We start from the raw sequence: 71,309 nt of genomic DNA, 5'->3' as shown, positions 1-71,309 counted from the left end.
GCCATAGGCCCTTAGACACAAACCTCGGCCCGTTTCCCTGGCAAACAAAAGTTAACTGCCCCGCTTCTGGATGGCAGATTGCAGGACGCACTTGGTACTATCAAACCAGCCCGACTTGGCACTGGTGCCACGACAAGTCTGGGAACCATCCTGCGTATCGTGGATTCTAAGGAGCCAGCCGGCCACTCCCTGCCACAGGCACCCAAACACAAACAACGGCGCTTTCCCCTGGAAAACAAAACTCGCCTGCCAACTTTTTGATGGCGGATTGCAGGAGCCACTTGGTACTATCAAACCAGCCCAACTTGGCACTGGTGCCACCATGGATGTGGTCACCATCCTGCCTATCGTAGCTTTTCAGTACCTAGCAGGTCACTCCCAGCCATAGGCGCCCAGACACAAAGCTCGGCCCGTTTCCCTGGCAAACAAAATTAAGCTGCCCCGCTTCTGGATGGCAGATTGCATGAACCACTTGGTACTATCAAACCAGCCCAACTTGGCACTGGTGCCACCATGGGTCTGGTCACCATCCTGCCTATCGTAGCTTTTCAGGACCTAGACGGTCACTCCCAGCCATAGGCCCCGTGACACAAAGCTCAGCCCGTTTCCCTGACAAAAAAAAGTAAGCTGTCCCGCTTCTGGATGGCAGATTGCAGGACGCACTTGGTAGTATCAAACCAGCCCGACTTGGCACTGGCGCCACCTCACGTCTGGGAACCATCCTGCGTATCGTGGATTCTAAGCAGCCAGCCGGCCACTCCCAGCCACAGGCCCCCAAACACAAACAACGGCGCTTTTCCCTGGAAAACAAAACTCGCCTGCCAACTTTTTGATGGCAGATTGCAGGAGCCACTTGGTACTATCAAACCAGCCCAACTTGGCACTGGTGCCACCATGGGTCTGGTCACCATCCTGCCTATCATAGCTTTTCAGGAGCCAGCCGGTCACTCCCAGCCATAGGCCCCCAGACACAAACCTCGGCCCGTTTCCCTGGCAAACAAAAGCAAGCTGCCCCGCTTCTGGATGGCAGATTGCAGGAGCCACTTCGCACCATCAAACTAGCCCGACTTGGCACTGGTGCCACCTCAGGTCTGGGAACCATGCTGCGTATCGTGGATTCTAATTAGCCATCCGGCCACTCCCACCCACAGGCCCCCAAACACAAACAACGGCGCTTTTCCCTGGATAACAAAATTCGCCTGCCAATTTTTTGATGGCAGATTGCAGGAGCCACTTGGTACTATCAAATCAGCCCAACTTGGCACTGGTGCCACCATGGGTCTGGTCACCATACTGCCTATCGTAGCTTTTCAGGAGCCAGCCGGTCACTCCCAGCCATAGGCCCCCAGACACAAACCTCGGCCCGTTTCCCTGGCAAACAAAAGTAAGCTGCCCCGCTTCTGGATGGCAGATTGCAGGAGCCACTTGGTACTATCAAACCAGCCCAACTTGGCACTGGTGCCACCTCTGGTCTGGGAACCATGCTGAGTATCGTGGATTCTAAGGAGCCATCCGGCCACTCCCAGCCACAGGCCCCCAAACACAAACAACGGCGCTTTTCCCTGGAAAACAAAACTCGCCTGCCAAGTTTTTGATGGCAGATTGCAGGAGCCACTTGGTACTATCAAACCAGCCCAACTTGGCACTGGTGCCACCTTGGGTCTGGTCAACATCCTGCCTATCGTAGCTTTTCAGGAGCCAGCCGGCCACTCCCACCCACAGGCCCCCAAACACAAACAACGGCGCTTTTCCCTGGAAAACAAAAGTAAGCTGCCCCGCTTCTGGATGGCAGATTGCAGGAGCCACTTTGCACCATCCAACTAGCCCGACTTGGCACTGGTGCCACCTCAGGTCTGGGAACCATGCTGCGTATCGTGGATTCTAATTAGCCATCCGGCCACTCCCAGCCACAGGCCCCCAAACACAAACAACGGCGCTTTTCCCTGGAAAACAAAACTCGCCTGCCAAATTTTGATGGCAGATTGCCGGAGCCACTTGGTACTATCAAACCAGCCCACCTTGACACTGGTGCCGCCATGGGTCTGGTCACCATCCTGCCTATCGTAGCTTTTCAGGAGCCAGCCGGTCACTCCCAGCCATAGGCCCCCAGACACAAAGCTCGGCCCGTTTCCCTGGCAAACAAAAGTAAGCTGCCCCGCTTCTGGATGGCAGATTGCAGGAGCCACTTTTCACCATCAAACCAGCCCAACTTGGCACTGGTGCCACCTCTGGTCTGGGAACCATCCTGCGTATCATGGATTCTAAGGAGCCAGCCGGCCACTCCCAGCCACAGGCCCCCAAACACAAACAACGGCGCTTTTCCCTGGATAACAAACTCGCCTGCCAAGTTTTTGATGGCAGATTGCAGGAGCCACTTGGTACTATCAAACCAGCCCAACTTGGCACTGGTGCCACCATGGGTCTGGTCACCATCCTGCCTATCGTAGCTTTTCAGGAGCCAGCCGGTCACTCCCAGCCATAGGCCCCGAGACACAAACCTCGGCCCGTTTCCCTGGCAAACAAAAGTAAGCTACCCCGCTTCTGGATGGCAGATTGCAGGACGCACTTGGTACTATCAAACCAGCCCAACTTGGCACTGGTGCCACCTCAGGTCTGGGAACCATCCTGCGTATCGTGGATTCTAAGGAGCCAGCCGGCCACTCCCAGCCATAGGCCCCCAAAAAAAAACAACGGCACTTTTCCCTGGAAAACAAAACTTGCCTGCCAAATTTTTGATGGCAGATTGCAGGAGCCACTTGGTACTATCAAACCAGCCCAACTTGGCACTGGTGCCACCATGGGTCTGGTCACCATCCTGCCTATCGTAGCTTTTCAGGAGCCAGCCGGTCACTCCCAGCCGTAGGCCCACAGACACAAAGCTCGGCCCGTTTCCCTGACAAACAAAAGTAAGCTGTCCCGCTTCTGGATGGCAGATTGCAGGACGCACTTGGTACTATCAAACCAGCCCGACTTGGCACTGGTGCCACCTCTGGTCTGGGAACCATCCTGCGTATGGTAGATTCTAAGCAGCCAGCCGGCCACTCCCAGCCACAGGCCCCCAAACACAAACAACGGCGCTTTTCCCTTGAAAACAAAACTCGTCTGCCAACTTTTTGATGGCAGATTGCCGGAGCCACTTGGTACTATCAAACCAGCCCAACTTGGCACTGGTGCCACCATGGGTCTCGTCACCATCCTGCCTATCGTAGCTTTTCAGGAGCCAGCCGGCCACTCCCTGCCACAGGCCCCCAAACACAAACAACGGCGCTTTTCCCTGGAAAACAAAATTCGCCTGCCAACTTTTTGATGGCAGATTGCAGGAGCCACTTGGTACAATCAAATCAGCCCAACTTGGCACTGGTGCCACCATGGGTCTGGTCACCATCCTGCCTATCGTAGCTTTTCAGGAGCCAGCCGGTCACTCCCAGCCATAGGCCCCCAGACACAAACCTCGGCCCGTTTCCCTGGCCAACAAATGTAAGCTGCCCCGCTTCTGGATGGCAGATTGCAGGAACCACTTGGTACTATCAAACCAGCCCAACTTGGCACTGGTGCCACCTTTGGTCTGGGAACCATGCTGAGTATCGTGGATTCTAAGGAGCCAGCCGGCCACTCCCAGCCACAGGCCCCCAAACACAAACAACGGCGCTTTTCCCTGGAAAACAAAACTCGCCTGCCAAGTTTTTGATGGCAGATTGCAGGAGCCACTTGGTACTATCAAACCAGCCCAACTTGGCACTGGTGCCGTCATGGGTCTGGTCACCATCCTGCCTATCGTAGCTTTTCACGAGCCAGCCGGTCACTTCCAGGCTTAGGACCCCAGACACAAACCTCGGACCGTTTCCCTGGCAAACAAAAGTAAGCTGCCCCGCTTCTGGATGGCAGATTGCAGGAACCACTTGGTACTATCAAACCAGCCCAACTTGGCACTGGTGCCACCATGGGTCTGGGAACCATCCTGTGTATCGTGGATTCTAATTAGCCATCCGTCCACTCCAGGCGATAGGGCCCCAGGCACAAACAACGGCGCTTTTCCCTGGATAACAAACTCGCCTGCCAACTTTTTGATGGCAGATTGCAGGAGCCACTTGGTACTATCAAACCAGCCCAACTTGGCACTGGTGCCACCATGGGTCTGGTCGCCATCCTGCCTATCGTAGCTTTTCAGGAGCCAGCCGATCACTCCCAGCCATATGCCCCGAGACACAAACCTCGGCCCGTTTCCCTGGCAAACAAAAGTAAGCTACCCCACTTCTGGATGGCAGATTGCAGGACGCACTTGGTACTATCAAACCAGCCCAACTTGGCACTGGTGCCACGTCAAGTCTAGGAACCATCCTGCGTATCGTGGATTCTAAGGAGCCAGCCGGCCACTCCCAGCCATAGGCCCCCAAACAAAAATAACGGCGCTTTTCCCTGGTAAAGAAAACTTGCCTGCCAACTTTTTGATGGCAGATTGCAGGAGCCACTTGGTACTATCAAACCAGCCCAACTTGGCACTGGTGCCACCATGGGTCTGGTCACCATCCTGCCTATCGTAGCTTTTCAGGAGCCAGCCGGTCACTCCCAGCCATAGGCCCCCAGACACAAAGCTCGGCCCGTTTCCCTGGCAAACAAAAGTAAGCTGCCCCGATTCTGGATGGCAGATTGCAGGAGCCACTTGGTACTATCAAACCAGCCCGACTTGGCACTGGTGCCACCTCTGGTCTGGGAACCATCCTGCGTATCGTGGATTCTAAGGAGCCAGCCAACCACTCCCAGCCACAGGCCGCCAAACACAAACAACGGCGCTTTTCCCTGGAAAACAAAACTCGCCTGCCAACTTTTTGATGGCAGATTGCAGGAGCCACTTGCTACTATCAAACCAGCCCAACTTGGCACTGGTGCCGCCATGGGTCTGGTCACCATCCTGCCTATCGTAGCTTTTCACGAGCCAGCCGGTCACTCCCAGCCATAGGCCCCCAGACAAAAACCTCGGCCCGTTTCCCTGGCAAACAAAAGTAAGCTGCCCCGCTTCTGGATGGCAGATTGTAGGACGCACTTGTTACTATCTAACCCGCCCGACTTGGCACTGGTGCCACCACTGGTCTGGGAACCATCCTGCGTATCGTGGATTCTAAAGAGCCAGCCGGCCACTCCCAGCCACAGGCACCCAAACACAAACAACGGCGCTTTTCCCTGGAAAACAAAACTCGCCTGCCAACTTTTTGATGGCAGATTGCAGGAGCCACTTGGTACTATCAAACCAGCCCAACTTGGCACTGGTGCCACCATGGGTCTGGTCACCATCCTGCCTATCGTAGCTTTTCAGGAGCCAGCCGGTCACTCCCAGCCACAGGCCCCCAGACACAAAGCTCGGCCCGTTTCCCTGGCAAACAAAAGTAAGCTGCCCCGCTTCTGGATGGCAGATTGCAGGAGCCACTTTTCACCATCAAACCAGCCCAACTTGGCACTGGTGCCACCTCTGGTCTGGGAACCATCCTGCGTATCATGGATTCTAAGGAGCCAGCCGGCCACTCCCAGCCACAGGCCCCCAAACACAAACAACGGCGCTTTTCCCTGGATAACAAACTCGCCTGCCAAGTTTTTGATGGCAGATTGCAGGAGCCACTTGGTACTATCAAACCAGCCCAACTTGGCACTGGTGCCACCATGGGTCTGGTCACCATCCTGCCTATCGTAGCTTTTCAGGAGCCAGCCGGTCACTCCCAGCCATAGGCCCCGAGACACAAACCTCGGCCCGTTTCCCTGGCAAACAAAAGTAAGCTACCCCGCTTCTGGATGGCAGATTGCAGGACGCACTTGGTACTATCAAACCAGCCCAACTTGGCACTGGTGCCACCTCAGGTCTGGGAACCATCCTGCGTATCGTGGATTCTAAGGAGCCAGCCGGCCACTCCCAGCCATAGGCCCCCAAAAAAAAACAACGGCACTTTTCCCTGGAAAACAAAACTTGCCTGCCAAATTTTTGATGGCAGATTGCAGGAGCCACTTGGTACTATCAAACCAGCCCAACTTGGCACTGGTGCCACCATGGGTCTGGTCACCATCCTGCCTATCGTAGCTTTTCAGGAGCCAGCCGGTCACTCCCAGCCGTAGGCCCACAGACACAAAGCTCGGCCCGTTTCCCTGACAAACAAAAGTAAGCTGTCCCGCTTCTGGATGGCAGATTGCAGGACGCACTTGGTACTATCAAACCAGCCCGACTTGGCACTGGTGCCACCTCTGGTCTGGGAACCATCCTGCGTATGGTAGATTCTAAGCAGCCAGCCGGCCACTCCCAGCCACAGGCCCCCAAACACAAACAACGGCGCTTTTCCCTTGAAAACAAAACTCGTCTGCCAACTTTTTGATGGCAGATTGCCGGAGCCACTTGGTACTATCAAACCAGCCCAACTTGGCACTGGTGCCACCATGGGTCTCGTCACCATCCTGCCTATCGTAGCTTTTCAGGAGCCAGCCGGCCACTCCCTGCCACAGGCCCCCAAACACAAACAACGGCGCTTTTCCCTGGAAAACAAAATTCGCCTGCCAACTTTTTGATGGCAGATTGCAGGAGCCACTTGGTACAATCAAATCAGCCCAACTTGGCACTGGTGCCACCATGGGTCTGGTCACCATCCTGCCTATCGTAGCTTTTCAGGAGCCAGCCGGTCACTCCCAGCCATAGGCCCCCAGACACAAACCTCGGCCCGTTTCCCTGGCCAACAAATGTAAGCTGCCCCGCTTCTGGATGGCAGATTGCAGGAACCACTTGGTACTATCAAACCAGCCCAACTTGGCACTGGTGCCACCTTTGGTCTGGGAACCATGCTGAGTATCGTGGATTCTAAGGAGCCAGCCGGCCACTCCCAGCCACAGGCCCCCAAACACAAACAACGGCGCTTTTCCCTGGAAAACAAAACTCGCCTGCCAAGTTTTTGATGGCAGATTGCAGGAGCCACTTGGTACTATCAAACCAGCCCAACTTGGCACTGGTGCCGTCATGGGTCTGGTCACCATCCTGCCTATCGTAGCTTTTCACGAGCCAGCCGGTCACTTCCAGGCTTAGGACCCCAGACACAAACCTCGGACCGTTTCCCTGGCAAACAAAAGTAAGCTGCCCCGCTTCTGGATGGCAGATTGCAGGAACCACTTGGTACTATCAAACCAGCCCAACTTGGCACTGGTGCCACCATGGGTCTGGGAACCATCCTGTGTATCGTGGATTCTAATTAGCCATCCGTCCACTCCAGGCGATAGGGCCCCAGGCACAAACAACGGCGCTTTTCCCTGGATAACAAACTCGCCTGCCAACTTTTTGATGGCAGATTGCAGGAGCCACTTGGTACTATCAAACCAGCCCAACTTGGCACTGGTGCCACCATGGGTCTGGTCGCCATCCTGCCTATCGTAGCTTTTCAGGAGCCAGCCGATCACTCCCAGCCATATGCCCCGAGACACAAACCTCGGCCCGTTTCCCTGGCAAACAAAAGTAAGCTACCCCACTTCTGGATGGCAGATTGCAGGACGCACTTGGTACTATCAAACCAGCCCAACTTGGCACTGGTGCCACGTCAAGTCTAGGAACCATCCTGCGTATCGTGGATTCTAAGGAGCCAGCCGGCCACTCCCAGCCATAGGCCCCCAAACAAAAATAACGGCGCTTTTCCCTGGTAAAGAAAACTTGCCTGCCAACTTTTTGATGGCAGATTGCAGGAGCCACTTGGTACTATCAAACCAGCCCAACTTGGCACTGGTGCCACCATGGGTCTGGTCACCATCCTGCCTATCGTAGCTTTTCAGGAGCCAGCCGGTCACTCCCAGCCATAGGCCCCCAGACACAAAGCTCGGCCCGTTTCCCTGGCAAACAAAAGTAAGCTGCCCCGATTCTGGATGGCAGATTGCAGGAGCCACTTGGTACTATCAAACCAGCCCGACTTGGCACTGGTGCCACCTCTGGTCTGGGAACCATCCTGCGTATCGTGGATTCTAAGGAGCCAGCCAACCACTCCCAGCCACAGGCCGCCAAACACAAACAACGGCGCTTTTCCCTGGAAAACAAAACTCGCCTGCCAACTTTTTGATGGCAGATTGCAGGAGCCACTTGCTACTATCAAACCAGCCCAACTTGGCACTGGTGCCGCCATGGGTCTGGTCACCATCCTGCCTATCGTAGCTTTTCACGAGCCAGCCGGTCACTCCCAGCCATAGGCCCCCAGACAAAAACCTCGGCCCGTTTCCCTGGCAAACAAAAGTAAGCTGCCCCGCTTCTGGATGGCAGATTGTAGGACGCACTTGTTACTATCTAACCCGCCCGACTTGGCACTGGTGCCACCACTGGTCTGGGAACCATCCTGCGTATCGTGGATTCTAAAGAGCCAGCCGGCCACTCCCAGCCACAGGCACCCAAACACAAACAACGGCGCTTTTCCCTGGAAAACAAAACTCGCCTGCCAACTTTTTGATGGCAGATTGCAGGAGCCACTTGGTACTATCAAACCAGCCCAACTTGGCACTGGTGCCACCATGGGTCTGGTCACCATCCTGCCTATCGTAGCTTTTCAGGAGCCAGCCGGTCACTCCCAGCCACAGGCCCCCAGACAAAAACCTCGGCCCGTTTCCCTGGCAAACAAAAGTAAGCTGCCCCGCTTCTGGATGGCAGATTGCAGGATCCACTTGGTACTATCAAACCAGCCCGACTTGGCACTGGTGCCACCTCTGGTCTGGGAACCATCCTGCGTATCGTGGATTTTATGGAGCCAGCCGGTCAGTCCCAGCCATAGGCCCCCAAACACAAACAACGATCCGTTTCCCTGGCAAACAAAAGTAAGCTGCCCCGCTTCTGGATGGCAGATTGCAGGAACCACTTGGTAGTATCAAACCAGCCCAACTTGGCACTGGTGGCACCTCTTGTCTGGGAACCATGCTGCGTATCGTGGTTTCTAAGGAGCCAGCCGGCCACTCCCAACCATAGACCCCCAGACACAAACCTCGGCCCGTTTCCCTGGAAAACAAAAGTAAGCTACCCCGATTCTGGATGGCAGATTGCAGGAGCCACTTGGTACTATCAAATCAGCCCAACTTGGCACTGGTGCCACCATGGGTCTGGTAAATATCCTGCCTATCGTAGCTTTTCAGGAGCCAGCCGGCCACTCTCAGCCATATGCCCCCAAAAACAAACCACGGCCCTTTTCTCTGGCAAACAAAACTCAACTGCCCCTCTTCTGGATGGCAAATTTTAGGACGCACTTTGTACTACGAAAACCGCCCGACGTGGCACTGGTGCCACCTTGTGTCAGGGAACCATCCTGCATATCGAGCTTTTTAAGGAGCCAGCCGGCCACACCCAGCCATAAACCCCCAAAAACAAACCACGGACCATTTCTCTTGGAAACAAAAATCCGCTGCCCCGCGTCTGTATGGCAGATTGCAGGAGCCACTTTGCACCATCAAACCAGCCCGACTTGGCACTGGTGCCACCTTGGGTCTGGGAACAATCCTGCATATCGTGGATTCTAAGGAGCCAGCCGGCCACTCCCAGCCACAGGCCCCCAAACACAAACAACGGCGCTTTTCCCTGGAAAACAAAATTCGCCTGCCAAATTTTGATGGCAGATTGCAGGAGCCACTTGGTACTATCAAATCATCCCAACTTGGCACTGGTGCCACTCTGGGTCTGGGAACCATCCTGCCTATTGTAGCATTTCAGGAGCCAGCCGGTCACTCCCAGCCATAGGCCCCCAGACACAAACCTCGGACCGTTTCCCTGGCAAACAAAATTAAGCTGCCCTGATTCTGGATGGCAGATTGCAGGAGCCACTTGGTTGTGTCAAACCAGCCCGACTTGGCACTGGTGCCACCTTGGGTCTGGGAACCATCCTGCGTATCGTGGATTCTAAGCAGCCACCCGGCCACTCTGAGCCACAGGCCCCCAAACAAAAACTACGGCGCTTTTCCCTGGAAAACAAAACTCGCCTGCCAACTTTTTGATGGCAGATTGCAGGAGCCACTTGGTACTATCAAACCAGCCCAACATTGGCACTGGTGCCACCACTGGTCTGGGAACCATCCTGCCTATCGTAGCTTTTCACGAGCCAGCCGGTCACTCCCAGCCATAGACCCCCAGACACAAACCTCGGCCCGTTTCCCTGGCAAACAAAAGTAAGCTGCCCCGCTTTTGGATGGCAGATTGCAGGAGCCACGTTGCACCATCAAACCAGCCCCACTTGGCACTGGTGCCACCTTGGGTCTGGGAACAAGTTGGGCTGGTTTGATAGTACCAAGTGGCTCCTGCAATCTGCCATCCAGAAGCGGGACAGCTTACTTTTGTTTCCCAGGGAAACGGGCCGAGGTATTTGTCTGGGGGCCTATGGCTGGGAGTGACCGGCTGACTACTGAAAAGCTACGATAGGCAGGATGGTTACCAGACTCATGGTGCCACCAGTGCCAAGTCGGGCTGGTTTGATAATACTAAATAGCTCCTGCAATCTGCCATCCAGACGCGGGGCAGCGGATTTTTGTTTGCTGGAGGAAAGTTCCGTGGTTTTTTTTTTGGGGGTATATGACTGGACGTGGCCGGCTGGCTCCATAAAAAGCTCTATACACAGGATTGTTCCCTGACCCAAGGTGGCATCAGTGCCAAGTCGGGCTGTTTTCGTAGTACCAAGTGCGTCCTGCAATTTGCCATCCAGAAGCGGGGCAGCCTACTTTTGTTTGCCAGGGAAACGTGCCGAGGTATTTGTCTGGGGGCCTATGGCTGGGAGTGAGCGGCTGGCTCCTGAAAAGCTACGATAGGCAGGATGGTGACCAGACCCATGGTGGCACCAGTGCGAAGTTGGGCTGGTTTGATAGTACCAAGTGGCTCCTGCAATCTGCCATCAAGAAGTTGGCAGGCGAGTTTTGTTTTCCAGGGAAAAGCGCCGTTGTTTTTGTTTAGAGGCCTGTGGCTGGGAGTGGCCGCCTGTCCTCGTAGAATCTACGTTACGCAGCATGGTTCCCAGACCAGAGGTGGCACCAGGGCCAAGTCGGGCTGGTTTGTAAGTACCAACTGCATCCTGCAATCTGCCATCCAAAAGCGGGGCAGCTTACTTTTGTTTGCCAGGGAAACGGGCCGAGGTTTGTGTCCGGGGGCCTATGGCAGGGAGTGACCGGCTGGCTCCTGAAAAGCTACGATAGGCAGGATGTTTACCAGACCCATGGTGGCACCAGTGCCAAGTTGGGCTGATTTGATAGTACCAAGTGGCTCCTGCAATCTGCCATCCAGAATCGGGGTAACTTACTTTTGTTTTCCAGGGAAACGGGCCGAGGTTTGTGTCTGGGGGTCTATGGCTGGGAGTGACCGGCTGGCTCCTGAAAAGCTACGATAGGCAGGATGGTTCCCAGACCAGAGGTGGCACCAGTGCCAAGTTGGGCTGGTTTGATAGTACCAAGTGGCTCCTGCAATCTGCCATCAAAAAGTTGGCAGGCGAGTTTTGTTTTCCAGGGAAAAGCGCCGTTGTTTGTGTTTGGGGGCCTGTGGCTCAGAGTGGCCGGGTGGCTGCTTAGAATCCACGTTACGCAGGATGGTTCCCAGACCCAAGGTGGCACCAGTTCCAAGTCGGGCTGGTTTGACACAACCAAGTGGCTCCTGCAATCTGCCATCCAGAATCGGGGCAGCTTAATTTTGTTTGCCAGGGAAACGGTCCGAGGTTTGTGTCTGGGGGCCTATGGCTGGGAGTGACCGGCTGGCTCCTGAAATGCTACAATAGGCAGGATGGTTCCCAGACCCATAGTGGCACCAGTGCCAAGTTGGGATGATTTGATAGTACCAAGTGGCTCCTGCAATCTGCCATCAAAATGCTGGCAGGCGAATTTTGTTTTCCAGGGAAAAGCGCCGTTGTTTTTGTTTGGGGGCCTATGGCAGGGAGTGGCCGGCTGGCTCCTTAGAATCCACGATATGCAGGATTGTTCCCAGACCCAAGGTGGCACCAGTGCCAAGTCGGGCTGGTTTGATGGTGCAAAGTGGCTCCTGCAATCTGCCATCCAGACGCGGGGCAGCGGATTTTTGTTTCCAAGAGAAATGGTCCGTGGTTTGTTTTTGGGGGTATATGGCTGGGCGTGGCCGGCTGGCTCCTTAAAAAGCTCGATATGCAGGATGGTTCCCTGACACAAGGTGGCACCAGTGCCACGTCGGGCGGTTTTCGTAGTACAAAGTGCGTCCTAAAATTTGCCATCCAGAAGAGGGGCAGTTGAGTTTTGTTTGCCAGAGAAAAGGGCCGTGGTTTGTTTTTGGGGCATATGGCTGAGAGTGGCCGGCTGGCCCCTGAAAATCCACGATAGGCAGGATGGTTCCCAGACCAGAGGTGTCACCAGTGCCAAGTCGGGCTGGTTTGATAGTACTAAGTAGCTCCTGCAATCTGCCATCCAGAAGCGGGGCAGCTTACTTTTGTTTGCCAGGGAAACGGGCCGAGGTTTGTGTCTGGGGGCCTATGGCTGGGAGTGACCGGCTGGCTCCTGAAAAGCTACGATAGGCAGGATGGTGACCAGACCCATGGTGGCACCAGTGCCAAGTTGGGCTGGTTTGATAGTACCAAGTGGCTCCTGCAATCTGCCATCAAATAGTTGGCAGGCGAGTTTTGTTTTCCAGGGAAAAGCGCCGTTGTTTGTGTTTGGGGGCCTGTGGCTGGGAGTGGCCAGCTGGCTCCTTAGAACCCACGATAGGCAGGATGGTTCCCAGACCTGAGTTGGCACCAGTGCCAAGTTGGGCTGGTTTGATGGTACCAAGTGGCTCCTGCAATCTGCCATCCAGAAGCGGGGCAGCTTACTTTTGTTTGCCAGGGAAACGGGCCGAAATATTTGTCTGGGGGCCTCTGGCTGGGGGTGGCTGGCTGGCTCCTGAAAAGCTATGATAGGCAGGATGGTGACCAGACCCATGGTGGCACCAGTGCCAAGTTGGGCTGGTTTGATAATACCAAGTGGCTCCTGCAATCTGCCATCAAAAGTTTGGCAGGCGAGTTTTGTTTTCCAGGGAAAAGCACCGTTGTGTGTGTTTTGGGGCCTGTGGCTGGGAGTGGCCAGCTGGCTCCTTAGAATCCACGATACGCAGGATGGTTCCCAGACCCAAGGTGGCATCAGTGCCAAGTCGGGCTGGTTTGTTAGTACCAAGTGGTTCCTGCAATCTGCCATCCAGAAGCGGGTCAGCTGAATTTTGTTTGCCAGACAAAAAGGCTGTTGTTTGTGTTTCGGGGCCTGTGGCTGGCAGTGGCCGGCTGGCTCCTGAAAATCCATGATACGCAGCATGGTTCCCAGATGCAATGTGGCACCAGTGCCAAGTAGGGCTGGTTTCATAGTACACAGTGGCTCCTGCAATCTCCCATCCAGAAGCGGGGCAGCTGAGTTTTGTTTGCCTGTGAAACGGGCCGTTGTTTTTAATTGGGGTCTGTGGCCGAGAGTGTTCGGCTGGCTCCTGACAACCCACAATACGCAGGATGGTTCCCAGACCCAAGGTGGCACCAGTGCCAAGTCGGGCTGGTTTGATAGTACCAAGTGGCTCCTGCAATCTGCCATCCAGAAGCGGTGCAGTTGAGTTTTGTTTGCCAGAGAAAAGGGCCGTGGGTTGTGTTTGGGGGCATATGGCTGGGAGTGGCCGGCTGTCTCATTAAAAAGATCGATACGCAGGATGGTTCCCAGACCCAAGGGGGCACCAGTGCCAAGTCGGGCTGTTTTTATAGTACCAAGTGCGTCCTGCAATTTGCCATCCAGAAGAGGGGCAGTTGAGTTTTGTTTGCCAGAGAATAGCGCCGTTGTTTGTGTTTGGGGGCTTGTGGCTCGTAGTGGCCGACTGGCGCCTTAGAATCTGTGTTACGCAGCATGGTTCCCAGACCCAAGGTGGCACCAGTGCCAAGTTGGGCTGGTTTGATAGTACCAAGTGGCTCCTGCAATCTGCCATCCAGAAGCGGGGTAGCTTACTTTTGTTTGCCAGGGAAACGGGCCGAGGTTTGTGACTGGGGACCTATGGCTGGGAGTGAGCGGCTGGCTCCTGGAAAGCTACGATAGGCAGGATGGTTACCAGACCCATGGTGGCACCAGTGCCAAGTTGGGCTGGTTTGATAGTACCAAGTGGCTCCTGCAATCTGCCATCAAAAAGTTGGCAGGCGAGTTTTGTTTTCCAGGGAAAAGCGACATTGTTTGTATTTGGGGGCCTGTGGCTGGGAGTGACCGGCTGGCTCCTTTGAACCCACGATACGCAGGATGGTGCCCAGACCCAAGGTGGCACCAGTGCCAAGTTTTGCTGGTTTGATACTACCAAGTGCGTCCTGCAATCTGCCATCCAGAAGCGGGGCAGCTTAATTTTGTTTGCCAGGGAAACGGGCCGTGGGTTTTGTTTGGGGGCATATAGCTGGGAGTGGCCAGCTGGCTCCTGAAAATCCACGCTAGGCAGCATGGTTCCCAGATGCAATGTGGCACCAGTGCCAAGTCGGGCTGGTTTGATGGTGCAAAGTGGCTCCTGCAATCTGCCATCCAGAAGCGAGGCAGCTGATTTTTGTTTGCCAGAGGAAAATTCCGTGGATTGTTTTTGGGGGCATATTGCTGGGAGTGGCCGGCTGGCTCCTTAAAATGCTCGATACGCATGATGGTTCCCAGGCCCAAGGTGTCACCACTACCAAGTCGGCCTGCGGTTTTAGTATCAAGTTCATCCTGCAATTTGCCATCCAGAAGAGGGGCAGTTGAGTTTTGTTTGCCAGAGAAACGGGCCGAGGTTTCTGTTTGGGGACATATGGCTGAGAGCGGCCGGCTGGCCCCTGAATATCCACGATACAGAGCATGGTTCCCAGATCCAAGGTGGCACCAGTGCCAAGTTGGGCTGGTTTGATAGTACCAAGTGTCTCCTGCAATCTGCCATCCAGAAGCAGGGCAGCTTACTTTTGTTTGCCAGAGAAATAGGCCTAGGTTTTTGTTTGGGGGCCTGTGGCTAGGAGTGGCCGGCTGGCTCCTTAGAATCCACGATACGCAGGATGGTTCCCAGACCCAAGGTGGCACCAGTGCCAAGTCGGGCTGGTTTGATAGTACCAAGTGGCTCCTGCAAACTCCATCAAAAAGTTGGCAGGCGTGTTTTGTTTTCCAGGGAACAGCGCCGTTGATTTTGTTTGGGGGCCTGTGGCTAGGAGTGGCCGGCTGGCTCCTTAGAATCCACGATACGCAGGATGGTTCCCAGACCCAAGGTGGCACCAGTGCCAAGTCGGGCTGGTTTGATTACACCAAGTGGCTCCTGCAATCTGCCATCCAGAAGTGAGGCAGCTAAGTTTTGTTTGCGAGAAAAAAGGGCCGTGGTTTTTGTTGGGGGCCTGTGGCTGGGAGTAGCCGGCTGGCTCCTTAAAATCCACGATAGGCAGGATGGTTCCCAGACCCAAGTTGGCACCAGTGCCAAGTCGGGCTGGTTTGATAGTACCAAGTGGCTCCTGCAATCTGCCATCCAGAAGCGGGGCAGCTGAGTTTTGTTTGCCAGAGAAAAAGGCTGTGGTTTGTGTTTGGGGGCCTATGGCTGGCAGTGGCCGGCTGGCTCCTGAAAATCCACGATACGCAGCATGGTTCCCAGACCCAAGGTGGCACCAGTGCCAAGTGGGGCTCGTTTGACAGTGTCAAGTGCCTCCTGCAATCTCCCATCCAGAAGCGGGGCAGCTGAGTTTTTTTTGCCAGGGAAACGGACCTTTGTTTTTGATTGGGCTCTGTGGCCGAGAGTGGTTGGCTGTCTCCTGACAATCCACAATACGCAGGATGGTTCCCAGACCCAAGGTGGCACCAGTGCCAAGTCGGGCTGGTTTGATAGTACCAAGTGTCTCCTGCAATCTGCCATCCAGAAGCGGGGCAGCTGAGTTTTGTTTGCCAGAGAAAAGGGCCGTGGGTTGTGTTTGGGGGCATATGGCTGGGAGTGGCCACCTGGCTCCTTAAAATGCACGATACGCCGCATGGTAACCAGACGCAAGGTGGCACCAGTGCCAAGTCAGGCTGTTTTTGTAGTACCCAGTGGCTCCTGCAATTTGCCATCCAGAAGCGGGGCAGTTGAATTTTGTTTGCTAGAGAAAAGGGCTGTGGTTTGTGTTTGGGGGCCTATGGCTGAGAGTGGCCGGCTGGCCCCTGAAAATCAACGATAGGCAGGATGGTTCCCAGATCCAAGGTGGCACCAGTGCCAAGTAAGGCTGGTTGTATGGTTCAAAGTAACTCCTGCAATCTGCCATCCAGAAGCGGGACAGCTGAGTTTTTTTTGCCAGAGAAAAGGTCCATGGTTTCTTTTTGGGGCATACGGCTGGGAATTGCCGGCTGGCTCCTTAAAATGCTCGATACGCAGGATGGTTCCCAGAGCCAAGGTGGCACCACTGCCAAGTCGGGCTCTTTTTGTAGTACCAAGTGCGTCCTGCAATTTGCCATCCAGAAGAGGGGCAGTTGAGTTTTGTTTGCCAGAGAAAAGGGCCGTTGTTTGTGTTTGGGGGCCTGTGGCTGGGAGTGTTCGGCTGGTTCCTGAATATGTACGATACGCAGGATTGTTCCCAGATCCAAGGTGGCAGCAGTGCCATGTTGTGCTGGTGTGATAGTCCCAAGTGGCTCCTGCAATCTGCCATCCAGAAGTGGGGCAGCTGATTTTTGTTTGCCAGAGAAAAGGTCCGTGGTTTGTTTTTGGGGGCATATGGCTGAGAGTGGCCGGCTGGCCCCTGAAAATCCACGATACACAGGATGGTTCCCAGATCCAAGGTGGCACCTGTGCCAAGTCGGGCTGATTTGATAGTACTAAGTAGCTCCTGCAATCTGCCATGCAGAAGCGGGGCAGCTTACTTTTGTTTGCCAGGGAAACGGGCCGAGGTTTGTGTTTGGGGGCCTATGGCTGAGAGTGACCGGCTGGCTCCTGAAAAGCTACAATAGGCAGGATGGTGACCAGACCCATGGTGGCACCAGTGCCAAGTTGGGCTGGTTTGATAGTACCAAGTGGTTCTTGCAATCTGCCATCCAGAAGCAGGGCAGCTGAGTTTTGTTTGCCAGAGAAAAGGGCCTTGGTTTGTGTTTGGGGGCATATGGCTGGGTGTGGCCAGCTGGCTCCTTAAAATGCACGATATGCAACATGGCTCCCAGACCCAAGGTGGCACAAGTGCCAAGTTGGGCTGGTTTGATAGTACCAAGTGGCTCCTGCAATCTTCCATGATCACGTGGAGAAATACTTTCTGGTTTCAGCCTCATGCTCTTTCTTCTCTCCCTCAACTTCTCTATCACCTCTCATCTGGTTCACATGCGCTGTCTTCAAGGTCCACAGGCTACTTTTCACAGAATCTTCTGGCCTGATGAAGTAAGGATGATGAATAGAACAGAGCTGGGATCTATTTTCCAGTTTGGATAAAATGCATTCTGCACACAAATCCAAGGAGAACGGGCTGCCCCGATGCCCAGAAAATCTTTCACTCCTGCTAGTGTTCTACGTCAACCGCAACTTAGTCTGAAAGAAAAGCTTTTTCTCTGAGAGCATCTGAGAGGTTTGCATGAAGCACTGATATCTGACATATGCAATTTTGAATAGGAGAGGAAAAAGAAAATGGCAAGGAGTTTTTAATTTTAGTGGTTTCAATTTTAATTTCCGTGCACTTTTTCAAAACTTGTCAGCTCAAATGCCCATCAACATCTTTTAGTCATCTGTAAGTCAGTATTCATATAAAATGTGCTTCAAATCCAAAGAATTTCAAATTTGCACTCCAAGCTTCTATGCCTAGATTTATGATTTCCTACACATATTAGATGAAAGGAAGGCCTTTTTTACTGTGGGAGTGCTGGAACACTGGAACAGGTTGCCCAGAGAAGTTGTGGGTGTCCCATCCCTGAAAGTATTCAAGGTCACCTTGGACGGGGCTTGGAGCAGCAACAAAGGAGAAGCTTGATGGTAGAGAAACAAAGTTGGACTATAGAAGAAACTCGGATTGAAGTATAGGATCAAGTTTTCTCTCAGCTCTTGGGGTAAATTCAAAGTTGTACAAAATGACATTTATCTGTGCTATTCACTACTGTAACAGAAAGTTTCATGAAAACTGTACAGAAGATAGTAAATTTTAAAAGAGATAAGAATTACAGCATAAAATCCATGGGATAGGTTACAACATGAGACACTCTCTAAGAGAAAATCTCTGTGTTTCAGCACTTCATCGGGGTAAGATTTCATGAAGTGCCAAAGAAGGCGGCAAAATATCATTCGGGACATTATTTACTGGAATTCAGCCTGGCCATTAGTAGGAACTGCCTTTGAACATATCATGTAGATATACCACACACACTTTCCCTTCACTGAAAAATTACTGTTTACAACAAATAAGCAATTGACGATCAAAATTGATTGAAAGCATCTTAAACATGTCAAGTATTTCATTGTAGATGATCTGTGATCCAAATGCTTCTTCCACCTTCGAGAGGGACAGAAGAATTCTTCCATATCATGATGGTTTAAAATTGTATCAACCAATGTTTTCTGCTGAAAAGATATCATCTATTTTTTTCTATTTTTGGAAGAAAATATTCCTAGACATACAACAGGTGAGAACTAAGTAATTTTAAAGAAACAAATGAAATGAAAATATTCTGTAAATAGAATGAAATGAAAAGCTGTGTTTTAAATAGGAGCTAAATATTAAACAGAATTTTTGTACCAGGCATTTGAATTACTGCACCAGCTCTTTTGCCCATCAAGAGAGGCATTTAGCATTTCAGTCTTTTCCAAGGTGTTCATGATCTGCTATGCTGATCTCTGTGTGTGCCTAGGTGTGTGTGGAGGGGGGGGCATATGAAGGGGAGTGTGTATGTTTGCTTTACAATTGTTGTGGCAGATTCATGCCTCAGCTCCACATTTTGTTTTAAAAAGGTCACACCGAGTGGATATGAAGTTTACTATCAACAAGAGATCGATTCCCAAATCATCCATTTGACTCTCCCTTATAAATCATGTGCTTTGTTGCATATTTTATCAAATATACTTTCAAGCCAGATGGAGGAAGGAGGATGTGGGAATCCCTCCACCATCTTGCAACTTTTATGTAAGTAGGTTTTCAAGAAAATCATCATTTCTCTTTTAAATATGTCTGGAACAGGCATGATGGTAGTGTCAACCTGTTGGAGTTTTTGTTGCTGGAAGAAGTTGTACAAAAGGATTGGTTTTTACATTGACCAGTTACTGAATCAAGCGCAGGAATACATTGGAAATTTAGCTGGGGGTTCCTTTTCCCAGCAGACTACTTCTAGAACGAGCTTGTACACTGAAGCTGACTCTTTTGCTCTCTTTTTGTTTCTTTCCTATTTTCTTGGCTTCTTTGCCACTATCTAGACAATTTTGGAACTTTGTTCCCAACTAAAATGGTTTCAATAGTCTGATTGTGATCATACATTTTTACAAGGAATTTTTAAAATCTTTCCTCGAGTCCAGAAAGTCAAGGACTTAGATCTTTTTCTTCCCTTATCAATATTGCCATGAAATTGATAAATAAAGACCAACTCTTTATTTTTGTTTTTAACCCACGTAGATAATTCCCATCCATTAATCCATTTTGTGGACCAATAGCTGCCATTCTGATGGAAGCTGTCACTTCTTAACAATAGGCATTCTGTGACTATGTTGACAGCACTTTGGGTGAAGATCCTAACTGGTCTTAGATATACATAGGGAGAAATTTGCTCAGCCAGTGTCAGTCTTAAGCATGCGTATCAGAAGATCTTTCTAGAGCTGGGAATTTTCCCATGAAAGGGATTCAGTTAGGGAAGAGACACTTGTGCCAGAGTTTTACATTCTTCTTGAACACTGCTTAAGGAACTTAGATGCCATGTCCATTTGGATCTCTGTCTGCACAGAACTTTGTCATGCCAGTGCTTTGAAATGCATCTTGAAGAGAATTCACTAGCACAGAATGAAAGAGAGTGGAAGGGGTTGGTGGGGCTAACCAGGCCCAACCCCCCTGCCTAAACCAGGATACCTAGAGCCTCTTGCCCAGGATTCTATCTGGGTGTACTTTTAATGTCTTCAAAGATCCAGGCTCCACAATCTTTCTGGGCAGTCTGTGCCGTGGTTCAGTCACCCTGACAGTAAAGAAACATTTACTGATGTTCAAAGGCAATCTCCTGTATTTCAGTGTGTGCCCACTGCCTCTTGTCTTTTCCCTCAGCATCACTGAAAAGACACTGATTCCCTCCCCTTTGCACTATTGCTTCCATATGTATGTGTGATGCCATGTAGAGGTATGTCAAAAACCTCCCTGAAGCCCAGGCAGATAATATTCCCTTCATCTACCAGTCAAGTTGATTCATCAGAGGAGTTTAAAGTGATGTTCAGCATGAAATTCCCCTGAAAAATCATGCTAACTACATTATTTGGTCATCTGTCATGTGCCTGGCAAGGATTTCCAGGAAGAGCTGCTTCATCAACTTCCTGGGGATAAAAAAGAGGCTGGCTGGTTTGTACTATGGCGAGTCCTCTTAATTGCCTTTTTTGAAGATGGGTGTCATTTGCTAACATCCACTCTTTAGCCTCTCTTGTCGTCTACATCTTAGCAAAACGCTTTTCCACTATGTCTGGCTAGGAAAAACTGTGCCAGCACAGAAAACATCTCCCATCGTGTTCTAGAAGTTGCACGGATGTCTGCCAAGTGTTTGGCAGGAAGAAAAGAAAAGTTGTCCAAAACAGCTTCCAATCGAATGTTCCTGTGATTGGAAAAGTCAGGAGAGTGCAAAGGTACTGTTTTCTATCAGTTGGCAAGGTGCGCACACAATCCCAGTGTTGTACAGCTTGCTTCTTCACCTTCCCGAAGCTGCCGCTCTCGCCGGCTGCCGGAGCCCAAGAAGCGGCTTCTTCGCGCAAAGACGATTGTGCCGCTCACAGGGCTCTCCTTAGCGCGGCTTCTGCCGAAAGACGCCCGGCAGCGGCTCTTACCTCCGGAGAGCATCCTACCTTCGTCTTTAGCTCCTCTTCTCATCTACACCTCGGCAAAACGCTTTTCCACTATGTCTGGCTAGGAAAAACTGTGCCAGCACAGAAAACATCTCCCATCGTGTTCTAGAAGTTGCACGGATGTCTGCCAAGTGTTTGGCAGGAAGAAAAGAAAAGTTGTCCAAAACAGCTTCCAATCGAATGTTCCTGTGATTGGAAAAGTCAGGAGAGTGCAAAGGTACTGTTTTCTATCAGTTGGCAAGGTGCGCACACAATCCCAGTGTTGTACAGCTTGCTTCTTCACCTTCCCGAAGCTGCCGCTCTCGCCGGCTGCCGGAGCCCAAGAAGCGGCTTCTTCGCGCAAAGACGATTGTGCCGCTCACAGTGCTCTCCTTAGCGCGGCTTCTGCCGAAAGACGCCCGGCAGCGGCTCTTACCTCCGGAGAGCATCCTACCTTCGTCTTTCGCGTCTTTTGTAGTCTACATCTTAGCAAAACGCTTTTCCACTATGTCTGGCTAGGAAAAACTGTGCCAGCACAGAAAACATCTCCCATCGTGTTCTAGAAGTTGCACGGATGTCTGCCAAGTGTTTGGCAGGAAGAAAAGAAAAGTTGTCCAAAACAGCTTCCAATCGAATGTTCCTGTGATTGGAAAAGTCAGGAGAGTGCAAAGGTACTGTTTTCTATCAGTTGGCAAGGTGCGCACACAATCCCAGTGTTGTACAGCTTGCTTCTTCACCTTCCCGAAGCTGCCGCTCTCGCCGGCTGCCGGAGCCCAAGAAGCGGCTTCTTCGCGCAAAGACGATTGTGCCGCTCACAGTGCTCTCCTTAGCGCGGCTTCTGCCGAAAGACGCCCGGCAGCGGCTCTTACCTCCGGAGAGCATCCTACCTTCGTCTTTCGCGTCTTTTGTAGTCTACATCTTAGCAAAACGCTTTTCCACTATGTCTGGCTAGTAAAAACTGTGCCAGCACAGAAAACATCTCCCATCGTGTTCTAGAAGTTGCACGGATGTCTGCCAAGTGTTTGGCAGGAAGAAAAGAAAAGTTGTCCAAAACAGCTTCCAATCGAATGTTCCTGTGATTGGAAAAGTCAGGAGAGTGCAAAGGTACTGTTTTCTATCAGTTGGCAAGGTGCGCACACAATCCCAGTGTTGTACAGCTTGCTTCTTCACCTTCCCGAAGCTGCCGCTCTCGCCGGCTGCCGGAGCCCAAGAAGCGGCTTCTTCGCGCAAAGACGATTGTGCCGCTCACAGTGCTCTCCTTAGCGCGGCTTCTGCCGAAAGACGCCCGGCAGCGGCTCTTACCTCCGGAGAGCATCCTACCTTCGTCTTTCGCGTCTTTTGTAGTCTACATCTTAGCAAAACGCTTTTCCACTATGTCTGGCTAGGAAAACCCGTGCCAGCACAGAAAACATCTCCCATCGTTTTCTAGAAGTTGCACGGATGTCTGCCAAGTGTTTGGCAGGAAGAAAAGAAAAGTTGTCCAAAACAGCTTCCAATCGAATGTTCCTGTGATTGGAAAAGTCAGGAGAGTGCAAAGGTACTGTTTTCTATCAGTTGGCAAGGTGCGCACACAATCCCAGTGTTGTACAGCTTGCTTCTTCACCTTCCCGAAGCTGCCACTCTCAGGAGGTAAGAGCCGCTGCCGGGCGTCTTTCGGCAGAAGCCGCGCTAAGGAGAGCACTGTGAGCGGCACAATCGTCTTTGCGCGAAGAAGCCGCTTCTTGGGCTCCGGCAGCCGGCGAGAGCGGCAGCTTCGGGAAGGTGAAGAAGCAAGCTGTACAACACTGGGATTGTGTGCGCACCTTGCCAACTGATAGAAAACAGTACCTTTGCACTCTCCTGACTTTTCCAATCACAGGAACATTCGATTGGAAGCTGTTTTGGACAACTTTTCTTTTCTTCCTGCCAAACACTTGGCAGACATCCGTGCAACTTCTAGAACACGATGGGAGATGTTTTCTGTGCTGGCACAGTTTTTCCTAGCCAGACATAGTGGAAAAGCGTTTTGCTAAGATGTAGACTACAAAAGACGCGAAAGACGAAGGTAGGATGCTCTCCGGAGGTAAGAGCCGCTGCCGGGCGTCTTTCGGCAGAAGCCGCGCTAAGGAGAGCACTGTGAGCGGCACAATCGTCTTTGCGCGAAGAAGCCGCTTCTTGGGCTCCGGCAGCCGGCGAGAGCGGCAGCTTCGGGAAGGTGAAGAAGCAAGCTGTACAACACTGGGATTGTGTGCGCACCTTGCCAACTGATAGAAAACAGTACCTTTGCACTCTCCTGACTTTTCCAATCACAGGAACATTCGATTGGAAGCTGTTTTGGACAACTTTTCTTTTCTTCCTGCCAAACACTTGGCAGACATCCGTGCAACTTCTAGAACACGATGGGAGATGTTTTCTGTGCTGGCACAGTTTTTCCTAGCCAGACATAGTGGAAAAGCGTTTTGCTAAGATGTAGACGACAAGAGAGGCTAAAGAGTGGATGTTAGCAAATGACACCCATCTTCAAAAAAGGCAATTAAGAGGACTCGCCATAGTACAAACCAGCCAGCCTCTTTTTTATCCCCAGGAAGTTGATGAAGCAGCTCTTCCTGGAAATCCTTGCCAGGCACATGACAGATGACCAAATAATGTAGTTAGCATGATTTTTCAGGGGAATTTCATGCTGAACATCACTTTAAACTCCTCTGATGAATCAACTTGACTGGTAGATGAAGGGAATATTATCTGCCTGGGCTTCAGGGAGGTTTTTGACATACCTCTACATGGCATCACACATACATATGGAAGCAATAGTGCAAAGGGGAGGGAATCAGTGTCTTTTCAGTGATGCTGAGGGAAAAGACAAGAGGCAGTGGGCACACACTGAAATACAGGAGATTGCCTTTGAACATCAGTAAATGTTTCTTTACTGTCAGGGTGACTGAACCACGGCACAGACTGCCCAGAAAGATTGTGGAGCCTGGATCTTTGAAGACATTAAAAGTACACCCAGATAGAATCCTGGGCAAGAGGCTCTAGGTATCCTGGTTTAGGCAGGGGGGTTGGGCCTGGTTAGCCCCACCAACCCCTTCCACTCTCTTTCATTCTGTGCTAGTGAATTCTCTTCAAGATGCATTTCAAAGCACTGGCATGACAAAGTTCTGTGCAGACAGAGATCCAAATGGACATGGCATCTAAGTTCCTTAAGCAGTGTTCAAGAAGAATGTAAAACTCTGGCACAAGTGTCTCTTCCCTAACTGAATCCCTTTCATGGGAAAATTCCCAGCTCTAGAAAGATCTTCTGATACGCATGCTTAAGACTGACACTGGCTGAGCAAATTTCTCCCTATGTATATCTAAGACCAGTTAGGATCTTCACCCAAAGTGCTGTCAACATAGTCACAGAATGCCTATTGTTAAGAAGTGACAGCTTCCATCAGAATGGCAGCTATTGGTCCACAAAATGGATTAATGGATGGGAATTATCTACGTGGGTTAAAAACAAAAATAAAGAGTTGGTCTTTATTTATCAATTTCATGGCAATATTGATAAGGGAAGAAAAAGATCTAAGTCCTTGACTTTCTGGACTCGAGGAAAGATTTTAAAAATTCCTTGTAAAAATGTATGATCACAATCAGACTATTGAAACCATTTTAGTTGGGAACAAAGTTCCAAAATTGTCTAGATAGTGGCAAAGAAGCCAAGAAAATAGGAAAGAAACAAAAAGAGAGCAAAAGAGTCAGCTTCAGTGTACAAGCTCGTTCTAGAAGTAGTCTGCTGGGAAAAGGAACCCCCAGCTAAATTTCCAATGTATTCCTGCGCTTGATTCAGTAACTGGTCAATGTAAAAACCAATCCTTTTGTACAACTTCTTCCAGCAACAAAAACTCCAACAGGTTGACACTACCATCATGCCTGTTCCAGACATATTTAAAAGAGAAATGATGATTTTCTTGAAAACCTACTTACATAAAAGTTGCAAGATGGTGGAGGGATTCCCACATCCTCCTTCCTCCATCTGGCTTGAAAGTATATTTGATAAAATATGCAACAAAGCACATGATTTATAAGGGAGAGTCAAATGGATGATTTGGGAATCGATCTCTTGTTGATAGTAAACTTCATATCCACTCGGTGTGACCTTTTTAAAACAAAATGTGGAGCTGAGGCATGAATCTGCCACAACAATTGTAAAGCAAACATACACACTCCCCTTCATATGCCCCCCCCTCCACACACACCTAGGCACACACAGAGATCAGCATAGCAGATCATGAACACCTTGGAAAAGACTGAAATGCTAAATGCCTCTCTTGATGGGCAAAAGAGCTGGTGCAGTAATTCAAATGCCTGGTACAAAAATTCTGTTTAATATTTAGCTCCTATTTAAAACACAGCTTTTCATTTCATTCTATTTACAGAATATTTTCATTTCATTTGTTTCTTTAAAATTACTTAGTTCTCACCTGTTGTATGTCTAGGAATATTTTCTTCCAAAAATAGAAAAAAATAGATGATATCTTTTCAGCAGAAAACATTGGTTGATACAATTTTAAACCATCATGATATGGAAGAATTCTTCTGTCCCTCTCGAAGGTGGAAGAAGCATTTGGATCACAGATCATCTACAATGAAATACTTGACATGTTTAAGATGCTTTCAATCAATTTTGATTGTCAATTGCTTATTTGTTGTAAACAGTAATTTTTCAGTGAAGGGAAAGTGTGTGTGGTATATCTACATGATATGTTCAAAGGCAGTTCCTACTAATGGCCAGGCTGAATTCCAGTAAATAATGTCCCGAATGATATTTTGCCGCCTTCTTTGGCACTTCATGAAATCTTACCCCGATGAAGTGCTGAAACACAGAGATTTTCTCTTAGAGAGTGTCTCATGTTGTAACCTATCCCATGGATTTTATGCTGTAATTCTTATCTCTTTTAAAATTTACTATCTTCTGTACAGTTTTCATGAAACTTTCTGTTACAGTAGTGAATAGCACAGATAAATGTCATTTTGTACAACTTTGAATTTACCCCAAGAGCTGAGAGAAAACTTGATCCTATACTTCAATCCGAGTTTCTTCTATAGTCCAACTTTGTTTCTCTACCATCAAGCTTCTCCTTTGTTGCTGCTCCAAGCCCCGTCCAGGGTGACCTTGAATACTTTCAGGGATGGGACACCCACAACTTCTCTGGGCAACCTGTTCCAGTGTTCCAGCACTCCCACAGTAAAAAAGGCCTTCCTTTCATCTAATATGTGTAGGAAATCATAAATCTAGGCATAGAAGCTTGGAGTGCAAATTTGAAATTCTTTGGATTTGAAGCACATTTTATATGAATACTGACTTACAGATGACTAAAAGATGTTGATGGGCATTTGAGCTGACAAGTTTTGAAAAAGTGCACGGAAATTAAAATTGAAACCACTAAAATTAAAAACTCCTTGCCATTTTCTTTTTCCTCTCCTATTCAAAATTGCATATGTCAGATATCAGTGCTTCATGCAAACCTCTCAGATGCTCTCAGAGAAAAAGCTTTTCTTTCAGACTAAGTTGCGGTTGACATAGAACACTAGCAGGAGTGAAAGATTTTCTGGGCATCGGGGCAGCCCGTTCTCCTTGGATTTGTGTGCAGAATGCATTTTATCCAAACTGGAAAATAGATCCCAGCTCTGTTCTATTCATCATCCTTACTTCATCAGGCCAGAAGATTCTGTGAAAAGTAGCCTGTGGACCTTGAAGACAGCGCATGTGAACCAGATGAGAGGTGATAGAGAAGTTGAGGGAGAGAAGAAAGAGCATGAGGCTGAAACCAGAAAGTATTTCTCCACGTGATCATGGAAGATTGCAGGAGCCACTTGGTACTATCAAACCAGCCCAACTTGGCACTTGTGCCACCTTGGGTCTGGGAGCCATGTTGCATATCGTGCATTTTAAGGAGCCAGCTGGCCACACCCAGCCATATGCCCCCAAACACAAACCAAGGCCCTTTTCTCTGGCAAACAAAACTCAGCTGCCCTGCTTCTGGATGGCAGATTGCAGGAACCACTTGGTACTATCAAACCAGCCCAACTTGGCACTGGTGCCACCATGGGTCTGGTCACCATCCTGCCTATCGTAGCTTTTCAGGAGCCAGCCGGTCACTCTCAGCCATAGGCCCCCAAACACAAACCTCGGCCCGTTTCCCTGGCAAACAAAAGTAAGCTGCCCCGCTTCTGGATGGCAGATTGCAGGAGCTACTTAGTACTATCAAATCAGCCCGACTTGGCACAGGTGCCACCTTGGATCTGGGAACCATCCTGTGTATCGTGGATTTTCAGGGGCCAGCCGGCCACTCTCAGCCATATGCCCCCAAAAACAAACCACGGACCTTTTCTCTGGCAAACAAAAATCAGCTGCCCCACTTCTGGATGGCAGATTGCAGGAGCCACTTGGGACTATCACACCAGCACAACATGGCACTGCTGCCACCTTGGATCTGGGAACAATCCTGCGTATCGTACATATTCAGGAACCAGCCGAACACTCCCAGCCACAGGCCCCCAAACACAAACAACGGCCCTTTTCTCTGGCAAACAAAACTCAACTGCCCCTCTTCTGGATGGCAAATTGCAGGACGCACTTGGTACTACAAAAAGAGCCCGACTTGGCAGTGGTGCCACCTTGGCTCTGGGAACCATCCTGCGTATCGAGCATTTTAAGGAGCCAGCCGGCAATTCCCAGCCGTATGCCCCAAAAAGAAACCATGGACCTTTTCTCTGGCAAAAAAAACTCAGCTGTCCCGCTTCTGGATGGCAGATTGCAGGAGTTACTTTGAACCATACAACCAGCCTTACTTGGCACTGGTGCCACCTTGGATCTGGGAACCATCCTGCCTATCGTTGATTTTCAGGGGCCAGCCGGCCACTCTCAGCCATAGGCCCCCAAACACAAACCACAGCCCTTTTCTCTAGCAAACAAAATTCAACTGCCCCGCTTCTGGATGGCAAATTGCAGGAGCCACTGGGTACTACAAAAACAGCCTGACTTGGCACTGGTGCCACCTTGCGCCTGGTTACCATGCGGCGTATCGTGCATTTTAAGGAGCCAGGTGGCCACTCCCAGCCATATGCCCCCAAACACAACCCACGGCCCTTTTCTCTGGCAAACAAAACTCAGCTGCCCCGCTTCTGGATGGCAGATTGCAGGAGACACTTGGTACTATCAAACCAGCCCGACTTGGCACTGGTGCCACCTTGGGTCTGGGAACCATCCTGCGTATTGTGGATTGTCAGGAGACAGCCGACCACTCTCGGCCACAGAGCCCAATCAAAAACAAAGGTCCGTTTCCCTGGCAAAAAAAACTCAGCTGCCCCGCTTCTGGATGGGAGATTGCAGGAGGCACTTGACACTGTCAAACGAGCCCCACTTGGCACTGGTGCCACCTTGGGTCTGGGAACCATGCTGCGTATCGTGGATTTTCAGGAGCCAGCCGGCCACTGCCAGCCACAGGCCCCCAAACACAAACCACAGCCTTTTTCTCTGGCAAACAAAACTCAGCTGCCCCGCTTCTGGATGGCAGATTGCAGGAGCCACTTGGTACTATCAAACCAGCCCGACTTGGCACTGGTGCCACCTTGGGTCTGGGAACCATCCTGCCTATCGTGGATTTTAAGGAGCCAGCCGGCTACTCCCAGCCACAGGCCCCCAACAAAAACCACGGCCCTTTTTTCTCGCAAACAAAAATTAGCTGCCTCACTTCTGGATGGCAGATTGCAGGAGCCACTTGGTGTAATCAAACCAGCCCGACTTGGCACTGGTGCCACCTTGGGTCTGGGAACCATCCTGCGTATCGTGGATTCTAAGGAGCCACCCGGCCACTCTGAGCCACAGGCCCCCAAACAAAATCAACGGCGCTGTTCCCTGGAAAACAAAACACGCCTGCCAACTTTTTGATGGAGTTTGCAGGAGCCACTTGGTACTATCAAACCAGCCCGACTTGGCACTGGTGCCACCTTGGGTCTGGGAAACATCCTGCGTATCGTGGATTCTTAGGAGCCAGCCGGCCACTCCTAGCCACAGGCCCCCAAACAAAAACCTAGGCCTATTTCTCTGGCAAACAAAAGTAAGCTGCCCTGCTTCTGGATGGCAGATTGCAGGAGACACTTGGTACTATCAAACCAGCCCAACTTGGCACTGGTGCCACCTTGGGTCTGGGAACCATCCTGCGTATCGTGGATTCTAAGGAGCCAGCTGGCCACTCCCAGCCACAGGCCCCCAAACACAAACAACGGCGCTTTTCCCTGGAAAACAAAACTCGCCTGCCAACTTTTTGATGGCAGATTGCAGGAGCCACTTGGTACTATCAAATCAGCCCAACTTGGCACTGGTGCCACCATGGGTCTGGTCACCATCCTGCCTATCGTAGCTTTTCAGGAGCCAGCCGGTCACTCCCAGCCATAGGCCCCCAGACAAAAACCTCGGCCCGTTTCCCTGGCAAACAAAAGTAAGCTGCCCCGCTTCTGGATGGCAGATTGCAGTACGCACTTGGTACTATCAAACCAGCCCAACTTGGAAATGGTGCCACCTTGGGTCTGGGAACCATCCTGCGTATCGTGGATTCTAAGGAGCCAGCCGGCCACTCCCAGCCACAGGCCCCCAAATACAAACAACGGCGCTTTTCCCTGGAAAACAAAACTCGCCTGCCAAATTTTTGATGGCAGATTGCAGGAGCCACTTGGTACTATCAAACCAGCCCAACTTGGCACTGGTGCCACCATGGATCTGGTCACCATCCTGCCTATCGTAGCTTTTCAGGTGCCAGCCGGTCACTCCCAGCCATAGGAACCCAGACACAAACCTCGGCCCGTTTCCCTGGCAAACAAAAGTAAGCTGCCCCGCTTCTGGATGGCAGATTGCAGGATCCACTTGGTACAATCAAAACAGCCGGACTTGGCACTGGTGCCACCTCAGGTCTGGGAACCCTCCTGCGTATCGTGGATTCCAATTAGCAAGACGGCCACTCCCAGCCACAGGCCCCCAAACACAAACAACGGCGCTTTTCCCTGGAAAACAAAACTCGCCTGCCAACTTTTTGATGGCAGATTGCAGGAGCCACTTGGTACTATCAAACCAGCCCAACTTGGCACTGATGACACCATGGGTCTGGTCACCTTCCTGCCTATCGTAGCTTTTCAGGAGCCAGCCGGTCACTCCCAGCCATAGGCCCCCAGACACAAAGCTCTGCCCGTTTCCCTGGCAAACAAAAGTAAGCTGCCCCGCTTCTGGATGGCAGATTTCAGGATCCACTTGTTATTATCAAACCAGCCCGACTTGGTACTGGTGCCACCTCTGGTCTGGGAACCATCCTGCGTATCTTGGATTCTAAGGAGCCAGCCGGCCACTCCCAGCCACAGGCCCCCAAAAAAAATCATCGGCGCTTTTCCCTGGAAAACAAAACTCGCCTGCCTACATTTTGATTGCAGATTGCAGGAACCACTTGGTACTATCAAACCAGCCCAACTTGGCACTGGTGCCACCTTGGGTCTGGGAACCATCCGGCGTATCGTGTGTTTAAAGGAGCCAGCCGGCCACTCCTAGCCACAGGCCCCCAAACAAAAACCTAGGCCTATTTCTCTGGCAAACAAAAGTAAGCTGCCCTGCTTCTGGATGGCAGATTGCAGGAGACACTTGGTACTATCAAACCAGCCCAACTTGGCACTGGTGCCACCTTGGATCTGGGAACCATGCTCTGTATCGTGGATATTCAGGGGCCAGCCGGCCACTCTCAGCCATATGTCCCCAAACAGAAACCTCGGCCCGTTTCTCTGGCAAACAAAACTCAACTGCCCCTCTTCTGGATGGCAAATTGCAGGATGAACTTGATACTAAAACCGCAGGCCGACTTGGTAGTGGTGACACCTTGGGCCTGGGAACCATCATGCGTATCGAGCATTTTAAGGAGCCAGCCGGCCACTCCCAGCAATATGCCCCCAAAAACAATCCACGGAATTTTCCTCTGGCAAACAAAAATCAGCTGCCTCGCTTCTGGATGGCAGATTGCAGGAGCCACTTTGCACCATCAAACCAGCCCGACTTGGCACTGGTGCCACATTGCATCTGGGAACCATGCTGCCTAGCGTGGATTTTCAGGAGCCAGCCGGCCACTCTCAGCTATATGCCCCCAAACAAAACCCACGGCCCGTTTCCCTGGCAAACAAAATTAAGCTGCCCCGCTTCTGGATGGCAGATTGCAGGACGCACTTGGTACTATCAAACCAGCAAAACTTGGCACTGGTGCCACCTTGGGTCTGGGAACCATCCTGCGTATCGTGGGTTCAAAGGAGCCAGCCGGTCACTCCCAGCCACAGGCCCCCAAACACAAACCACAGCCTTTTTCTCTGGCAAACAAAACTCAGCTGCCCCGCTTCTGGATGGCAGATTGCAGGAGCCACTTGGTACTATCAAACCAGCCCAACTTGGCACTGATGCCACCTTGGGTCTGGGAACCATGCTGCGTATCATGGATTTTCAGGAGCCAGCCGGCCACTGCCAGCCACAGGCCCCGAAACACAAAAAACAGCCTTTTTCTCTGGCAAACAAAATTCAGCTGCCCCGCTTCTGGATGGCAGATTGCAGGAACCACTTGGTACTAACAAACCAGCCCGACTTGGCACTGATGCCACCTTGGGTCTGGGAACCATCCTGCGTATCGTGGATTCTAAGGAGCCAGCTGGCCACTCCCAGCCACAGGCCCCAAAACACACACAACGGTGCTTTTCCCTGGAAAACAAAACTCGCCTGCCAAACTTTTGATGGCAGATTGCAGGAGACACTTGGTATTATCAAACCAGCCCAACTTGGCACTGGTGCCACCATGGGTCTGGTCACCATCCTGCCTATCGTAGCTTTTCAGGAGCCAGCCAGCCACCCCCAGCCAGAGGCCCCCAGACAAATATTTCGGCCCGTTTCCCTGGCAAACAAAAGTAAGCTGCCCCGCTTCTGGATGGCAGATTGCAGGAGCCACTTGGTACCATCAAACCAGCCCAACTTGGCACTGGTGCCAACTCAGGTCTGGGAACCATCCTGCGTATCGTGGGTTCTAAGGAGCCAGCTGGCCACTCCCAGCCACAGGCACCCAAACACAAACAACGGCGCTTTTCCCTGGAAAACAAAACTCGCCTGCCAACTTTTTGATGGCAGATTGCAGGAGCCACTCGGTACTATCAAACCAGCCCAACTTGGAGCTGGTGCCACCATGGGTCTGGTCACCATCCTGCCTATCGTAGCTTTTCAGGAGCCAGCCGGTCACTCCCAGCCATAGGCCCCCAGACACAAACCTCGGCCCGTTTCCCTGGCAAACAAAAGTAAGCTGCCCCGCTTCTGCATGGCAGATTGCAGGAGCTACTTAGTACTATCAAACCAGCCCGACTTGGCACTGGTGACACCTCTGGTCTGGGAACCATCCTGCCTATCGTGGATTTTCAGGGGCCAGCCGGCCACTCTCAGCCATATGCCCCAAAAACAAACCACGGCCCTTTTCTCTGGCAAACAAAACTCAACTGCCCCTCTTCTGGATGGCAAATTTTAGGACGCACTTTGTACTACGAAAACCGCCCGACGTGGCACTGGCGCCACCTTGTGTCAGGGAACCATCCTGCATATCGAGCTTTTTAAGGAGCCAGCCGGCCACGCCCAGCCATATACCCCCAAAAACAAACCACGGACCATTTCTCTTGGAAACAAAAATCCGCTGCCCCGCGTCTGGATGGCAGATTGCAGGAGCCACTTTGCACCATCAAACCAGCCCGACTTGGCACTGGTGCCACCTTGGGTCTGGGAACAATCCTGCATATCGTGGATTCTAAGGAGCCAGCCGGCCACTCCCTGCCACAGGCCCCCAAACACAAACAACGGCGCTTTTCCCTGGAAAACAAAACTCGCCTGCCAACTTTTTGATGGCAGATTGCAGGAGCCACTTGGTACTATCAAACCAGCCCAACTTGGCACTGGTGCCACCTCTGGTCTGGGAACCATCCTGCCTATCGTAGCTTTTCAGGAGCCAGCCGGTCACTCCCAGCCATAGACACCCAGACACAAACCTCGGCCCGTTTCCCTGGAAAACAAAAGTAAGTTACCCCGATTCTGGATGGCAGATTGCAGGAGCCACTTGGTACTATCAAATCAGCCCAACTTGGCACTGGTGCCACCATGGGTCTGGTAAACATCCTGCCTATCGTAGCTTTTCAGGAGCCAGCCGGTCACTCCCTGCCATAGGCCTCCGGACACAAACCTCGGCCCGTTTCCCTGGCAAACAAAAGTAAGCTGCCCCGCTTTTGGATGGCAGATTGCAGGATGCACTTGGTACTTACAAACCAGCCCGACTTGGCCCTGGTGCCACCTTGGCTCTGGGAACCATGCTGCGTAACGTAGATTCTACGAGGACAGGCGGCCACTCCCAGCCACAGGCCTCTAAACAAAAACAACGGCGCTTTTCCCTGGAAAACAAAACTCGCCTGCCAACTTCTTGATGGCAGATTGCAGGAGCCACTTGGTACTATCAAACCAGCCCAACTTGGCACTGGTGCCACCATGGGTCTGGTCACCATCCTGCCTATCGTAGCTTTTCAGGAGCCAGCCGCTCACTCCCAGCCATAGGCCCCCAGACAAATACCTCGGCACGTTTCCCTGGCAAACAAAAGTAGGCTGCCCCGCTTCTGGATGGCAAATTGCAGGACGCACTTGGTACTACGAAAACAGCCCGACTTGGCACTGATGCCACCTTGGGTCAGGGAACAATCCTGTGTATAGAGCTTTTTAAGGAGCCAGCCGGCCACGTCCAGTCATATACCCCCAAAAAAAAAACCACGGAACTTTTCTCCAGCAAACAAAAATCCGCTGCCCCGCGTCTGGATGGCAGATTGCAGGAGCTATTTAGTATTATCAAACCAGCCCGACTTGGCACTGGTGGCACCATGAGTCTGGTAACCATCCTGCCTAACGTAGCTTTTCAGTAGTCAGCCGGTCACTCCCAGCCATAGGCCCCCAGACAAATACCTCGGCCCGTTTCCCTGGGAAACAAAAGTAAGCTGTCCCGCTTCTGGATGGCAGATTGCAGGAGCCACTTGGTACTATCAAACCAGCCCAACTTGTTCCCAGACCCAAGGTGGCACCAGTGCCAAGTGGGGCTGGTTTGAAGGTGCAACGTGGCTCCTGCAATCTGCCATCCAAAAGCGGGGCAGCTTACTTTTGTTTGCCAGGGAAACGGGCCGAGGTTTGTGTCTGGGGGTCTATGGCTGGGAGTGACCGGCTGGCTCCTGAAAAGCTACGATAGGCAGCATGGTTCCCAGACAAGAGGTGGCACCAGTGCCAAGTTGGGCTGGTTTGATAGTACCAAGTGGCTCCTGCAATCTGCCATCAAAAAGTTGGCAGGCGAGTTTTGTTTTCCAGGGAAAAGCGCCGTAGTTTTTGTTTGGGGGCCTGTGGCTCAGAGTGGCCGGGTGGCTGCTTAGAATCCACGATACGCAGGATGGTTCCCAGACCCAAGGTGGCACCAGTGCCAAGTCGGGCTGGTTTGACACAACCAAGTGGCTCCTGCAATCTGCCATCCAGAATCGGGGCAGCTTAATTTTGTTTGCCAGGGAAACGGTCCGAGGTTTGTGTCTGGGGGCCTATGGCTGGGAGTGACCGGCTGGCTCCTGAAATGCTACAATAGGCAGGATGGTGACCAGACCCAGAGTGGCACCAGTGCCAAGTTGGGATGATTTGATAGTACCAAGTGGCTCCTGCAATCTGCCATCAAAATTTGGCAGGCGAATTTTGTTTTCCAGGGAAAAGCGCCGTTGTTTGTGTTTGGGGGCCTGTGGCTGGGAGTGGCCGGCTGGCTCCTTAGAATCCACGATATGCAGGATTGTTCCCAGACCCAAGGTGGCACCAGTGCCAAGTCGGGCTGGTTTGATGGTGCAAAGTGGCTCGTGCAATATGCCATACAGACGCGGGGCAGCGGATTTTTGTTTCCAAGAGAAATGGTCCGTGGTTTGTTTTTGGGGGTTTATGGCTGGGCGTGGCCGGCTGGCTCCTTAAAAAGCTCGATATGCAGGATGGTTCCCTGACACAAGGTGGCACCAGTGCCACGTCGGGCGGTTTTCGTAGTACAAAGTGCGTCCTAAAATTTGCCATCCAGAAGAGGGGCAGTTGAGTTTTGTTTGCCAGAGAAAAGGGCCGTGGTTTGTTTTTGGGGGCATATGGCTGAGAGTGGCCGGCTGGCTCCTGAAAAGCTACGATAGGCAGGATGTTTACCAGACCCATGGTGGCACCAGTGCCAAGTTGGGCTGATTTGATAGTACCAAGTGGCTCCTGCAATCTGCCATCCAGAATCGGGGTAGCTTACTTTTGTTTTCCAGGGAAACGGGCCGAGGTTTGTGTCTGGGGGTCTATGGTTGGGAGTGGCCGGCTGGCTCCTTAGAAACCACGATACGCAGCATGGTTCCCAGACAAGAGGTGCCACCAGTGCCAAGTTGGGCTGGTTTGATACTACCAAGTGGTTCCTGCAATCTGCCATCCAGAAGCGGGGCAGCTTACTTTTGTTTGCCAGGGAAACGGATCGTTGTTTGTGTTTGGGGGCCTATGGCTGGGACTGACCGGCTGGCTCCATAAAATCCACGATACGCAGGATGGTTCCCAGACCAGAGGTGGCACCAGTGCCAAGTCAGGCTGGTTTGATAGTACCAAGTGGCTCCTGCAATCTGCCATCCAGAAGCGGGGCAGCTTACTTTTGTTTGCCAGGGAAACGGGCCGAGGTTTGTGTCTCGGGGCCTATGGCAGGCAGTGACCGGCTGGCTCCTGAAAAGCTACGATAGGCAGGATGGTGACCAGACCCATGGTGGCACCAGTGCCAAGTTGGGCTGGTTTGATAGTACCAAGTGGCTCCTGCAATCTGCCATCAAGAAGTTGGCAGGCGAGTTTTGTTTTCCAGGGAAAAGCGCCGTTGTTTGTGTTTGGGGGCCTGTGGTTGGGAGTGGCCGGCTGGCTCCTTAGAAACCACGATACGCAGGATGGTTCCCAGACCAGAGGTGGCACCAGTGCCAAGTCGGGCTGGTTTGATAGTACCAAGTGGCTCCTGCAATCTGCCATCCAGAAGCGGGGCAGCTTACTTTTGTTTGCCACGGAAACGGGCCGTTGTTTGTGTTTGGGGGCCTGTGGCTGGGAGTGGCCGACTGGCTCCTTAGAATCCACGATACGCAGGATGGTTCCCAGACCAGAGGTGGCACCAGTGCCAAGTCGGGCTGGTTTGATAGTACCAAGTGGCTCCTGCAATCTGCCATCCAGAAGCGGGGCAGCTTAATTTTTTTTGCCAGGGAAACGGGCCGAGCTTTGTGTCTGGGGGCCTATGGCTGGGAGTGACCGGCTGGCTCCTGAAAAGTTACGATAGGCAGGAGGGTGACCAGACCCATGGTGGCACCAGTTACAAGAGTGGCTGATTTGATAGTACCAAGTGGCTCCTGCAATCTGCCATCAAAGCGTTGGTAGGCGAGTTTTGTTTTCCAGGGAAAAGCGCCGTTGTTTGTGTTTGGGGGCCTGTGGCTGTGAGTGGCCGGCTGGCTCCTTAGAATCCACGATACGCAGGATGGTTCCCAGACTTGTCGTGGCACCAGTGCCAAGTCCGGCTGGTTTGATAGTACCAAGTGGATCCTGCAATCTGCCATCCAGAAGCGGGGCAGCTTACTTTTGTTTGCCAGGGAAACGGGCCGAGGTTTTTGTCTGGGGGCCTACGGCTGGGAGTGACCGGCTGGCTCCTGAAAAGCTACGATAGGCAGGATGGTGACCAGACCCATGGTGGCAGCAGTTCCAAGTTGGGCTGGTTTGATAGTACCAAGTGGCTCCTGCAATCTGCCATCAAAAAGTTGGCAGGCGAGTTTTGTTTTCCAGGGAAAAGCGCCGTTGTTTGTGTTTGGGTGCCTGTGGTGGGAGTGGCCGGCTGGCTCTTTAGAATCCACGATACGCAGGATGGTTCCCAGACCAGTGGTGGCACCAGTGCCAAGTCGGGCGGGTTTGATAGTAACAAGTGCGTCCTACAATCTGCCATCCAGAAGCGGGGCAGCTTACTTTTGTTTTCCAGGGAAACGGGCCGAGGTTTTTGTCTGGGGGCCTATGGCTGGGAGTGACCGGCTGGCTCGTGAAAAGCTACGATAGGCAGGATGGTGACCAGACCCATGGCGGCACCAGTGCCAAGTTGGGCTGGTTTGATAGTACCAAGTGGCTCCTGCAATCTGCCATCAAAAAGTTGGCAGGCGAGTTTTGTTTTCCAGGGAAAAGCGCCGTTGTTTGTGTTTGGGGGCCTGTGGCAGGGAGTGGCCGGCTGGCTCCTTAGAATCCACGATACGCAGGATGGTTCCCAGACCAGAGGTGGCACCAGTGCCAAGTCGGGCTGGTTTGATAGTACCAAGTGGCTCCTGCAATCTGCCATCCAGAAGCGGGGCAGCTTACTTTTGTTTGCCAGGGAAACGGGCCGAGCTTTGTGTCTGGGGGCCTATGGCTGGGAGTGACCGGCTGGCTCCTGAAAAGCTACGATAGGCAGGATGGTGACCAGACCCATGGTGGCACCAGTGCCAAGTTGGGCTGGTTTGATAGTACCAAGTGGCTCCTGCAATCTGCCATCAAGAAGTTGGCAGGCGAGTTTTGTTTTCCAGGGAAAAGCGCCGTTGTTTGTGTTTGGGGGCCTGTGGTTGGGAGTGGCCGGCTGGCTCCTTAGAAACCACGATACGCAGGATGGTTCCCAGACCAGAGGTGGCACCAGTGCCAAGTCGGGCTGGTTTGATAGTACCAAGTGGCTCCTGCAATCTGCCATCCAGAAGCGGGGCAGCTTACTTTTGTTTGCCACGGAAACGGGCCGTTGTTTGTGTTTGGGGGCCTGTGGCTGGGAGTGGCCGACTGGCTCCTTAGAATCCACGATACGCAGGATGGTTCCCAGACCAGAGGTGGCACCAGTGCCAAGTTGGGCTGGTTTGATAGTACCAAGTGGCTCCTGCAATCTGCCATCCAGAAGCGGGGCAGCTTAATTTTCTTTGCCAGGGAAACGGGCCGAGATTTGTGTCTGGGGGCCTATGGCTGGGAGTGACCGGCTGGCTCCTGAAAAGTTACGATAGGCAGGATGGTGACCAGACCCATGGTGGCACGAGTGCCAAGTTGGGCTGATTTGATAGTACCAAGTGGCTCCTGCAATCTGCCATCAAAACGTTGGTAGGCGAGTTTTGTTTTCCAGGGAAAAGCGCCGTTGTTTGTGTTTGGGGGCCTGTGGCTGTGAGTGGCCGGCTGGCTCCTTAGAATCCACGATACGCAGGATGGTTCCCAGACTTGTCGTGGCACCAGTGCCAAGTCCGGCTGTTTTGATTGTACCAAGTGGATCCTGCAATCTGCCATCCAGAAGCGGGGCAGCTTACTTTTGTTTGCCAGGGAAACGGGCCGAGGATTGTGTCTGGGGGCCTATGGCTGGGAGTGACCGGCTGGCTCCTGAAAAGCTACGATAGGCAGGATGGTGACCAGACCCATGGTGGCAGCAGTGCCAAGTTGGGCTGGTTTGATAGTACCAAGTGGCTCCTGCAATCTGCCATCAAAAAGTTGGCAGGCGAGTTTTGTTTTCCAGGGAAAAGCGCCGTTGTTTGTGTTTGGGTGCCTGTGGCTGGGAGTGGCCGGCTGGCTCTTTAGAATCCACGATACGCAGGATGGTTCCCAGACCAGTGGTGGCACCAGTGCCAAGTCGGGCGGGTTTGATAGTAACAAGTGCGTCCTACAATCTGCCATCCAGAAGCGGGGCAGCTTACTTTTGTTTTCCAGGGAAACGGGCCGAGGTTTTTGTCTGGGGGCCTATGGCTGGGAGTGACCGGCTGGCTCGTGAAAAGGTACGATAGGCAGGATGGTGACCAGACCCATGGCGGCACCAGTGCCAAGTTGGGCTGGTTTGATAGTACCAAGTGGCTCCTGCAATCTGCCATCAAAAAGTTGGCAGGCGAGTTTTGTTTTCCAGGGAAAAGCGCCGTTGTTTGTGTTTGGGGGCCTGTGGCAGGGAGTGGCCGGCTGGCTCCTTAGAATCCACGATACGCAGGATGGTTCCCAGACCAGAGGTGGCACCAGTGCCAAGTCGGGCTGGTTTGATAGTACCAAGTGGCTCCTGCAATCTGCCATCCAGAAGCGGGGCAGCTTACTTTTGTTTGCCAGGGAAACGGGCCGAGGTTTGTGTCTGGGGGCCTATGGCTGGGAGTGACCGGCTGGCTCCTGAAAAGCTACGATAGGCAGGATGGTGACCAGACCCATGGTGGCACCAGTGCCAAGTTGGGCTGGTTTGATAGTACCAAGTGGCTCCTGCAATCTGCCATCAAGAAGTTGGCAGGCGAGTTTTGTTTTCCAGGGAAAAGCGCCGTTGTTTGTGTTTGGGGGCCTGTGGTTGGGAGTGGCCGGCTGGCTCCTTAGAAACCACGATACGCAGGATGGTTCCCAGACCAGAGGTGGCACCAGTGCCAAGTCGGGCTGGTTTGATAGTACCAAGTGGCTCCTGCAATCTGCCATCCAGAAGCGGGGCAGCTTACTTTTGTTTGCCACGGAAACGGGCCGTTGTTTGTGTTTTGGGGCCTGTGGCTGGGAGTGGCCGACTGGCTCCTTAGAATCCACGATACGCAGGATGGTTCCCAGACCAGAGGTGGCACCAGTGCCAAGTTGGGCTGGTTTGATAGTACCAAGTGGCTCCTGCAATCTGCCATCCAGAAGCGGGGCAGCTTAATTTTCTTTGCCAGGGAAACGGGCCGAGATTTGTGTCTGGGGGCCTATGGCTGGGAGTGACCGGCTGGCTCCTGAAAAGTTACGATAGGCAGGATGGTGACCAGACCCATGGTGGCACGAGTGCCAAGTTGGGCTGATTTGATAGTACCAAGTGGCTCCTGCAATCTGCCATCAAAGCGTTGGTAGGCGAGTTTTGTTTTCCAGGGAAAAGCGCCGTTGTTTGTGTTTGGGGGCCTGTGGCTGTGAGTGGCCGGCTGGCTCCTTAGAATCCACGATACGCAGGATGGTTCCCAGACTTGTCGTGGCACCAGTGCCAAGTCCGGCTGGTTTGATAGTACCAAGTGGCTCCTGCAATCTGCCATCCAGAAGCGGGGCAGCTTACTTTTGTTTGCCAGGGAAACGGGCCGAGCTTTGTGTCTGGGGGCCTATGGCTGGGAGTGACCGGCTGGCTCCTGAAAAGCTACGATAGGCAGGATGGTTCCCAGACCCATGGTGGCACCAGTGCCAAGTTGGGCTGGTTTGATAGTACCAAGTGGCTCCTGCAATCTGCCATCAAAAAGTTGGCAGGGAAGTTTTCTTTACCAGGGAAAAGCGCCGTTGTTTTTGTTTGGGGGCCTATGGCTGGGAGTGGCCGGCTGGCTCCTTAGAATCCACGATACGCAGGATGGTTCCTAGACTTGACGTGGCACCAGTGCCAAGTTGGGCTGGTTTGATAGTACCAAGTGCGTCCTGCAATCTGCCATCCAGAAGTGGGGTAGCTTACTTTTGTTTGCCAGGGAAACGGGCCGAGGTTTGTGTCTCGGGGCATATGGCTGGGAGTGACCGGCTGGCTCCTGAAAAGCTACGATAGGCAGGATGGTGACCAGACCCATGGTGGCACCAGTGCCAAGTTGGGCTGGTTTGATAGTACCAAGTGGCTCCTGCAATCTGCCATCAAAAAGTTGGCAGGCGAGTTTGTTATCCAGGGAAAAGCGCCGTTGTTTGTGCCTGGGGCCCTATCACCTGGAGTGGACGGATGGCTAATTAGAATCCACGATACACAGGATGGTTCCCAGACCCATGGTGGCACCAGTGCCAAGTTGGGCTGGTTTGATAGTACCAAGTGCGTCCTGCAATCTGCCATCCAGAAGCGGGGCAGCTTACTTTTGTTTGCCAGGGAAACGGTCCGAGGATTGTGTCTGGGGGCCTATGGCTGGGAGTGACCGGCTGGCTCGTGAAAAGCTACGATAGGCAGGATGGTGACCAGACCCATGACGGCACCAGTGCCAAGTTGGGCTGGTTTGATAGTACCAAGTGGCTCCTGCAATCTGCCATCAAGAATTTGGCAGGCGAGTTTTGTTTTCCAGGGAAAAGCGCCGTTGTTTGTGTTTGGGGGCCTGTGGCTGGGAGTGGCCGGCTGGCTCCTTAGAATCCACGATACTCAGCATGGTTCCCAGACCAAAGGTGGCACCAGTGCCAAGTTGGGCTGGTTGGATAGTACCAAGTGGTTCCTGCAATCTGCCATCCAGAAGCGGGGCAGCTTACTTTTGTTGGCCAGGGAAACGGGCCGAGGTTTGTGTCTGGGGGCCTATGGCTGGGAGTGACCGGCTGGCTCCTGAAAAGCTACGATAGGCAGGATGGTGACCAGACCCATGGTGGCACCAGTGGCAAGTTGGGCTGATTTGATTGTACCAAGTGGCTCCTGCAATCTGCCATCAAAAAGTTGGCAGGCGAATTTTGATTTCCAGGGAAAAGCGCCGTTGTTTGTGTTTGGGGGCCTGTGGCAGGGAGTGGCCGGCTGGCTCCTGAAAAGCTACGATAGGCAGGATGGTGACGAGACCCATGGTGGCACCAGTGCCAAGTTGGGTTGGTTTGATAGTACCAAGTGGCTCCGGCAATCTGCCATCAAAAAGTTGGCAGACGAGTTTTGTTTTCAAGGGAAAAGCGCCGTTGTTTGTGTTTGGGGGCCTGTGGCTGGGAGTGGCCGGCTGGCTGCTTAGAATCTACCATACGCAGGATGGTTCCCAGACCAGAGGTGGCACCAGTGCCAAGTCGGGCTGGTTTGATAGTACCAAGTGCGTCCTGCAATCTGCCATCCAGAAGCGGGGTAGCTTACTATTGTTTGTCAGGGAAACGGGCCGAGCTTTGTGTCTGTGGGCCTACGGCTGGGAGTGACCGGCTGGCTCCTGAAAAGCTACGATAGGCAGGATGGTGACCAGACCCATGGTGTCAGCAGTGCCAAGTTGGGCTGGTTTGATAGTACCAAGTGGCTCCTGCAATCTGCCATCAAAAATTTGGCAGGCAAGTTTTGTTTTCCAGGGAAAAGTGCCGTTGTTTTGTTTGGGGGCCTATGGCTGGGAGTGGCCGGCTGGCTCCTTAGAATCCACGATACGCAGGATGGTTCCCAGACCTGAGGTGGCACCAGTGCCAAGTTGGGCTGGTTTGATAGTACCAAGTGCGTCCTGCAATCTGCCATCCAGAAGCGGGGTAGCTTACTTTTGTTTGCCAGGGAAACGGGCCGAGGTTTGTGTCTCGGGGCCTATGGCTGGGAGTGACCGGCTGGCTCCTGAAAAGCTACGATAGGCAGGATGGTGACCAGACCCATGGTGGCACCAGTGCCAAGTTGGGCTGGTTTGATAGTACCAAGTGGCTCCTGCAATCTGCCATCAAAAACTTGGCAGGCGAGTTTGTTATCCAGGGAAAAGCGCCGTTGTTTTTGTTTGGGGGCCTGTGGCTGGGAGTGGCCGGCTGGCTCCTTAGAATCCATGATACGCAGGATGGTTCCCAGACCAGAGGTGGCACCAGTGCCAAGTCGGGCTAGTTTGATGGTGCAAAGTGGCTCCTGCAATCTGCCATCCAGAAGCGGGGCAGCTTGCTTTTGTTTGCCAGGGAAACGGGCCGAGGTTTGTGTCTGGGGGCCTATGGCTGGGAGTGACCGGCTGGCTCCTGAAAAGCTATGATAGGCAGGATGGTGACCAGACCCAAGGTGGCACCAGTGCCAAGTTGGGCTGGTTTGATAGTACCAAGTGGCTCCTGCAATCTGCCATCAAAAACTTGGCAGGCGAGTTTTGTTTTCCAGGGAAAAGCGCCGTTGTTTGTGTTTGGGGGCCTGTGGCTGGGAGTGGCCGGCTGGTTGCTTAGAATCCACGATAGGCAGGATGGTTCCCAGATGTGAGGCGGCGCCAGTGCCAAGTCGGGCTGGTTTGATACTACCAAGTGCGTCCTGCAATCTGCCATCCAGAAGCGGGACAGCTTACTTTTGCTTGCCAGGGAAACGGGCCGAGCTTTGGGTCTGGGCGCCTATGGCTGGGAGTGACCGGCTGGCTCCTGAAAAGCTACGATAGGCAGGATGGTGACCAGACCCATGGTGGCACCAGTGCCAAGTTGGGCTGGTTTGATAGTACCAAGTGGCTCCTGCAATCTGCCATCAAAAATTGGCAGGCGAGTTTTGTTTTCCAGGGAAAAGCGCCGTTGTTTGTGTTTAGGGGCCGTGGGTGGGAGTGGCCGGATGGCTAATTAGAATCCACGATACGCAGCATGGTTCCCAGACCTGAGGTGGCACCAGTGCCAAGTCGGGCTAGTTGGATGGTGCAAAGTGGCTCCTGCAATCTGCCATCCAGAAGCGGGGCAGCTTACTTTTGTTTTCCAGGGAAACGGGCCGAGCTTTGTGTCTGGGGGCCTATGGCTGGGAGTGACCGGCTGGCTCCTGAAAAGCTACGATAGGCAGGATGGTGACCAGACCCATGGTGGCACCAGAGCCAAGTTGGGCTGATTTGATAGTACCAAGTGGCTCCTGCAATCTGCCATCAAATAGTCGGCAGGCGAGTTTTGTTTTCCAGCGAAAAGCGCCGTTGTTTGTGACTGGGGGCCTGTGGGTGGGAGTGACCGGCTGGCTCCTTAGAATCCACGATACGCAGGATGGTTCCCAGACTTGAGGTGGCACCAGTGACAAGTCGGGCCAGTTTGATGGTGCAAAGTGGCTCCTGCAATCTGCCCTCCAGAAGCGGGGTAGCTTACTTTTCTTTGCCAGGGAAACGGGCTGAGGTTTTTCTCTGGGGGCCTATGGCTGGGAGTGACCGGGTGGCGCCTGAACAGCTACGATAGGCAGGATGGTGACCAGACCCATGGTGGCACCAGTGCCAAGTTGGGCTGGTTTGATAGTACCAAGTGGCTCCTGCAATCTGCCATCAAAATGTTGGCAGGCGAGTTTTGTTTTCCAGGGAAAAGCGCTGTTGTTTGTGTTTGGGGGCCTGTGGCTGGGAGTGACCGGCTGGCTCCTTAGAATCCACGATACGCAGGATGGTTCCCAGACCAGAGGTGGCACCAGTGCCAAGTCGGGCTGGTTTTATAGTACCAAGTGGTTCATGCAATCTGCCATCCTGAAGCGGGGCAGCTTACTTTTGTTTGCCAGGGAAACGGGCCGAGCTTTGTGTCTGGGCGCCTATGGCTGGGAGTGACCTGCTAGGTACTGAAAAGCTACGATAGGCAGGATGGTGACCACATCCATGGTGGCACCAGTGCCAAGTTGGGCTGGTTTGATAGTACCAAGTTATTCCTGCAATCTGCCATCCAGAAGCAGGGCAGCTTACTTTTGTTTTCCAGGGAAAAGGGCCGAGGTTTTTCTCTGGGGGCCTATGGCTGGGAGTGACCGGCTGGCGCCTGAACAGCTACGATAGGCAGGATGGTTCCAAGACCCATGGTGGCACCAGTGCCATGTTCGGCTGATTTGATAGTACCAAGTGGCTCCTGCAATCTGCCATCAAAATGTTGGCAGGCGAGTTTTGTTTTCCAGGGAAAAGCGCCGTTGTTTGTGTTCGGGGGCCTGTGGCTGGGAGTGGCCAGCTTGCTAATTGGAATCCACGATACGCAGGATGGTTCCCAGACCAGAGGTGGCACCAGTGCCAAGTCGGGCTGGTTTGATAGTACCAAGTGCGTCCTGCAATCTGCCATCCACAAGCGGCGCCGCTTAGTTTTGTTTGCCTCGGAAACGGGCCGAGGTTTGTGTCTGGGGGCCTATGGCTGGGAGTGACCGGCTAGGTCCTGAAAATCTACGATAGGCAGGATGGTGACCAGACCCATGGTGGCACCAGTGCCAAGTTGGGCTGGTTTGATAGTACCAAGTTGCTCCGGCAATCTGCCATCAAAATTTGGCAGGCGAGTTTTGTTTTCCAGGGAAAAGCGCCGCTGTTTGTGTTTGAGGGCCTGTGGCTGGGAGTGTCCGGCTGGCTCCTTAGAATCCACGATACGCAGGATGGTTCCCAGACCTGAGGTGGCACCAGTGCCAAGTCGGGCTAGTTTGATGGTGCAAAGTGGCTCCTGCAATCTGCCATCCAGAAGCGGGGCAGCTTACTTTTTTTTGCCAGGGAAACGGGCCGAGGTTTTTGTCTGGGGTCTATGGCTGGGAGTGACCGGCTGGCTCCTGAAAAGCTACGATAGGCAGGATGGTGACCAGACCCATGGTGGCACCAGTGCCAAGTTGGGCTGGTTTGATAGTACCAAGTGGCTCCGGCAATCTGCCATCAAAAAGTTGGCAGGCGAGTTTTGTTTTCCAGGGAAAAGTGCCGATGTTTGTGTTTGGGGGCCTGTGGCTGGGAGTGGCCGGCTGGCTCCTTAGAATCCACGATACGCAGGATGGTTCCCAGACCTGAGGTAGCACCAGTGCCAAGTCGGGCTGGTTTGATAGTACCAAGTGCGTCCTGCAATCTGCCATCCAGAAGCGGGGCAGCTTACTTTTTTTTGCCAGGGAAACGGGCCGAGGTTTGTGTCTGGGGGCCTATGGCAGGGAGTGACCGGCTGGCTCCTGAAAAGCTACGATAGGCAGGATGGTGACCAGACCCATGGTGTCAGCAGTGCCAAGTTGGGCTGGTTTGATAGTACCAAGTGGCTCCTGCAATCTGCCATCAAAAGTTGGCAGGCGAGTTTTGTTTTCCAGGGAAAAGCGCCGTTGTTTGTGTTTGGGGGCCTGTGGCTGGGAGTGGCCGGCTGGCTCCTTAGAATCCACAATACGCAGGATGGTTCCCTGACCTGAGGTGGCACCAGTGATAAGTTGGGCTGGTTTGATAGTACCAAGTGCGTCCTGCAATCTGCCATCCAGAAGCGGGGTAGCTTACTTTTGTTTGCCAGGGAAACGGGCCGAGCTTTGTGTCTGGGGGCCTATGGCTGGGAGTGACCGGCTGGCTCCTGAAAAGCTACGATAGGCAGGATGGTGACCAGACCCATGGTGGCACCAGAGCCATGTTCGGCTGATTTCAAAGTACAAAGTGGCTCCTGCAATCTGCCATCAAAAGTCAGCAGGCAAGCTTTGTTTTCCAGGGAAAAGCGCCGTTGTTTGTGTCTGCGGGCCTGTGGCTGGAGTGGCCGGCTGGCTCCTTTAAACACACGATACCCCGGATGGTTCCCAGACCCAAGGTGGCACCAGTGCCAAGTTGGGCTGGTTTGATAGTACCTAGTGGTTCCTGCAATCTGCCATCAAAATGTTGGCAGGCGAGTTTTGTTTTCCAGGGAAAAGCGCCGATGTTTTTTTTGGGGGCCTGTGGCTGGGAGTGGCCAGCTGGCTCCTTAGAACCCACGATACGCAGCATGGTTCCCAGACCTGAGTTGGCACCAGTGCCAAGTTGGGCTGGTTTGATGGTACCAAGTGGCTCCTGCAATCTGCCATCCAGAAGCAGGGCAGCTTACTTTTGTTTGCCAGGGAAACGGGCCGAAATATTTGTCTGGGGGCCTCTGGCTGGGGGTGGCTGGCTGGCTCCTGAAAAGCTACGATAGGCAGGATGGTGACCAGACCCATGGTGGCACGAGTGCCAAGTTGGGCTGATTTGATAGTACCAAGTGGCTCCTGCAATCTGCCATCAAAACGTTGGTAGGCGAGTTTTGTTTTCCAGGGAAAAGCGCCGTTGTTTGTGTTTGGGGGCCTGTGGCTGGGAGTGGCCGGCTGGCTCCTTAGAATCCACGATACGCAGGATGGTTCCCAGACTTGTCGTGGCACCAGTGCCAAGTCCGGCTGGTTTGATAGTACCAAGTGGCTCCTGCAATCTGCCATCCAGAAGCGGGGCAGCTTACTTTTGTTTGCCAGGGAAACGGGCCGAGCTTTGTGTCTGGGGGCCTATGGCTGGGAGTGACCGGCTGGCTCCTGAAAAGCTACGATAGGCAGGATGGTTCCCAGACCCATGGTGGCACCAGTGCCAAGTTGGGCTGGTTTGATAGTACCAAGTGGCTCCTGCAATCTGCCATCAAAAAGTTGGCAGGGAAGTTTTCTTTACCAGGGAAAAGCGCCGTTGTTTTTGTTTGGGGGCCTATGGCTGGGAGTGGCCGGCTGGCTCCTTAGAATCCACGATACGCAGGATGGTTCCTAGACTTGACGTGGCACCAGTGCCAAGTTGGGCTGGTTTGATAGTACCAAGTGCGTCCTGCAATCTGCCATCCAGAAGTGGGGTAGCTTACTTTTGTTTGCCAGGGAAACAGGCCGAGGTTTGTGTCTCGGGGCATATGGCTGGGAGTGACCGGCTGGCTCCTGAAAAGCTACGATAGGCAGGATGGTGACCAGACCCATGGTGGCACCAGTGCCAAGTTGGGCTGGTTTGATAGTACCAAGTGGCTCCTGCAATCTGCCATCAAAAAGTTGGCAGGCGAGTTTGTTATCCAGGGAAAAGCGCCGTTGTTTGTGCCTGGGGCCCTATCACCTGGAGTGGACGGATGGCTAATTAGAATCCACGATACACAGGATGGTTCCCAGACCCATGGTGGCACCAGTGCCAAGTTGGGCTGGTTTGATACTACCAAGTGCGTCCTGCAATCTGCCATCCAGAAGCGGGGCAGCTTACTTTTGTTTGCCAGGGAAACGGTCCGAGGATTGTGTCTGGGGGCCTATGGCTGGGAGTGACCGGCTGGCTCGTGAAAAGCTACGATAGGCAGGATGGTGACCAGACCCATGACGGCACCAGTGCCAAGTTGGGCTGGTTTGATAGTACCAAGTGGCTCCTGCAATCTGCCATCAAGAAGTTGGCAGGCGAGTTTTGTTTTCCAGGGAAAAGCGCCGTTGTTTGTGTTTGGGGGCCTGTGGCTGGGAGTGGCCGGCTGGCTCCTTAGAATCCACGATACTCAGCATGGTTCCCAGACCAAAGGTGGCACCAGTGCCAAGATGGGCTGGTTGGATAGTACCAAGTGGTTCCTGCAATCTGCCATCCAGAAGCGGGGCAGCTTACTTTTGTTGGCCAGGGAAACGGGCCGAGGTTTGTGTCTGGGGGCCTATGGCTGGGAGTGACCGGCTGGCTCCTGAAAAGCTACGATAGGCAGGATGGTTCCCAGACCCATGGTGGCACCAGTGGCAAGTTGGGCTGATTTGATTGTACCAAGTGGCTCCTGCAATCTGCCATCAAAAAGTTGGCAGGCGAATTTTGATTTCCAGGGAAAAGCGCCGTTGTTTGTGTTTGGGGGCCTGTGGCAGGGAGTGGCCGGCTGGCTCCTGAAAAGCTACGATAGGCAGGATGGTGACGAGACCCATGGTGGCACCAGTGCCAAGTTGGGTTGGTTTGATAGTACCAAGTGGCTCCGGCAATCTGCCATCAAAAAGTTGGCAGACGAGTTTTGTTTTCAAGGGAAAAGCGCCGTTGTTTGTGTTTGGGGGCCTGTGGCTGGGAGTGGCCGGCTGGCTGCTTAGAATCTACCATACGCAGGATGGTTCCCAGACCAGAGGTGGCACCAGTGCCAAGTCGGGCTGGTTTGATAGTACCAAGTGCGTCCTGCAATCTGCCATCCAGAAGCGGGGTAGCTTACTATTGTTTGTCAGGGAAACGGGCCGAGCTTTGTGTCTGTGGGCCTACGGCTGGGAGTGACCGGCTGGCTCCTGAAAAGCTACGATAGGCAGGATGGTGACCAGACCCATGGTGGAACCAGTGCCAAGTTGGGCTGGTTTGATAGTACCAAGTGGCTCCTGCAATCTGCCATCAAAAATTTGGCAGGCAAGTTTTGTTTTCCAGGGAAAAGTGCCGTTGTTTTGTTTGGGGGCCTATGGCTGGGAGTGGCCGGCTGGCTCCTTAGAATCCACGATACGCAGGATGGTTCCCAGACCTGAGGTGGCACCAGTGCCAAGTTGGGCTGGTTTGATAGTACCAAGTGCGTCCTGCAATCTGCCATCCAGAAGCGGGGTAGCTTACTTTTGTTTGCCAGGGAAACGGGCCGAGGTTTGTGTCTCGGGGCCTATGGCTGGGAGTGACCGGCTGGCTCCTGAAAAGCTACGATAGGCAGGATGGTGACCAGACCCATGGTGGCACCAGTGCCAAGTTGGGCTGGTTTGATAGTACCAAGTGGCTCCTGCAATCTGCCATCAAAAACTTGGCAGGCGAGTTTGTTATCCAGGGAAAAGCGCCGTTGTTTTTGTTTGGGGGCCTGTGGCTGGGAGTGGCCGGCTGGCTCCTTAGAATCCATGATACGCAGGATGGTTCCCAGACCAGAGGTGGCACCAGTGCCAAGTCGGGCTAGTTTGATGGTGCAAAGTGGCTCCTGCAATCTGCCATCCAGAAGCGGGGCAGCTTGCTTTTGTTTGCCAGGGAAACGGGCCGAGGTTTGTGTCTGGGGGCCTATGGCTGGGAGTGACCGGCTGGCTCCTGAAAAGCTATGATAGGCAGGATGGTGACCAGACCCAAGGTGGCACCAGTGCCAAGTTGGGCTGGTTTGATAGTACCAAGTGGCTCCTGCAATCTGCCATCAAAAACTTGGCAGGCGAGTTTTGTTTTCCAGGGAAAAGCGCCGTTGTTTGTGTTTGGGGGCCTGTGGCTGGGAGTGGCCGGCTGGTTGCTTAGAATCCACGATAGGCAGGATGGTTCCCAGATGTGAGGCGGCGCCAGTGCCAAGTCGGGCTGGTTTGATACTACCAAGTGCGTCCTGCAATCTGCCATCCAGAAGCGGGACAGCTTACTTTTGCTTGCCAGGGAAACGGGCCGAGCTTTGGGTCTGGGCGCCTATGGCTGGGAGTGACCGGCTGGCTCCTGAAAAGCTACGATAGGCAGGATGGTGACCAGACCCATGGTGGCACCAGTGCCAAGTTGGGCTGGTTTGATAGTACCAAGTGGCTCCTGCAATCTGCCATCAAAAATTGGCAGGCGAGTTTTGTTTTCCAGGGAAAAGCGCCGTTGTTTGTGTTTAGGGGCCGTGGGTGGGAGTGGCCGGATGGCTAATTAGAATCCACGATACGCAGCATGGTTCCCAGACCTGAGGTGGCACCAGTGCCAAGTCGGGCTAGTTGGATGGTGCAAAGTGGCTCCTGCAATCTGCCATCCAGAAGCGGGGCAGCTTACTTTTGTTTGCCAGGGAAACGGGCCGAGGTTTGTGTCTGGGGGCCTATGGCTGGGAGTGACCGGCTGGCTCCTGAAAAGCTACGATAGGCAGGATGGTGACCAGACCCATGGTGGCACCAGAGCCAAGTTGGGCTGATTTGATAGTACCAAGTGGCTCCTGCAATCTGCCATCAAATAGTCGGCAGGCGAGTTTTGTTTTCCAGCGAAAAGCGCCGTTGTTTGTGACTGGGGGCCTGTGGGTGGGAGTGACCGGCTGGCTCCTTAGAATCCACGATACGCAGGATGGTTCCCAGACTTGAGGTGGCACCAGTGACAAGTCGGGCCAGTTTGATGGTGCAAAGTGGCTCCTGCAATCTGCCCTCCAGAAGCGGGGTAGCTTACTTTTCTTTGCCAGGGAAACGGGCCGAGGTTTTTCTCTGGGGGCCTATGGCTGGGAGTGACCGGGTGGCGCCTGAACAGCTACGATAGGCAGGATGGTGACCAGACCCATGGTGGCACCAGTGCCAAGTTGGGCTGGTTTGATAGTACCAAGTGGCTCCTGCAATCTGCCATCAAAATGTTGGCAGGCGAGTTTTGTTTTCCAGGGAAAAGCGCTGTTGTTTGTGTTTGGGGGCCTGTGGCTGGGAGTGACCGGCTGGCTCCTTAGAATCCACGATACGCAGGATGGTTCCCAGACCAGAGGTGGCACCAGTGCCAAGTCGGGCTGGTTTTATAGTACCAAGTGGTTCATGCAATCTGCCATCCAGAAGCGGGGCAGCTTACTTTTGTTTGCCAGGGAAACGGGCCGAGCTTTGTGTCTGGGCGCCTATGGCTGGGAGTGACCTGCTAGGTACTGAAAAGCTACGATAGGCAGGATGGTGACCACATCCATGGTGGCACCAGTGCCAAGTTGGGCTGGTTTGATAGTACCAAGTGGCTCCTGCAATCCGCCATCAAAAAGTTGGCAGGCGAGTATTGTTTTCCAGGGAAAAGCGCCGTTGTTTGTGTTTGGGTGCCTGTGGCAGGGAGTGGCCGGCTGGCTCCTTAGAATCCACGATACGCAGGATGGTTCCCAGACCCAAGGTGGCACCAGTGCCAAGTTGGGCTGGTTTGATAGTACCAAGTGCGTACTGCAATCTGCCATCCAGAAGCGGGGTAGCTTACTTTTGTTTGCCAGGGAAACGGGCCGAGGTTTTTGTCTCGGGGTATAAGGCTGGGGGTGACCGGCTGGCTCCTGAAAAGCTACGATAGGCAGGATGGTGACCAGACCCATGGTGGCACCAGTGCCAAGTTGGGCTGGTTTGATAGTACCAAGTGGCTCCTGCAATCTGCCATCAAAAATTTGGCAGGCGAGTTTTGTTTTCCAGGGAAAAGCGCCGTTGTTTGTGTTTGGGGGCCTGTGGCTGGGAGTGGCCGGCTGGCTAATTAGAATCCACGATACGCAGGATGGTTCCCAGACCAGAGGTGACCCCAGTGACAAGTCGGGCTGGTTTGATACTACCAAGTGCGTCCTGCAATCTGCCATCCAGAAGCGGGGTAGCTTACTATTGTTTGCCAGGGAAACGGGCCGAGGTGTTTGTCTCGGCGCCTGTGGCTGGGGGTGACCGGCTGGCTCCTGAAAAGCTACGATAGGCAGGATGGTGACCAGACCCATGGTGGCACCAGTGCCAAGTTGGGCTGGTTTGATAGTATCAAGTGGCTCCTGCAATCCGCCATCAAAAAGTTGGCAGGCGAGTTTTGTTTTCCAGGGAAAAGCGCCGTTGTTTGTGTTTGAGTGCCTATGGCATGGAGTGGCCTGCTGGCTGCTTAGAATCCACGATACGCAGGATGGTTCCCTGACCTGAGGTGGCACCAGTGATAAGTTGGGCTGGTTTGATAGTACCAAGTGCGTCCTGCAATCTGCCATCCAGAAGCGGGGTAGCTTACTTTTGTTTGCCAGGGAAACGGGCCGAGCTTTGTGTCTGGGGGCCTATGGCTGGGAGTGACCGGCTGGCTCCTGAAAAGCTACGATAGGCAGGATGGTGACCAGACCCATGGTGGCACCAGAGCCATGTTCGGCTGATTTCAAAGTACAAAGTGGCTCCTGCAATCTGCCATCAAAAGTCAGCAGTCAAGCTTTGTTTTCCAGGGAAAAGCGCCGTTGTTTGTGTCTGCGGGCCTGTGGCTGGAGTGGCCGGCTGGCTCCTTTAAACACACGATACGCCGGATGGTTCCCAGACCCAAGGTGGCACCAGTGCCAAGTTGGGCTGGTTTGATAGTACCTAGTGGTTCCTGCAATCTGCCATCAAAATGTTGGCAGGCGAGTTTTGTTTTCCAGGGAAAAGCGCCGATGTTTTTTTTGGGGGCCTGTGGCTGGGAGTGGCCGGCTGGCTCCTTAGAATCCAAGATACGCAGGATGGTTCCCAGACCAGAGGTGGCATCAGTACCAAGTCGGGCTGGTTTGATAATAACAAGTGGATCCTGAAATCTGCCATCCAGAAGCGGGGCAGCTTACTTTTGTTTGCCAGGGAAACGGGCAGAGCTTTGTGTCTGGGGGCCTATGGCTGGGAGTGACCGGCTGGCTCCTGAAAAGCTACGATAGGCAGGAAGGTGACCAGACCCATGGTGTCAGCAGTGCCAAGTTGGGCTGGTTTGATAGTACCAAGTGGCTCCTGCAATCTGCCATCAAAAAGTTGGCAGGCGAGTTTTGTTTTCCAGGGAAAAGCGCCGTTGTTTGTGTTTGGGGGCCTGTGGCTGGGAGTGGCCGTCTTGCTAATTGGAATCCACGATACGCAGGAGGGTTCCCAGACCTGAGGTGGCACCAGTGACAAGTCGGGCCAGTTTGATGGTGCAAAGTGGCTCCTGCAATCTGCCATCCAGAAGCGGGGCAGCTTACTTTTGTTTGCCAGGGAAACGGGCCGAGGTTTGTGTCTGGGTTCCTATGGCTGGGAGTGACCGGCTGGCACCTGAAAAGCTACGATAGGCAGGATGGTGACCAGATCCATGGTGGCACCAGTGCCAAGTTGGGCTGATTTGATAGTACCAAGTGGCTCCTGCAATCTGCCATCAAAAATTTGGCAGGCGAGTTTTGTTTTCCAGGGAAAAGCGCCGTTGTTTGTATTTGGGGGCCTGTGGCTGGGAGTGGCCCGCTGGCTCCTTAGAATCCACGATACGCAGGATGGTTCCCAGACCCAAGGTGGCACCATTTCCAAGTTGGGCTGGTTTGATAGTACCAAGTGCGTACTGCAATCTGCCATCCAGAAGCGGGGCAGCTTACTTTTGTTTGCCAGGGAAACGGGCCGAGGTTTTTGTCTGGGGGCCTATGGCTGGGAGTGACCGGCTGGCTCCTGAAAAGCTACGATAGGCAGGATGGTGACCAGACCCATGGTGGCACCAGTGCCAAGTTGGGCTGATTTGATAGTACCAAGTGGCTCCTGCAATCTGCCATCAAAAAGTTGGCAGGCGAGTTTTGTTTTCCAGGGAAAAGCGCCGCTGTTTGTGTTTGGGGGCCTGTGGCTGGGAGTGGCCAGCTGGCTCCTTAGAATCCACGATACGCAGGATGGTTCCCAGACCCAAGGTGGCACCAGTGCCAAGTTGGGCTGGTTTGATAGTACCAAGTGTCTCCTGCAATCTGCCATCCAGAAGCAGGGCAGCTTACTTTTGTTTGCCAGAGAAATAGGCCTAGGTTTTTGTTTGGGGGCCTGTGGCTAGGAGTGGCCGGCTGGCTCCTAAGAATCCACGATACGCAGGATGTTTCCCAGACCCAAGGTGGCACCAGTGCCAAGTCGGGCTGGTTTGATAGTACCAAGTGGCTCCTGCAAACTCCATCAAAAAGTTGGCAGGCGTGTTTTGTTTTCCAGGGAACAGCGCCGTTGATTTTGTTTGGGGGCCTGTGGCTGGGAGTGGCCGGCTGGCTCCTTAGAATCCACGATACGCAGGATGGTTCCCAGACCCAAGGTGGCACCAGTGCCAAGTCGGGCTGGTTTGATTACACCAAGTGGCTCCTGCAATCTGCCATCCAGAAGTGAGGCAGCTAAGTTTTGTTTGCGAGAAAAAAGGGCCGTGGTTTTTGTTGGGGGCCTGTGGCTGGGAGTAGCCGGCTGGCTCCTTAAAATCCACGATAGGCAGGATGGTTCCCAGACCCAAGGTGGCACCAGTGCCAAGTCGGGCTGGTTTGATAGTACCAAGTGGCTCCTGCAATCTGCCATCCAGAAGCGGGGCAGCTGAGTTTTGTTTGCCAGAGAAAAAGGCTGTGGTTTGTGTTTGGGGGCCTGTGGCTGGCAGTGGCCGGCTGGCTCCTGAAAATCCACGATACGCAGCATGGTTCCCAGACCCAAGGTGGCACCAGTGCCAAGCGGGGCTCGTTTGACAGTGTCAAGTGCCTCCTGCAATCTCCCATCCAGAAGCGGGGCAGCTGAGTTTTTTTTGCCAGGGAAACGGACCTTTGTTTTTGATTGGGCTCTGTGGCCGAGAGTGGTCGGCTGTCTCCTGACAATCCACAATACGCAGGATGGTTCCCAGACCCAAGGTGGCACCAGTGCCAAGTCGGGCTGGTTTGATAGTACCAAGTGTCTCCTGCAATCTGCCATCCAGAAGCGGGGCAGCTGAGTTTTGTTTGCCAGAGAAAAGGGCCGTGGGTTGTGTTTGGGGGCATATGGCTGGGAGTGGCCACCTGGCTCCTTAAAATGCACGATACGCCGCATGGTAACCAGGCGCAAGGTGGCACCAGTGCCAAGTCAGGCTGTTTTTGTAGTACCCAGTGGCTCCTGCAATTTGCCATCCAGAAGCGGGGCAGTTGAATTTTGTTTGCTAGAGAAAAGGGCTGTGGTTTGTGTTTGGGGGCCTATGGCTGAGAGTGGCCGGCTGGCCCCTGAAAATCAACGATAGGCAGGATGGTTCCCAGATCCAAGGTGGCACCAGTGCCAAGTAAGGCTGGTTGTATGGTTCAAAGTAACTCCTGCAATCTGCCATCCAGAAGCGGGACAGCTGAGTTTTTTTTGCCAGAGAAAAGGTCCATGGTTTCTTTTTGGGGCATACGGCTGGGAATTGCCGGCTGGCTCCTTAAAATGCTCGATACGCAGGATGGTTCCCAGAGCCAAGGTGGCACCACTGCCAAGTCGGGCTCTTTTTGTAGTACCAAGTGCGTCCTGCAATTTGCCATCCAGAAGAGGGGCAGTTGAGTTTTGTTTGCCAGAGAAAAGGGCCGTTGTTTGTGTTTGGGGGCCTGTGGCTGGGAGTGTTCGGCTGGTTCCTGAATATGTACGATACGCAGGATTGTTCCCAGATCCAAGGTGGCAGCAGTGCCATGTTGTGCTGGTGTGATAGTCCCAAGTGGCTCCTGCAATCTGCCATCCAGAAGTGGGGCAGCTGATTTTTGTTTGCCAGAGAAAAGGTCCGTGGTTTGTTTTTGGGGGCATATGGCTGAGAGTGGCCGGCTGGCCCCTGAAAATCCACGATACACAGGATGGTTCCCAGATCCAAGGTGGCACCTGTGCCAAGTCGGGCTGATTTGATAGTACTAAGTAGCTCCTGCAATCTGCCATCCAGAAGCGGGGCAGCTTACTTTTGTTTGCCAGGGAAACGGGCCGAGGTTTGTGTTTGGGGGCCTATGGCTGAGAGTGACCGGCTGGCTCCTGAAAAGCTACGATAGGCAGGATGGTGACCAGACCCATGGTGGCACCAGTGCCAAGTTGGGCTGGTTTGATAGTACCAAGTGGTTCCTGCAATCTGCCATCCAGAAGCAGGGCAGCTGAGTTTTGTTTGCCAGAGAAAAGGGCCTTGGTTTGTGTTTGGGGGCATATGGCTGGGTGTGGCCAGCTGGCTCCTTAAAATGCACGATATGCAACATGGCTCCCAGACCCAAGGTGGCACAAGTGCCAAGTTGGGCTGGTTTGATAGTACCAAGTGGCTCCTGCAATCTTCCATGATCACGTGGAGAAATACTTTCTGGTTTCAGCCTCATGCTCTTTCTTCTCTCCCTCAACTTCTCTATCACCTCTCATCTGGTTCACATGCGCTGTCTTCAAGGTCCACAGGCTACTTTTCACAGAATCTTCTGGCCTGATGAAGTAAGGATGATGAATAGAACAGAGCTGGGATCTATTTTCCAGTTTGGATAAAATGCATTCTGCACACAAATCCAAGGAGAACGGGCTGCCCCGATGCCCAGAAAATCTTTCACTCCTGCTAGTGTTCTATGTCAACCGCAACTTAGTCTGAAAGAAAAGCTTTTTCTCTGAGAGCATCTGAGAGGTTTGCATGAAGCACTGATATCTGACATATGCAATTTTGAATAGGAGAGGAAAAAGAAAATGGCAAGGAGTTTTTAATTTTAGTGGTTTCAATTTTAATTTCCGTGCACTTTTTCAAAACTTGTCAGCTCAAATGCCCATCAACATCTTTTAGTCATCTGTAAGTCAGTATTCATATAAAATGTGCTTCAAATCCAAAGAATTTCAAATTTGCACTCCAAGCTTCTATGCCTAGATTTATGATTTCCTACACATATTAGATGAAAGGAAGGCCTTTTTTACTGTGGGAGTGCTGGAACACTGGAACAGGTTGCCCAGAGAAGTTGTGGGTGTCCCATCCCTGAAAGTATTCAAGGTCACCCTGGACGGGGCTTGGAGCAGCAACAAAGGAGAAGCTTGATGGTAGAGAAACAAAGTTGGACTATAGAAGAAACTCGGATTGAAGTATAGGATCAAGTTTTCTCTCAGCTCTTGGGGTAAATTCAAAGTTGTACAAAATGACATTTATCTGTGCTATTCACTACTGTAACAGAAAGTTTCATGAAAACTGTACAGAAGATAGTAAATTTTAAAAGAGATAAGAATTACAGCATAAAATCCATGGGATAGGTTACAACATGAGACACTCTCTAAGAGAAAATCTCTGTGTTTCAGCACTTCATCGGGGTAAGATTTCATGAAGTGCCAAAGAAGGCGGCAAAATATCATTCGGGACATTATTTACTGGAATTCAGCCTGGCCATTAGTAGGAACTGCCTTTGAACATATCATGTAGATATACCACACACACTTTCCCTTCACTGAAAAATTACTGTTTACAACAAATAAGCAATTGACAATCAAAATTGATTGAAAGCATCTTAAACATGTCAAGTATTTCATTGTAGATGATCTGTGATCCAAATGCTTCTTCCACCTTCGAGAGGGACAGAAGAATTCTTCCATATCATGATGGTTTAAAATTGTATCAACCAATGTTTTCTGCTGAAAAGATATCATCTATTTTTTTCTATTTTTGGAAGAAAATATTCCTAGACATACAACAGGTGAGAACTAAGTAATTTTAAAGAAACAAATGAAATGAAAATATTCTGTAAATAGAATGAAATGAAAAGCTGTGTTTTAAATAGGAGCTAAATATTAAACAGAATTTTTGTACCAGGCATTTGAATTACTGCACCAGCTCTTTTGCCCATCAAGAGAGGCATTTAGCATTTCAGTCTTTTCCAAGGTGTTCATGATCTGCTATGCTGATCTCTGTGTGTGCCTAGGTGTGTGTGGAGGGGGGGGCATATGAAGGGGAGTGTGTATGTTTGCTTTACAATTGTTGTGGCAGATTCATGCCTCAGCTCCACATTTTGTTTTAAAAAGGTCACACCGAGTGGATATGAAGTTTACTATCAACAAGAGATCGATTCCCAAATCATCCATTTGACTCTCCCTTATAAATCATGTGCTTTGTTGCATATTTTATCAAATATACTTTCAAGCCAGATGGAGGAAGGAGGATGTGGGAATCCCTCCACCATCTTGCAACTTTTATGTAAGTAGGTTTTCAAGAAAATCATCATTTCTCTTTTAAATATGTCTGGAACAGGCATGATGGTAGTGTCAACCTGTTGGAGTTTTTGTTGCTGGAAGAAGTTGTACAAAAGGATTGGTTTTTACATTGACCAGTTACTGAATCAAGCGCAGGAATACATTGGAAATTTAGCTGGGGGTTCCTTTTCCCAGCAGACTACTTCTAGAACGAGCTTGTACACTGAAGCTGACTCTTTTGCTCTCTTTTTGTTTCTTTCCTATTTTCTTGGCTTCTTTGCCACTATCTAGACAATTTTGGAACTTTGTTCCCAACTAAAATGGTTTCAATAGTCTGATTGTGATCATACATTTTTACAAGGAATTTTTAAAATCTTTCCTCGAGTCCAGAAAGTCAAGGACTTAGATCTTTTTCTTCCCTTATCAATATTGCCATGAAATTGATAAATAAAGACCAACTCTTTATTTTTGTTTTTAACCCACGTAGATAATTCCCATCCATTAATCCATTTTGTGGACCAATAGCTGCCATTCTGATGGAAGCTGTCACTTCTTAACAATAGGCATTCTGTGACTATGTTGACAGCACTTTGGGTGAAGATCCTAACTGGTCTTAGATATACATAGGGAGAAATTTGCTCAGCCAGTGTCAGTCTTAAGCATGCGTATCAGAAGATCTTTCTAGAGCTGGGAATTTTCCCATGAAAGGGATTCAGTTAGGGAAGAGACACTTGTGCCAGAGTTTTACATTCTTCTTGAACACTGCTTAAGGAACTTAGATGCCATGTCCATTTAGATCTCTGTCTGCACAGAACTTTGTCATGCCAGTGCTTTGAAATGCATCTTGAAGAGAATTCACTAGCACAGAATGAAAGAGAGTGGAAGGGGTTGGTGGGGCTAACCAGGCCCAACCCCCCTGCCTAAACCAGGATACCTAGAGCCTCTTGCCCAGGATTCTATCTGGGTGTACTTTTAATGTCTTCAAAGATCCAGGCTCCACAATCTTTCTGGGCAGTCTGTGCCGTGGTTCAGTCACCCTGACAGTAAAGAAACATTTACTGATGTTCAAAGGCAATCTCCTGTATTTCAGTGTGTGCCCACTGCCTCTTGTCTTTTCCCTCAGCATCACTGAAAAGACACTGATTCCCTCCCCTTTGCACTATTGCTTCCATATGTATGTGTGATGCCATGTAGAGGTATGTCAAAAACCTCCCTGAAGCCCAGGCAGATAATATTCCCTTCATCTACCAGTCAAGTTGATTCATCAGAGGAGTTTAAAGTGATGTTCAGCATGAAATTCCCCTGAAAAATCATGCTAACTACATTATTTGGTCATCTGTCATGTGCCTGGCAAGGATTTCCAGGAAGAGCTGCTTCATCAACTTCCTGGGGATAAAAAAGAGGCTGGCTGGTTTGTACTATGGCGAGTCCTCTTAATTGCCTTTTTTGAAGATGGGTGTCATTTGCTAACATCCACTCTTTAGCCTCTCTTGTCGTCTACATCTTAGCAAAACGCTTTTCCACTATGTCTGGCTAGGAAAAACTGTGCCAGCACAGAAAACATCTCCCATCGTGTTCTAGAAGTTGCACGGATGTCTGCCAAGTGTTTGGCAGGAAGAAAAGAAAAGTTGTCCAAAACAGCTTCCAATCGAATGTTCCTGTGATTGGAAAAGTCAGGAGAGTGCAAAGGTACTGTTTTCTATCAGTTGGCAAGGTGCGCACACAATCCCAGTGTTGTACAGCTTGCTTCTTCACCTTCCCGAAGCTGCCGCTCTCGCCGGCTGCCGGAGCCCAAGAAGCGGCTTCTTCGCGCAAAGACGATTGTGCCGCTCACAGGGCTCTCCTTAGCGCGGCTTCTGCCGAAAGACGCCCGGCAGCGGCTCTTACCTCCGGAGAGCATCCTACCTTCGTCTTTAGCTCCTCTTCTCATCTACACCTCGGCAAAAAGCTTTTCCACTATGTCTGGCTAGGAAAAACTGTGCCAGCACAGAAAACATCTCCCATCGTGTTCTAGAAGTTGCACGGATGTCTGCCAAGTGTTTGGCAGGAAGAAAAGAAAAGTTGTCCAAAACAGCTTCCAATCGAATGTTCCTGTGATTGGAAAAGTCAGGAGAGTGCAAAGGTACTGTTTTCTATCAGTTGGCAAGGTGCGCACACAATCCCAGTGTTGTACAGCTTGCTTCTTCACCTTCCCGAAGCTGCCGCTCTCGCCGGCTGCCGGAGCCCAAGAAGCGGCTTCTTCGCGCAAAGACGATTGTGCCGCTCACAGGGCTCTCCTTAGCGCGGCTTCTGCCGAAAGACGCCCGGCAGCGGCTCTTACCTCCGGAGAGCATCCTACCTTCGTCTTTCTCGTCTTTTGTAGTCTACATCTTAGCAAAACGCTTTTCCACTATGTCTGGCTAGGAAAAACTGTGCCAGCACAGAAAACATCTCCCATCGTGTTCTAGAAGTTGCACGGATGTCTGCCAAGTGTTTGGCAGGAAGAAAAGAAAAGTTGTCCAAAACAGCTTCCAATCGAATGTTCCTGTGATTGGAAAAGTCAGGAGAGTGCAAAGGTACTGTTTTCTATCAGTTGGCAAGGTGCGCACACAATCCCAGTGTTGTACAGCTTGCTTCTTCACCTTCCCGAAGCTGCCGCTCTCGCCGGCTGCCGGAGCCCAAGAAGCGGCTTCTTCGCGCAAAGACGATTGTGCCGCTCACAGGGCTCTCCTTAGCGCGGCTTCTGCCGAAAGACGCCCGGCAGCGGCTCTTACCTCCGGAGAGCATCCTACCTTCGTCTTTCTCGTCTTTTGTAGTCTACACCTTAGCAAAACGCTTTTCCACTATGTCTGGCTAGGAAAAACTGTGCCAGCACAGAAAACATCTCCCATCGTGTTCTAGAAGTTGCACGGATGTCTGCCAAGTGTTTGGCAGGAAGAAAAGAAAAGTTGTCCAAAACAGCTTCCAATCGAATGTTCCTGTGATTGGAAAAGTCAGGAGAGTGCAAAGGTACTGTTTTCTATCAGTTGGCAAGGTGCGCACACAATCCCAGTGTTGTACAGCTTGCTTCTTCACCTTCCCGAAGCTGCCGCTCTCGCCGGCTGCCGGAGCCCAAGAAGCGGCTTCTTCGCGCAAAGACGATTGTGCCGCTCACAGTGCTCTCCTTAGCGCGGCTTCTGCCGAAAGACGCCCGGCAGCGGCTCTTACCTCCGGAGAGCATCCTACCTTCGTCTTTCGCGTCTTTTGTAGTCTACATCTTAGCAAAACGCTTTTCCACTATGTCTGGCTAGGAAAAACTGTGCCAGCACAGAAAACATCTCCCATCGTGTTCTAGAAGTTGCACGGATGTCTGCCAAGTGTTTGGCAGGAAGAAAAGAAAAGTTGTCCAAAACAGCTTCCAATCGAATGTTCCTGTGATTGGAAAAGTCAGGAGAGTGCAAAGGTACTGTTTTCTATCAGTTGGCAAGGTGCGCACACAATCCCAGTGTTGTACAGCTTGCTTCTTCACCTTCCCGAAGCTGCCGCTCTCGCCGGCTGCCGGAGCCCAAGAAGCGGCTTCTTCGCGCAAAGACGATTGTGCCGCTCACAGTGCTCTCCTTAGCGCGGCTTCTGCCGAAAGACGCCCGGCAGCGGCTCTTACCTCCGGAGAGCATCCTACCTTCGTCTTTAGCTCCTCTTCTCATCTACACCTCGGCAAAAAGCTTTTCCACTATGTCTGGCTAGGAAAAACTGTGCCAGCACAGAAAACATCTCCCATCGTGTTCTAGAAGTTGCACGGATGTCTGCCAAGTGTTTGGCAGGAAGAAAAGAAAAGTTGTCCAAAACAGCTTCCAATCGAATGTTCCTGTGATTGGAAAAGTCAGGAGAGTGCAAAGGTACTGTTTTCTATCAGTTGGCAAGGTGCGCACACAATCCCAGTGTTGTACAGCTTGCTTCTTCACCTTCCCGAAGCTGCCGCTCTCGCCGGCTGCCGGAGCCCAAGAAGCGGCTTCTTCGCGCAAAGACGATTGTGCCGCTCACAGTGCTCACCTTAGCGCGGCTTCTGCCGAAAGACGCCCGGCAGCGGCTCTTACCTCCGGAGAGCATCCTACCTTCGTCTTTCGCGTCTTTTGTAGTCTACACCTCGGCAAAAAGCTTTTCCACTATGTCTGGCTAGGAAAAACTGTGCCAGCACAGAAAACATCTCCCATCGTGTTCTAGAAGTTGCACGGATGTCTGCCAAGTGTTTGGCAGGAAGAAAAGAAAAGTTGTCCAAAACAGCTTCCAATCGAATGTTCCTGTGATTGGAAAAGTCAGGAGAGTGCAAAGGTACTGTTTTCTATCAGTTGGCAAGGTGCGCACACAATCCCAGTGTTGTACAGCTTGCTTCTTCACCTTCCCGAAGCTGCCGCTCTCGCCGGCTGCCGGAGCCCAAGAAGCGGCTTCTTCGCGCAAAGACGATTGTGCCGCTCACAGTGCTCACCTTAGCGCGGCTTCTGCCGAAAGACGCCCGGCAGCGGCTCTTACCTCCGGAGAGCATCCTACCTTCGTCTTTCGCGTCTTTTGTAGTCTACATCTTAGCAAAACGCTTTTCCACTATGTCTGGCTAGGAAAAACTGTGCCAGCACAGAAAACATCTCCCATCGTGTTCTAGAAGTTGCACGGATGTCTGCCAAGTGTTTGGCAGGAAGAAAAGAAAAGTTGTCCAAAACAGCTTCCAATCGAATGTTCCTGTGATTGGAAAAGTCAGGAGAGTGCAAAGGTACTGTTTTCTATCAGTTGGCAAGGTGCGCACACAATCCCAGTGTTGTACAGCTTGCTTCTTCACCTTCCCGAAGCTGCCGCTCTCGCCGGCTGCCGGAGCCCAAGAAGCGGCTTCTTCGCGCAAAGACGATTGTGCCGCTCACAAGGGCTCTCCTTAGCGCGGCTTCTGCCGAAAGACGCCCGGCAGCGGCTCTTACCTCCGGAGAGCATCCTACCTTCGTCTTTCGCGTCTTTTGTAGTCTACATCTTAGCAAAACGCTTTTCCACTATGTCTGGCTAGGAAAAACTGTGCCAGCACAGAAAACATCTCCCATCGTGTTCTAGAAGTTGCACGGATGTCTGCCAAGTGTTTGGCAGGAAGAAAAGAAAAGTTGTCCAAAACAGCTTCCAATCGAATGTTCCTGTGATTGGAAAAGTCAGGAGAGTGCAAAGGTACTGTTTTCTATCAGTTGGCAAGGTGCGCACACAATCCCAGTGTTGTACAGCTTGCTTCTTCACCTTCCCGAAGCTGCCGCTCTCGCCGGCTGCCGGAGCCCAAGAAGCGGCTTCTTCGCGCAAAGACGATTGTGCCGCTCACAGTGCTCTCCTTAGCGCAGCTTCTGCCGAAAGACGCCCGGCAGCGGCTCTTACCTCCTGAGAGTGGCAGCTTCGGGAAGGTGAAGAAGCAAGCTGTACAACACTGGGATTGTGTGCGCACCTTGCCAACTGATAGAAAACAGTACCTTTGCACTCTCCTGACTTTTCCAATCACAGGAACATTCGATTGGAAGCTGTTTTGGACAACTTTTCTTTTCTTCCTGCCAAACACTTGGCAGACATCCGTGCAACTTCTAGAAAACGATGGGAGATGTTTTCTGTGCTGGCACGGGTTTTCCTAGCCAGACATAGTGGAAAAGCGTTTTGCTAAGATGTAGACTACAAAAGACGCGAAAGACGAAGGTAGGATGCTCTCCGGAGGTAAGAGCCGCTGCCGGGCGTCTTTCGGCAGAAGCCGCGCTAAGGAGAGCACTGTGAGCGGCACAATCGTCTTTGCGCGAAGAAGCCGCTTCTTGGGCTCCGGCAGCCGGCGAGAGCGGCAGCTTCGGGAAGGTGAAGAAGCAAGCTGTACAACACTGGGATTGTGTGCGCACCTTGCCAACTGATAGAAAACAGTACCTTTGCACTCTCCTGACTTTTCCAATCACAGGAACATTCGATTGGAAGCTGTTTTGGACAACTTTTCTTTTCTTCCTGCCAAACACTTGGCAGACATCCGTGCAACTTCTAGAACACGATGGGAGATGTTTTCTGTGCTGGCACAGTTTTTCCTAGCCAGACATAGTGGAAAAGCGTTTTGCTAAGATGTAGACTACAAAAGACGCGAAAGACGAAGGTAGGATGCTCTCCGGAGGTAAGAGCCGCTGCCGGGCGTCTTTCGGCAGAAGCCGCGCTAAGGAGAGCCCTGTGAGCGGCACAATCGTCTTTGCGCGAAGAAGCCGCTTCTTGGGCTCCGGCAGCCGGCGAGAGCGGCAGCTTCGGGAAGGTGAAGAAGCAAGCTGTACAACACTGGGATTGTGTGCGCACCTTGCCAACTGATAGAAAACAGTATCTTTGCACTCTCCTGACTTTTCCAATCACAGGAACATTCGATTGGAAGCTGTTTTGGACAACTTTTCTTTTCTTCCTGCCAAACACTTGGCAGACATCCGTGCAACTTCTAGAACACGATGGGAGATGTTTTCTGTGCTGGCACAGTTTTTCCTAGCCAGACATAGTGGAAAAGCGTTTTGCTAAGATGTAGACTACAAAAGACGCGAAAGACGAAGGTAGGATGCTCTCCGGAGGTAAGAGCCGCTGCCGGGCGTCTTTCGGCAGAAGCCGCGCTAAGGTGAGCACTGTGAGCGGCACAATCGTCTTTGCGCGAAGAAGCCGCTTCTTGGGCTCCGGCAGCCGGCGAGAGCGGCAGCTTCGGGAAGGTGAAGAAGCAAGCTGTACAACACTGGGATTGTGTGCGCACCTTGCCAACTGATAGAAAACAGTACCTTTGCACTCTCCTGACTTTTCCAATCACAGGAACATTCGATTGGAAGCTGTTTTGGACAACTTTTCTTTTCTTCCTGCCAAACACTTGGCAGACATCCGTGCAACTTCTAGAACACGATGGGAGATGTTTTCTGTGCTGGCACAGTTTTTCCTAGCCAGACATAGTGGAAAAGCTTTTTGCCGAGGTGTAGATGAGAAGAGGAGCTAAAGACGAAGGTAGGATGCTCTCCGGAGGTAAGAGCCGCTGCCGGGCGTCTTTCGGCAGAAGCCGCGCTAAGGAGAGCCCTGTGAGCGGCACAATCGTCTTTGCGCGAAGAAGCCGCTTCTTGGGCTCCGGCAGCCGGCGAGAGCGGCAGCTTCGGGAAGGTGAAGAAGCAAGCTGTACAACACTGGGATTGTGTGCGCACCTTGCCAACTGATAGAAAACAGTACCTTTGCACTCTCCTGACTTTTCCAATCACAGGAACATTCGATTGGAAGCTGTTTTGGACAACTTTTCTTTTCTTCCTGCCAAACACTTGGCAGACATCCGTGCAACTTCTAGAACACGATGGGAGATGTTTTCTGTGCTGGCACAGTTTTTCCTAGCCAGACATAGTGGAAAAGCGTTTTGCTAAGATGTAGACGACAAGAGAGGCTAAAGAGTGGATGTTAGCAAATGACACCCATCTTCAAAAAAGGCAATTAAGAGGACTCGCCATAGTACAAACCAGCCAGCCTCTTTTTTATCCCCAGGAAGTTGAGAAGCAGCTCTTCCTGGAAATCCTTGCCAGGCACATGACAGATGACCAAATAATGTAGTTAGCATGATTTTTCAGGGGAATTTCATGCTGAACATCACTTTAAACTCCTCTGATGAATCAACTTGACTGGTAGATGAAGGGAATATTATCTGCCTGGGCTTCAGGGAGGTTTTTGACATACCTCTACATGGCATCACACATACATATGGAAGCAATAGTGCAAAGGGGAGGGAATCAGTGTCTTTTCAGTGATGCTGAGGGAAAAGACAAGAGGCAGTGGGCACACACTGAAATACAGGAGATTGCCTTTGAACATCAGTAAATGTTTCTTTACTGTCAGGGTGACTGAACCACGGCACAGACTGCCCAGAAAGATTGTGGAGCCTGGATCTTTGAAGACATTAAAAGTACACCCAGATAGAATCCTGGGCAAGAGGCTCTAGGTATCCTGGTTTAGGCAGGGGGGTTGGGCCTGGTTAGCCCCACCAACCCCTTCCACTCTCTTTCATTCTGTGCTAGTGAATTCTCTTCAAGATGCATTTCAAAGCACTGGCATGACAAAGTTCTGTGCAGACAGAGATCCAAATGGACATGGCATCTAAGTTCCTTAAGCAGTGTTCAAGAAGAATGTAAAACTCTGGCACAAGTGTCTCTTCCCTAACTGAATCCCTTTCATGGGAAAATTCCCAGCTCTAGAAAGATCTTCTGATACGCATGCTTAAGACTGACACTGGCTGAGCAAATTTCTCCCTATGTATATCTAAGACCAGTTAGGATCTTCACCCAAAGTGCTGTCAACATAGTCACAGAATGCCTATTGTTAAGAAGTGACAGCTTCCATCAGAATGGCAGCTATTGGTCCACAAAATGGATTAATGGATGGGAATTATCTACGTGGGTTAAAAACAAAAATAAAGAGTTGGTCTTTATTTATCAATTTCATGGCAATATTGATAAGGGAAGAAAAAGATCTAAGTCCTTGACTTTCTGGACTCGAGGAAAGATTTTAAAAATTCCTTGTAAAAATGTATGATCACAATCAGACTATTGAAACCATTTTAGTTGGGAACAAAGTTCCAAAATTGTCTAGATAGTGGCAAAGAAGCCAAGAAAATAGGAAAGAAACAAAAAGAGAGCAAAAGAGTCAGCTTCAGTGTACAAGCTCGTTCTAGAAGTAGTCTGCTGGGAAAAGGAACCCCCAGCTAAATTTCCAATGTATTCCTGCGCTTGATTCAGTAACTGGTCAATGTAAAAACCAATCCTTTTGTACAACTTCTTCCAGCAACAAAAACTCCAACAGGTTGACACTACCATCATGCCTGTTCCAGACATATTTAAAAGAGAAATGATGATTTTCTTGAAAACCTACTTACATAAAAGTTGCAAGATGGTGGAGGGATTCCCACATCCTCCTTCCTCCATCTGGCTTGAAAGTATATTTGATAAAATATGCAACAAAGCACATGATTTATAAGGGAGAGTCAAATGGATGATTTGGGAATCGATCTCTTGTTGATAGTAAACTTCATATCCACTCGGTGTGACCTTTTTAAAACAAAATGTGGAGCTGAGGCATGAATCTGCCACAACAATTGTAAAGCAAACATACACACTCCCCTTCATATGCCCCCCCCTCCACACACACCTAGGCACACACAGAGATCAGCATAGCAGATCATGAACACCTTGGAAAAGACTGAAATGCTAAATGCCTCTCTTGATGGGCAAAAGAGCTGGTGCAGTAATTCAAATGCCTGGTACAAAAATTCTGTTTAATATTTAGCTCCTATTTAAAACACAGCTTTTCATTTCATTCTATTTACAGAATATTTTCATTTCATTTGTTTCTTTAAAATTACTTAGTTCTCACCTGTTGTATGTCTAGGAATATTTTCTTCCAAAAATAGAAAAAAATAGATGATATCTTTTCAGCAGAAAACATTGGTTGATACAATTTTAAACCATCATGATATGGAAGAATTCTTCTGTCCCTCTCGAAGGTGGAAGAAGCATTTGGATCACAGATCATCTACAATGAAATACTTGACATGTTTAAGATGCTTTCAATCAATTTTGATTGTCAATTGCTTATTTGTTGTAAACAGTAATTTTTCAGTGAAGGGAAAGTGTGTGTGGTATATCTACATGATATGTTCAAAGGCAGTTCCTACTAATGGCCAGGCTGAATTCCAGTAAATAATGTCCCGAATGATATTTTGCCGCCTTCTTTGGCACTTCATGAAATCTTACCCCGATGAAGTGCTGAAACACAGAGATTTTCTCTTAGAGAGTGTCTCATGTTGTAACCTATCCCATGGATTTTATGCTGTAATTCTTATCTCTTTTAAAATTTACTATCTTCTGTACAGTTTTCATGAAACTTTCTGTTACAGTAGTGAATAGCACAGATAAATGTCATTTTGTACAACTTTGAATTTACCCCAAGAGCTGAGAGAAAACTTGATCCTATACTTCAATCCGAGTTTCTTCTATAGTCCAACTTTGTTTCTCTACCATCAAGCTTCTCCTTTGTTGCTGCTCCAAGCCCCGTCCAGGGTGACCTTGAATACTTTCAGGGATGGGACACCCACAACTTCTCTGGGCAACCTGTTCCAGTGTTCCAGCACTCCCACAGTAAAAAAGGCCTTCCTTTCATCTAATATGTGTAGGAAATCATAAATCTAGGCATAGAAGCTTGGAGTGCAAATTTGAAATTCTTTGGATTTGAAGCACATTTTATATGAATACTGACTTACAGATGACTAAAAGATGTTGATGGGCATTTGAGCTGACAAGTTTTGAAAAAGTGCACGGAAATTAAAATTGAAACCACTAAAATTAAAAACTCCTTGCCATTTTCTTTTTCCTCTCCTATTCAAAATTGCATATGTCAGATATCAGTGCTTCATGCAAACCTCTCAGATGCTCTCAGAGAAAAAGCTTTTCTTTCAGACTAAGTTGCGGTTGACGTAGAACACTAGCAGGAGTGAAAGATTTTCTGGGCATCGGGGCAGCCCGTTCTCCTTGGATTTGTGTGCAGAATGCATTTTATCCAAACTGGAAAATAGATCCCAGCTCTGTTCTATTCATCATCCTTACTTCATCAGGCCAGAAGATTCTGTGAAAAGTAGCCTGTGGACCTTGAAGACAGCGCATGTGAACCAGATGAGAGGTGATAGAGAAGTTGAGGGAGAGAAGAAAGAGCATGAGGCTGAAACCAGAAAGTATTTCTCCACGTGATCATGGAAGATTGCAGGAGCCACTTGGTACTATCAAACCAGCCCAACTTGGCACTTGTGCCACCTTGGGTCTGGGAGCCATGTTGCATATCGTGCATTTTAAGGAGCCAGCTGGCCACACCCAGCCATATGCCCCCAAACACAAACCAAGGCCCTTTTCTCTGGCAAACAAAACTCAGCTGCCCTGCTTCTGGATGGCAGATTGCAGGAACCACTTGGTACTATCAAACCAGCCCAACTTGGCACTGGTGCCACCATGGGTCTGGTCACCATCCTGCCTATTGTAGCTTTTCAGGAGCCAGCCGGTCACTCCCAGCCATAGGCCCCCAGACACAAAGCTCTGCCCGTTTCCCTGGCAAACAAAAGTAAGCTGCCCCGCTTCTGCATGGCAGATTGCAGGAGCTACTTAGTACTATCAAATCAGCCCGACTTGGCACAGGTGCCACCTTGGATCTGGGAACCATCCTGTGTATTGTGGATTTTCAGGGGCCAGCCGGCCACTCTCAGCCATATGCCCCCAAAAACAAACCACGGACCTTTTCTCTGGCAAACAAAAATCAGCTGCCCCACTTCTGGATGGCAGATTGCAGGAGCCACTTGGGACTATCACACCAGCACAACATGGCACTGCTGCCACCTTGGATCTGGGAACAATCCTGCGTATCGTACATATTCAGGAACCAGCCGAACACTCCCAGCCACAGGCCCCCAAACACAAACAACGGCCCTTTTCTCTGGCAAACAAAACTCAACTGCCCCTCTTCTGGATGGCAAATTGCAAAACGCACTTGGTACTACAAAAAGAGCCCGACTTGGCAGTGGTGCCACCTTGGCTCTGGGAACCATCCTGCGTATCGAGCATTTTAAGGAGCCAGCCGGCAATTCCCAGCCGTATGCCCCAAAAAGAAACCATGGACCTTTTCTCTGGCAAAAAAAACTCAGCTGTCCCGCTTCTGGATGGCAGATTGCAGGAGTTACTTTGAACCATACAACCAGCCTTACTTGGCACTGGTGCCACCTTGGATCTGGGAACCATCCTGCCTATCGTTGATTTTCAGGGGCCAGCCGGCCACTCTCAGCCATAGGCCCCCAAACACAAACCACAGCCCTTTTCTCTAGCAAACAAAATTCAACTGCCCCGCTTCTGGATGGCAAATTGCAGGAGCCACTGGGTACTACAAAAACAGCCTGACTTGGCACTGGTGCCACCTTGCGTCTGGTTACCATGCGGCGTATCGTGCATTTTAAGGAGCCAGGTGGCCACTCCCAGCCATATGCCCCCAAACACAACCCACGGCCCTTTTCTCTGGCAAACAAAACTCAGCTGCCCCGCTTCTGGATGGCAGATTGCAGGAGACACTTGGTACTATCAAACCAGCCCGACTTGGCACTGGTGCCACCTTGGGTCTGGGAACCATCCTGCGTATTGTGGATTGTCAGGAGACAGCCAACCACTCTCGGCCACAGAGCCCAATCAAAAACAAAGGTCCGTTTCCCTGGCAAAAAAAACTCAGCTGCCCCGCTTCTGGATGGGAGATTGCAGGAGGCACTTGACACTGTCAAACGAGCCCCACTTGGCACTGGTGCCACCTTGGGTCTGGGAACCATGCTGCGTATCGTGGATTTTCAGGAGCCAGCCGGCCACTGCCAGCCATAGGCCCCCAAACACAAACCACAGCCTTTTTCTCTGGCAAACAAAACTCAGCTGCCCCGCTTCTGGATGGCAGATTGCAGGAGCCACTTGGTACTATCAAACCAGCCCGACTTGGCACTGGTGCCACCTTGGGTCTGGGAACCATCCTGCCTATCGTGGATTTTAAGGAGCCAGCCGGCTACTCCCAGCCACAGGCCCCCAACAAAAACCACGGCCCTTTTTTCTCGCAAACAAAACTTAGCTGCCTCACTTCTGGATGGCAGATTGCAGGAGCCACTTGGTGTAATCAAACCAGCCCGACTTGGCACTGGTGCCACCTTGGGTCTGGGAACCATCCTGCGTATCGTGGATTCTAAGGAGCCAGCCGGCCACTCCTAGCCACAGGCCCCCAAACAAAATCAACGGCGCTGTTCCCTGGAAAACAAAACACGCCTGCCAACTTTTTGATGGAGTTTGCAGGAGCCACTTGGTACTATCAAACCAGCCCGACTTGGCACTGGTGCCACCTTGGGTCTGGGAACCATCCTGCGTATCGTGGATTCTAAGGAGCCAGCCGGCCACTCCTAGCCACAGGCCCCCAAACAAAAACCTAGGCCTATTTCTCTGGCAAACAAAAGTAAGCTGCCCTGCTTCTGGATGGCAGATTGCAGGAGACACTTGGTACTATCAAACCAGCCCAACTTGGCACTGGTGCCACCTTGGATCTGGGAACCATGCTCTGTATCGTGGATATTCAGGGGCCAGCCGGCCACTCTCAGCCATATGTCCCCAAACAGAAACCTCGGCCCGTTTCTCTGGCAAACAAAACTCAACTGCCCCTCTTCTGGATGGCAAATTGCAGGATGAACTTGATACTAAAACCGCAGGCCGACTTGGTAGTGGTGACACCTTGGGCCTGGGAACCATCATGCGTATCGAGCATTTTAAGGAGCCAGCCGGCCACTCCCAGCAATATGCCCCCAAAAACAATCCACGGAATTTTCCTCTGGCAAACAAAAATCAGCTGCCTCGCTTCTGGATGGCAGATTGCAGGAGCCACTTTGCACCATCAAACCAGCCCGACTTGGCACTGGTGCCACATTGCATCTGGGAACCATGCTGCCTAGCGTGGATTTTCAGGAGCCAGCCGGCCACTCTCAGCTATATGCCCCCAAACAAAACCCACGGCCCGTTTCCCTGGCAAACAAAATTAAGCTGCCCCGCTTCTGGATGGCAGATTGCAGGACGCACTTGGTACTATCAAACCAGCAAAACTTGGCACTGGTGCCACCTTGGGTCTGGGAA

This window comes from Melospiza melodia, chromosome 1, assembly GCF_035770615.1.
Source record: "Melospiza melodia melodia isolate bMelMel2 chromosome 1, bMelMel2.pri, whole genome shotgun sequence".
In the NCBI taxonomy this organism is placed as follows: Eukaryota; Metazoa; Chordata; class Aves; order Passeriformes; family Passerellidae; genus Melospiza; species Melospiza melodia.
The sequence above is the reverse complement of the archived record's forward strand: the minus strand, read 5'-3'. Positions refer to the sequence as shown.